This window comes from Nelumbo lutea, chromosome 3, assembly GCF_056320005.1.
Source record: "Nelumbo lutea isolate HS-2025 chromosome 3, American lotus-T2T, whole genome shotgun sequence".
Taxonomy (NCBI): Eukaryota; Viridiplantae; Streptophyta; class Magnoliopsida; order Proteales; family Nelumbonaceae; genus Nelumbo; species Nelumbo lutea.
The window spans coordinates 93301928-93374016 of NC_142686.1; the positions used below are offsets into that span (position 1 = coordinate 93301928).

General features: G+C 38.4%; 3 protein-coding genes, 1 long non-coding RNA gene and 1 pseudogene across 5 annotated transcripts; 3 read left to right on the forward strand and 2 right to left on the reverse strand.

The window, feature by feature from the left end:
* The first annotated feature begins 23002 nt into the window (after nucleotides 1-23002).
* LOC148866901 (large ribosomal subunit protein eL20z-like) lies at nucleotides 23003-32657 on the forward strand. Its single transcript, XM_088979714.1, has 4 exons — nucleotides 23003-23530; nucleotides 25123-25198; nucleotides 31418-31535; nucleotides 32416-32657. The coding sequence occupies exons 1-4, from the start codon at nucleotides 23218-23220 to the stop codon at nucleotides 32473-32475; spliced, it is 567 nt and encodes a 188-aa protein (XP_088835840.1). The 5' UTR covers nucleotides 23003-23217; the 3' UTR covers nucleotides 32476-32657.
* A 7340-nt stretch (nucleotides 32658-39997) lies between these two features.
* On the forward strand, nucleotides 39998-43283 carry LOC148866902 (Leucine-rich repeat (LRR) family protein). 2 transcript variants are annotated; one of them, XM_088974706.1, is made up of 9 exons: nucleotides 39998-40200; nucleotides 40296-40836; nucleotides 41261-41724; nucleotides 41812-41947; nucleotides 42064-42135; nucleotides 42234-42302; nucleotides 42399-42470; nucleotides 42584-42655; nucleotides 42800-43283. In XM_088974706.1, the coding sequence occupies exons 1-9, from the start codon at nucleotides 40125-40127 to the stop codon at nucleotides 42834-42836; spliced, it is 1539 nt and encodes a 512-aa protein (XP_088830832.1). In that variant the 5' UTR covers nucleotides 39998-40124; the 3' UTR covers nucleotides 42837-43283. The 2 variants fall into 2 exon arrangements, with proteins under 2 accessions (XP_088830832.1, XP_088830833.1); XM_088974707.1 differs by having other exon boundaries at nucleotides 40062-40200; nucleotides 40325-40836.
* An 11733-nt stretch (nucleotides 43284-55016) lies between these two features.
* Nucleotides 55017-55403, reverse strand: LOC148866903 (protein RALF-like 19). Its single transcript, XM_088976438.1, has one exon. It carries the CDS (start codon nucleotides 55401-55403, stop codon nucleotides 55017-55019), a length of 387 nt encoding a protein of 128 aa, XP_088832564.1.
* Nucleotides 55404-55701: 298 nt separating this feature from the next.
* Nucleotides 55702-56927, forward strand: LOC148866904 (uncharacterized). Its single transcript, XR_016109258.1, has 2 exons — nucleotides 55702-56264; nucleotides 56401-56927. It is a non-coding gene; the product is annotated as an uncharacterized LOC148866904 (long non-coding RNA).
* A 4834-nt stretch (nucleotides 56928-61761) lies between these two features.
* LOC148866905 (protein RALF-like 19 pseudogene) lies at nucleotides 61762-62157 on the reverse strand (annotated as a pseudogene).
* Nucleotides 62158-72089: the final 9932 nt, after the last annotated feature.

The window sequence follows — 72089 nt, forward strand, 5'->3', positions numbered from 1 at the left end:
GATAACACTTGGGGCCTCTAATGCTCTCCTCTAACCCTGGGATAACTTGGCCGTTAGAGTTTATTAAGGGGGTGTTTATGAGACAAACATTTATTGATAAATGCCACTGCAAACGTTTTCTCTTTTCGTTATTTGGTTGGACTAATTTACAGACATTTTAAGAAATGGCGTTTAAAGGCACTTGCCAACTCAGCGATGAGAAACATTTCTTAACTTGTGCTATTGGAAGGGTGTTTCAAGAAGTGGGCCATATGGGTGATTCGGTGTGGCACCTTTCCTTGATTTTTGAGTGCCATATTTTGAAATCTAATGGTCGAAACTACCCTTTGCAATATTTTGAAATCCAACGATTGATTTGGATGAGAATCACATCCAACGGCCAAAATGACAGGTATAGGGGATCAGTATGGGCCAACGGCTGAAAATACTCTTTGCGCATCCAATGTATATATGGTATATCCGAATAACAAATTTCGTTATCATTTCACTTGTTACCACACATCTATTTAATGCATTTTACTTGTTACTGGCCTTTGCGCATTCAATGCCATATGAATTCAACCAATACCAAGCTCCCAAAATTTGTCATTCACACGTTAGAATTGGATAGAGTTGCACAAATCGGAATACATCAGACTCGCACAAGATATGGAAATTTCTTCCATCGGTCTTTGCCTACATGTACCTGTTAATCTGGTTTGGTACAGACTCACCGAACTAGCTTTACGTAGATCAACTTAAATTGATCGATGCACCATTCAAAGGAGTAGTTAGTTGTAGCTCATGTCTCCTTCAATTCTCATCTCCCAGCATTACCACTTATTTCTGTACCCGAAGCGGTTGCTATGGACTCCTAGAAATGAAGAAGAAAGAAGACGACAGAGTTAACATCGTATTGAAGCAAACGAAAGTTAACGGGATGATCGACTCTCAGATTAGGGCAGTCAAAAAAAAAAAAAAAAATCGCAGTGGTCAGTATGAAACATACGGTTGGCGTCGAGGAGAGGGATTTTGTAGCGGTTGACAACAAACTTACCGACGGCACATCCTCTCTGGTTAGTGATGAAGGATGATTTGGCCCCGACCTAGCGAAGAGGGGACACGTGGACACGATCTTACAAAGAGGAGACAATTCAGCTTGGCAAGTATAGTTCGCGACAATTGAGCTCAAGGCCACCTCAGCACAAGGCTCACCTCGGTATAAGGTTCACCTCGGAACTAAGGAACTGAAGTACAAGTTCGGGACCAACAACTCGAATCGCCACGTAACTAATTCCTGTGTAACCAACCCCAGAGGTCTCTCCAACGGAACCCGAATCCCTCGAGATCACGATGAGCTAACAGGTCCTAACTTTTTCGGGATCACGATGAGGACTTATCCTAACTCCGCCGGAATCGGAAGTGGAACGAGATAAGGCTTACCTGTATACTGTTCCTTCGGAAGTGAAGGGGACTCTATCTCCATATCCCAGATATCCCAGAGCTCTTTCGTGAGCTCTACAACTACTTCAATATATAAAGGCACCAACCCCAATGGCTCATGGTACACGTGATTTTTCTGCTCTGTAGCTCTGTAGCTCTCTAAGCTCTCAAAGCTCTTCAGTTCGCATCAGAATACTAACTTAAGCATCAGAGCGACCTCGCCGGGTTAGCCACCCTGGGTTCTCTAATCCTTTCTTGTAGATCACTTAGCTCGCCGTCCGACTAGAAGCCAGATCATCCTCCAACAGGGAGTAGTCAAATCGCACTACATCAATTGGCATCTTCTGTGGGAAGACACTCAAAAAGCCTTCTTCACAATAAACAACTTTCCACTAAAATCAATGGCCTCTTCCCGTCATGCCGGACAGAGCAGTGAGATGAATGTCTCTAGGGAGCAACCTTAGCTTCTTTCGATGTGCATTGGTCATTTCACCATACTGCTTACCACGGCTGGGGTCCCAACACTGACCATGCCACAAAACACTACATAGGTGAACGCCTCACTCTCTTTAGTGGTAGGCGCAACCTTCGCTGAGCTGTTTGTGGTTCCCCCCAAAGTCGGACAATCCCAGTTTGACGACCTAGTGCACTGCATGCGGGCCATCCAGGTCCAAATGCAATAGGTCCAGCAGTTCCAGTAGTACCAGCAGTATATGTTCTACCAACACTACCACAAAGCCAGCAACCGGTTCTGCCCCGGCACCCCGCAACTTAGTAGAACCAGAACCGACCTCACCTTAACTAGGACATCACTCGATCTCCCCACCGAGGCAAGGAGACTTCCTAGGTCCCAGTTCCTCTCAGGAGTCAACTCTCACCTTGCAGGAGGAAAGACAGTCAGATCACTCCACCTGCTTTACAAGGCAACCTTAGAAACAGGTCCAAGGACACTCAGCCCAATAGGGCCATTCTTCCTTGGCGTTCGCACCAAGAAGGTGGGCCACTCGCAAGTAACCAGTTCGGGGTTCTGGCCGCAAACTCAAGGCAAGGCCCTTCCGTCCACGACAACCAGCCCCAAAATCTCATAAAGAACCAAGAGCTACCTCGTGCCAGAACAGTACCAGAGCATACCAAGGTTAGCAACACCAATGCATAGCCGTTAAAGCAGCGGCAACAGAGGCGTAGCAAGGCACGCCAAACTTCTGTACAGAACAGCCAGCTCGCGAGACCGAATAAGCAAGAACAGATGAAAGGTAAAGAGGAGGCAAGCTCGGTAGCTACAAAGACCGCTCCTCTACTCTTCGGGTTGTCCCCTCTGTCTTCCAAGCTCTTGGCAACCCCGATACCCAAGGACTTCAAGATGCCTCCCCTGGATAAATATGACGGATCTTTTGATCCTAATGATCACGTGGATTCCTTCCAGTCCCAGATGCACCTAGTTGGGGCTGACGAGTCCTGCATGTGCATAGCTTTCCCCACCACCTTCAAGGGAGTAGCTCAGACTTGGTACCGGAAGCTCATGCTAGGATCAATCAAGAGTTGGGTGCAGTTCGTGGAATTATTTACTTCGCACTTCATCACCAGCAAGAAGTGCCCGAGGTCGCAGGAGAGTCTACTTAATGTAATGCAAAGAGAAGGGGAGTCCATCAGAAGCTACATCAAGCGGTTCAACTACACCTGCCTGTAGATCCCCGACCTAGACCCAGCGGTGAGACTCATGACAACCAAAAAGGGCATAACTCATAGAGAGTTCAAATGGCATGTGGTGGTCAATAAACCGAAAGATATCACAGAATTCCTCAAGCTCGTCGACTAGTCATCGGAACCGAGGAAGAAATGAAACAGAAGACTGACAATCCAACAGAAAAAAAGAAAAATAGATGGTGACAACATAGGTAATGACGGGAATAAAAGATGAAAGAGTAAGTCTCCGACTAGGGGAGGAAACAAGTCTGTGAGCCGATCTCCTTCGCGATCTCACAAGTCAGGTCAGTGCCCCAGGATCCCACATGTTGAAAGATGAACTACACACCCCTCAATGTTGTACAGAGAGAAGAAAGAAGTCAGGCAGATCGGCAAACAGACCAGTAGGAGAACCAAAGAAGAAGTGCCCCCGAATCCAGCAACAGATAGAACGAGTAGCCGCCATGGCAACTGTCCGAGGAGAGACTAATCCGTGGGGTAATCAACATGATTACTGGTGGGTCCATCATCGCAGGGTGCACTTAAGCAGTCGGATGAACCTCTGTCTGCGAACTAGAAAGCGAGGAGCAGAACCCGCCGAAGCGACCCCGACTTGAAGACCTGATTTACTTTATAGAGGATGATGCGCGCGGGATCAAGTATCCTCACGATGACGCCTTGGTGATAAAGCTGAGGCTAAATGACATTGAAGTCAAGCACATCTTAGTGGACTCGAGTAGCTCAGCAGACATATTATTCAATGACACATTCAACAAGTTGCAGTTCCAGGAAAGCGACCTAAAGCCGACAAATACTCCCCTGGTAGGCTTCAACGAAGAGGAGGTCAGACCTCTAGGGCGAGTTTCAGTACCTGTAGAGGTCGGCACGTGGCCGAATATCGTGAGGTTCGAGCACGTGTTTCTTGTAGTCGCAACTCCCTCTCCCTATAATGCCATAGTAGGTCGGCCCATTACGCATGCCCTACGTGCGGTAGTATCCACCTACTACCTGGCAATGAAGTTCCCTACGGACTATGGAGTAAGGGTTGTGTGAGGTGACCAGCTTGAATCTTGCAAATGCTACGTAGTCGTCCTCAAAGGGAAAGCCAAGCTAGCGGCTGACATTGAGCTCAAGCGGGGTCACCTCGGGTAAATTTTTGGGCTAATAGTCAGCCGAGGTGGCATCGAAGCCAACCCAAAAAAAAAAAACAAAGGCCATCTTAGATATGAGACCACCCCGCAAACTAAAAGAGGTTCAGAGGCTGAATGGCGGGATAGCCGCTCTAAGTTGTTTTATGTCTAAGTTGGTAGATCGCTGCCTACCTTTCTTTAAGGCTATAAAAAAGAGTAAAGACTGAGTGGACTGCGGAGTGACGAGGAAGGGGATATTTTAAAGTTGTACCTCTCCGCGAGTGACGAGGTGGTCAGCTAGGTACTGATCAAAGAGGTAGATCGAGTTCAACGACCCATCTACTATGTCAGCAAAGTTTTGCAGGATGCAGAAACTAGATACCCAGAGGTCAAAAAATTAGCGTACGCGCTAATTGTAGCAGCTCGGAAGCTTTGTTCATACTTCCAAGCCCACACCATCATCGTCCTCACCAACAAGCCTCTGAGACAGATCCTACTCAAACCCAGATTGACGAAGTGGGCTATCGAACTCAACGGGTATGACATTTGGTATGAACCTTAGATGGAAATTAAAGCCCAAGCCTTGGCCGAATTTGTGGTAGAATGTACATTCAGTACTGCAACCCTCGAGCTGGCCGAGCTCGAGCATACGGTGGAAGCTTCAACCAGTGCGACATCAATCCCGGTTAGAGCAGGTCTGACCTGGGATGAGCAGCCCTGGATCCTCCACATTGATAGCTCATCCAACCAACAAGCGGTGCGGGAATAATTTTGTACGGTCCAAGCGGGGTGAAGCTGGAATACGCACTCCAGTTCGGGTTCGCAGCATCGAACAACGAAGCAGAGTACAAAGCGTTGGTCATTGGGCTCGCTCTAGCAAAGGAAGTGAAGGCTAAGCACCTTGTCATATGCAGCGACTCTCAGCTCGTGGTCAACCGAGTTAGTGGTGAGTATGAAGCCCGCGGCCCCACCATGGTTGCTTATTTGGCCAAAGTTAGGGAGGTCCTATGTGGTTTCATCTCTTATTTCATTAGGCAGATCCCGAGATCCAAGAACGCTGAGGCCAATGCCTTATCTCGGTTAGCCAGCACAAGCAACAACACCATGTGGACCATGTACATAGAGGACTTACCTCGGCCTAGCATTCTCGGGGGGGGGGGGGGGGCAGGAGAGGCCACTCCTATAGCACAAGCAGAGTCGAGTTGGATTGACCCACTTGTGAGTTATCTGCTTCAGGGACCCTCCCTGCAGAACGCAATACGGCCCAAAGGGTAGAGCACTAGTCGACTAAGTACATCATTATAAACGGACAGCTGTACAGGAGATCTTTCACGCTCCCCTACTTGTGTTGCTTGCGACCCTCAAAGGCCAAGCTCGTTCTCCGTGACACCCATGAAGGCTTGTGTGGCAGACACTTGGGGGGTAGGGCTCTCTCCCAAAAGGCGTTACGACAAGGTTACTACTGGCCCAAGATGAAGGCAGACACACTCAAGCTCGTTAAGAAGTGCGACAAGTGTCAGAGGCACACCAACATCCACCATCGACCTGATGTCAATCTCAAATACCTCACTAGCCCATGACCCTTCGCATAGTGGGGAATCGACATACTTGGCTCATTCCCGCCAGCGACGGGACAGAGGAGGTTTCTGGTTGTAGCAGTGGACTATTTTATGAAGTGGGTGGAAGCGGAACCTCTAACAACAATCACAACCCGCAACATACAAAACTTCTTTTGGAGGAACATAGTGTGTCGCTTCGGGCTACCTCGACTACTCATCTTCGACAACGGGAATCAATTCGAGGACATCAAGTTTCAGAATCGGTGTGTCGAGATGGGAATTCAGCAAAATTTCACTTCGGTGGCAAACCCCCAGGCGAACGGGCAAGCAGAAGTCACCAACAGAGCCATACTCCGTGGACTGAAGGCTCGCTTATCTCAAGCCAAAGGATTGTGGGTAGACGAACTGCCTAGTGTAATCTAGGCCTACCAGACCACCATTAAGACTGCCATAGGTGAGACTCCCTTCAACCTCACTTACGGCACAGAAGCGGTGATCCTTGCAGAAATCGAGGTGCCTACACTACGCTTGGAGGCCTACAACGAGGAGACAAATGATGACAAGTTCCATACTAACCTAGACCTGGTGGAAGAAGTACAAGACCTGACATACATCCGGACTGCAGCTTACTAACAAAGAGTAGCTCGATACTATAACGCTTGGGTCAAGAAGTGACACTTCCGCATCGGCAACCTGGTTCTTCGGAAGGTTATGGTACTTAAGCCCGATGTCAGTAAGCTCAGACCAAATTGAGAAGGCCCGTACCGAGTAAGACGGGTATATGGAGAAGGTACGTATGAGCTCGAGACTCTAGAAGGGAAGCAAGTACCTCGAGCGTGGAACATCGGCAACCTAAGAAGATACTACTTGTGATCACCGAGTTGGAGAGAGGACTGCGAGTCACTCCCAGAAGCCCAAGGGCCATGATGCCGAGCTAGTATAAGACCTCGGCACTACAATAAGTCCCAGTCACCTCTTCGGCATGGGAGGATAAGTCCCAGTCGCCTCTTCGGCATGGGCGGACAAGCCTTAGTCGCCTCTTCGGCATAGGCAAACAAGCCCTAGTTGCCTCTTCGGCATAGGCAAATCAGTTTTCATGCCTAAGGCATAGACAGTTTGGGTACAAACCCTACGATGTCTAGCCCACATCGACACATAACTATAGATTGATCCCATTTGTGGTTTGGCTCGATGGCTTGACACTAAGGGATAATCGACACCTAAGCGAGTAGCCTGTGCACAAATAGGCTGGGTATATACCCTACAATGTCCGCACACCTCGGCGTACAATAATGTGAAGTTACCCCCACTCGGAGTCCAGGTCGTTAGCTCGACAGTTCGGGGTAACCTACACTTGGAAAAATCTTACTTCGGTTATCCCTACTCGTAGTCCAGCTCGTTAGCTTGATAGTTCAAGGTAACCTACACATTTTTACTCCTATTTGGTTTAGTCCGCCAGTTCGGGAGTTGTTTACACTTAGAAAGTTTTGCACAGAGAGTCAAAATGCTTATATTTCATTGATGTAAAGCTTAAGTACAGAAAAAAAAGAAGAGAAAAACTTTCACTATGAACCGAGCTCGCAGGCTCGAGGTATACATCATAAAGGGTTAGGCTTCTAGTCATCTCGGGGTTCCTCACCCTTGTCGGAGGCTTCAGTAGGAGGGTCCGTCTTCATGCATCTCTCACCTGCACCGATCTCTTCGACATCATTGAGCAGGTTGCTATCGCTTTCTGATTCGGAGTCCGAATCTTCAACAGCTTCGGTGGTCATTTCCTTCGTGATCCTCGAGGTAGTAACGGTATTAAGATCGAGCTGAGGGAACTCACGTCGGGTCAACAACCTACTAAGCTTGAAGCCTTTGCGTTAGCTCATTGTCCCCACCTCAATCATCTCCTTCCAGTACTCTACCAAAGCCTTTTATTCCTCGATGGCCTTGACCTTGGCCTCCACTGCTTGAAGGAGTATCTCAATCCGTTCCTTTACGTGAGCCTCGAGGTTCTCCACCTCCCTCTTCAGCGCTGCCTTCTTCTCCGCAAGCTCCTTCTTTTCAGACATCAACAGCGTGATCAACTCTTTTTTAGCCTGCGCATCCTTCTTCAGTTGGTTGTTTTCGCTACAGGCTAAATTAAGCTCGGTGTGAGCCTCACGGGAAGACTCCTTGCCTGTAAGGGCCCGCTTCAAATTCACCTCGGACTGATAAGTCAAGGCATGGATAGCGGAGTTCACCTACCAAGAGAAGAGAACAAGCGTTAGTACATGAGAAGCTAAGTACAAGATTGAAGAAGATAAGTCAAAAACTTACCACCATGCAGTGGGTAGCCACACGGGCACCGAGCTGAGCGACCGGCAGTTCGGCCCATCCAACAACCTCCTCGGCATACACTACGCTTTTTCTCGAGAAGGCTGTATTTCGGAGTCAGGATGCTCCGAGCTGCATCACCGCTGTCTGTTGCCTAAGGGGAAGTTGCCTAAGGGGATACTGTAGACTAAGCTGTTTGAAAGCTTATACCGGGCTACTAGGGACAGAAGCCTATCCGCCGTCATCGTTGACGGGCCAAAGTTATCTAGCACTCGACCTCAATGCGAGGTGGAAGCCAGGTCACCAGAGGCATCTCACTCCTCTCAGGGTGAGTCCATCTCGGGAGGACTGCGGACCGCATCCTGACCCGAAGTAACCTCCTTGGCAGGACCAAGACCAATGGCCTGAGCCGAGGTACCAGCGGATTCACCGCCTCCATCTAAAAGATTATCGAAACTAAAGCTAGACATGGAAAGACATAAAATAAAAAGGAGAGCTAGGGAAGACTCACCAAAGGGAGACCGAACTAAACAAAGGAAGATGACCTCAGGAAGATACCGAACTGGAGGGCTTGAGCGTGACCTCGAAATGCAAATTATCAGACTTGTGGCAAAGAAAACGAGTCCCTTGCCCCTCTTTATAGCCATCGTATCCGGGAATCAAAGGTCGAGATCGTTACGATCCAATGGCTCCTAGGAAAACTGGTTGCACGACCCCCAAGGCTGAAATCGGTTTAGCGTGCATTTTGACGTTCGCGAAGTTTATAAAATGGCTTGACGTCTGCGCGTACACCTTACTCGACATGGGTTGTTCTTGGTTCAGCCAAACGGCCGATATGATCTGATCAATGATTCACCCGTCAGACCGCGTAGACCTCATGCCAAATCCACTTGTACTCGTCATGAACTCCCCGCACCAGGTTGAGACCCCCAACTCAGGGAGTGGGGGCAATTGATGAAGGGTGATCTAGCCCCGACCTAGCGAAGAGAGGACATGTGGACACGACCTGACAAAGAGGAGACAACTCAGCCTAGCAAGTATAGTTCGCAACAATTGACCTCGGTATAAGGTTCACCTCAGCACCGAGGCACCTCGGTGTTCAATCCAGTTCGGAACTAAGGAACCGAAGTACCAGTTCGGGACCAACAACTCGAATCACCACGTAAATGATTCCCGTGTAACCAACCCCAGAGGTCTCTCCAACGGAACCCGAATCCCTCGAGATCACAATGAGCTAACAGATCCCGACTTTTCTGGGATCACGATGAGGACTTATCCTAACTCCACCAGAATTGAAAGTGGAACGAGATAAGCCTTACCTGTATACTGCTCCTTCGGAAGCGGAGCGAACTCTATCTCCACATCCCAGATACCTGGAGCTCTTTCGTGAGTTCCATGACTACTTCAGTATATAAAGACACCAACCCCAATGGCTCAAGGTACGCGGGATTTTTTTGCTATGTAGCTCTCTAGCTCTCTAAGCTCTTCAGCTCGCATCAGAATACTAACTTAAGCATCAGAGCGACCTCGCCGGGTTAGCCACCCCGGGTTCTTTGATCCTTTATTGCAGATTCACTGAGCTCGTCGTCCGACTGGAAGCCAGATCATCCTCCAACAGGGATTAGTCAGATCACGCTATATCAGGTAGCATGAGAAACAAATCTCTCTACGTCCTTGCGAAAAGTCTCTCTCGCATAATGGTAAGGGTTTGAGGCATGGGGGTTTTCTTTGCAATTTCAATGATCCACGAAGCACTAGATGTCTTTCCCTCAATCGCCACATCACCATCCATGTACGTGTGATGTGTGCGTAGGCTACACATCATTTCTATTGTTTTATACAAGGTTTTGATGATAATTTTCATGATTTCTTACCCTAATTGAGAATGATTTTAGGAAATCAAGAGTGTGGAACAGCTTAGGGGGAAGATAGCATAAAGACATGCTGAGAGGGCGAATAGGGAAACAATTCGGCCCATCTAGAAGAAAGGCCCAACTGAGAAACACCAAGGAGAGCACTTTCGGCCCATAAAGATGCAAAGCCCAGTGCTACACTCTATGGGGGACACCAAGGAGAGAGCCCAGCCAAAACTCTCCAAGGGAAAACTTTCGGCCCACCAAAGTGGGCAGCCCAAGTGCAGTCGAAGTTGCAGCCCAAGGGGAAGCTTCTGAAGGCAGCTACCTTTTAGAAGAGAGAGGGCTGAAGAGAAGAGTATAAAAGGAGAAGAAAAAGGGGAGAAAAGGGTTCAAACCCCCAAAAGGAGAATTGGAGAAGAGAGGCGCGAGAGAAGAAAGAAGAGAAGAACTAGAGGAAGAAGGAGGTTGCTGAATGCGAATTGGAGGAGAAGCAGATCAAGGAGATCGAATATTGAAGCAAGAACTCTAGGTTTTCTTCTTTGGTTTTGCGCAATTGGTAACCGAATCAGCTAGGGTTTCATGGAATCTTGTCAATTAACATTTCTTTCTTACTAGTATTCGAACCATGTTTGATGATGATTCAAATCTGTAATTAATTCTCTTAGGTTATTCGATTGATTGGATTCATTCTTGGTGTTTCTTGATTAGGGTTTTAATTGCTAGAATAATCTTGGCCGAATTGTTCTTAGTTTTTGGATTGCTTGAATTGCTTGAGAAATAATTTAGGTAATCGGATCTGCTAATCAAGAAACCGAATCTAATGCATCTTAGAGATAATTTGTATGGTTTGGTTGGTGATCATTCAGATCTGAATTGATGCCCTTCAACTTTCTTGTTCTTAATGCGTCTATGGGGATTAAATTCTTGATGGAGATATAAGAATTGTCACCCATAGATAGGGTGAGTTGTGCTCGAGAGAGGCTACTCATCCCATTAGGGTTTCACCAAACTATGGCTGAATTCCAATTCAATTGAATAACTTAGTGGTTTAATTGCTGGATCGAATATGCTAATGTTCACATACAGCTAGTGTTCCAATTCAATTGAATAACTTAGTGGTTTAATTGCTCGAGAGAGGCTGCTCATGCCATTAGGGTTTCACCAAACCATGGCTGAATTCCAATTCATTATTGCATGAAGGAGTTTTGATCCGAACTGATTAGGTTAACTTGCTAGTTAGGAATTAGGATTTTGATTTGTTTAAAAATTCAGTTTATCAGATAACAGATGGTTGATTCATTACTAGTAGTTGTTGGATAAATCCTCGTGGAAACGATACTCTACTCATCATTGTATTACTTGATCGGGTAGTGCACTTGCTAGTGTAAGCAATACCATCAACGTGCCACGTCAACTGTGCGTTTCATGAAATGCAAAGTCATTAGAGGAAGCGAGAATTTTTCACTTCCCCCAATGGCTCATTGCATGAAAATCCACCCATTTTTGTTTATTGGTGTTTTCAATAAAATGTCTAACCAAACAGCCGGTTAACCTCTAATAAATGTTTATCACGCCAAAAGGCTACGTGCATCTATGTGGCAGCGTTTATTGAGAAAACGCCCATGATTTCATACACAACCTATACACAACCTGAATCTCAAAAGTCCTTACATATTAAGGACCTAACGATATAGGCATATCGTATAAAAAATTTGAACCTACACCACCTTATTTATCCTTTTGGTCAAATGAATGTTGAGCATAATTACACTTTTACCCTACCTCATGATAGCTGTGTCCAAGGATATTTTCAACGATCAAAGTTTTGTTTTGTTCATAGGGCTCAGTTTGGAAAGAATACAAATGCAATATGTAGAGTACAAATCTTATATACATCTATTAAAGGGATAGGGGTGGTCTCCCCTTTCACCAAATGGCAGCCCTTTAATGTATATAACATTTTTTATTGAAATTTCTTAATGAAGAATTTAATATATATATATATATATATATATATATATATATATATATATATATATATATATATATGCCACTGGTTTTGGGTCAATGGTTCAACCATGTAGTTTGAAAGAATGTCTCGTTCTGACAACAAAAGTTACAAACAAAAAATTATGGAACCGCTTTAGTCATTGGTTTTTGAGTCGACAGTTTGACTGTCCAGTTTGAACGGGCAGCCCGTTCTAACAACAAAAATTATAGGGAAAAATTGAGTGTGTGAGGTCCATTAAGCAATATCATACGTGTGTTATGTCATTTGAGTGCATGACTCATATGGCCCAAAAATGGAACTGTTCTGGCCACCGGTTTTTTGGTCAACGGTTCAACATTCTAGTTCAAACAGATGACCCATTCTGACAACAAAAATTAAAAAATAAAAAATGGCCAAAAGTCATTGAATAGGTCAATGGGTCAATGGTTTGACCACTCGGGTCAATGGGTGGTTGACTGATTCAATAGTTTTTGGCCAGGGACTGAGATTGGGGTAAAGCGGAACTAGTTTCCTGGATGGTTCTCAATTAAAAAAATAAAAAAACAGCGATTTGACCGTCTAGTTCGAACGAATTACCCGTTCTGACAATAAAAATTACAGGCAAAAAATTGAGTGTGTGACTCATACGACCCGAAAACAGAACTGTTCTAGCCATCGGTTTTCAGGTTGACAATTCGACCGTCCGGTTCGAACGGACAGCCCGTTCTGACAACAAAAATAAAAATAAAAATAAAAAAAGACCAAAAACCATTGAATGGGTCATCGGTTCGATTTCCCGGGTCAATGGATCGTTGACTGATTCAACAGTTTTTTTCCAAGTAACGGGATTGGGATAAAATGGAACCGGTTGCCTAGATAGCTCCCAATTAAAAAAATAAAAGAAATGGTCAAAAACCATTTAATGGGTCAACATATTGACCATTTGACCGCTCGGGTCAATGGGTCATTGACCGATTCAACGGTTGTTGGCCAAGGATCGAGATTAGGGTAAAACGGAACCGGTTGCTTGGACGGTTTTGATGTTTCCAAAAGCATGTCGTTAATCACTTCGGAACACAAGTTTAGAGATTTATAACTTTTTATAATCCTCATGTAACCTTAAACAACGTAGTACGTGGTGAGGAAGGGGTTGAACCCACAGGGAAGCAAGAATAAAAATTATTATTTTTTGTTCTGGACAAATAAAAGGAAAATGGATCTAGGATTTGTAGAAAATAAGAAAATAAAATTTATTAATGCTGAAATTAAAGGTTCGGAATTAAACAAAACAATAATTAATGTTTAGAAATTAAATGAACACTGAAATCAACAAAAGAAACAAATAAAAGTGATCCAAAATTTAGATCTAGTGGTGGTAGCTGTTTGGGAAGACGAAATACAAGCTTTCTCCCTACGTTCAACCCTCGGACCCCTCGAGACACCTTAGCCTTGAATCGAATGAATTCAGATCTGCAAAACATACAAACGAACAAAAATTAAATCTAAAAGATTGTTGGAATAAAAAGAACATAAAAGAAAATAAAGAAAATGAAAAGGATGGCTGATCAAATCCAGTGGCGGTAGTTATAAATTGACTGGACTGTTTGTAGGAACCCCTCCTGACAAGATCTAAGCGTCATTCCCTTCTACAACCCTTGAACTCCTCAAGAAACCTTAGCCTTGTGAACTCGATAAGTTGAACAACCCCTTTTCTTGGGCCCTTGGGATTCTTTTTATAGAGAAGGGGGCGACAACTGGGTTTTTGCAGAAATATGGGCTTCTTAGGGTTTAGAATGGAGGGTTATGATTGTTTTAAGGTGATCCTAAGGCTGAGAAGAGAAGGAGAGGGCGCCCAATATTATGTATGGCTGAGATTTGGGCTCCTAAGATTGGATGGTGGAGATTTAGGCGCATAGGGCTGAAAAGTGGAGATTAAAAGCAATTGGTGGCGCCCTAGAGTGAATGGTTGAGATAGAGAGTGAAATAGGAGGCTGAGATCATGGTGGGGATTAGAAGTTAAGTGGTTCCCTAGGGTTAGAATGCTAAAGAGAGGGTGCCCTAGAATGGAGGGTGGAGATTAAAAGGAATGGAGGGTGAGGATTTAGCAGTTAGGGGCGGCTAGGGTTTGTTAGAGGTGAAAATAATGAGTGGGGAGGCGTCGTAGGGTTTGCTAAGGAGAGGGGAGTATGCTAATACAGTAGGAGAGACGCCATTTTGGGTTTAGTAGATAGGAGGCGCCCTCTTGTGCTCAATTTTTCATAGAAACACCCCCTCTCTCAGTTGGAATTCACACCAACTTCCCAAAAACTGCATTTCAGCCTTGAAACTTCCCTAGTTTTCCCTGGATTTGCACAAGGATCCTTAAAGGTCACAATATTGAATTTAACTGGGAAAATGACACGTTTTGACTATTCTAAGGCCTAGGTAACCCTAAAATGATGCCTGTTAAGGCATCAAAATACAAAGTTATCACACCCCCAACTTAACGATTGCTAGTCCCTTAGCAATGCAACCTTAAAATTACACTAAGTAAAGAAAGAAGTCATTCCCATTGCAAGATCATCATTGACAAAATGAACCAAGTATCTTGATTCCAGAATTCTCAACTTTGTATAGATCAGTATTGGGCTTAAAGGGTAAAATTGTCTTGCTTTGAATATTTCAAAAACTTAGCTTAAAGGATAAAAATCTTGTATACTCTTCCATTTGAAGTTTGTCAAGAAAATCTGATATTGATTTCAAAATCGGGCAAGTATTCTTCTTACCATTTATGACAATGGATTTCTACCCTTGAACTTTGAGATGCACACTTATTTTTATTGCTACTTTTCACCGTTTGACGCAAATCTCAACACTTGCCTTAGGTAAAGAGACTCGGTTACTAAGTTTTAGGTGATTGTCTTTGGCATTCCCTTTTTCATTTAACGCGAATCTTGACACTTGACTTAGGTGAAGAGACCCGGTTACTAAGTCTAGGGTGTCCATTGACCTTTTATTTTCTTTTTTTTTTTGGAAACACTGTTCAGGGTAGTCTACTGTCCTCTAATAATTTGAAGAATTTTGCGTCTAATTTCTCAATCTTTCTCTTGTTATCTTGGTAGTGGCAAACTTGGGAGTATTTTCAATTTCTAAACGATTTTGACAATATTCAAATAAGACCAATTTAACTCCTGTCACTTGCTACCAATTTCTACAAAATTCAATATTCTTCTATTAGTTTCCTCAACTTTTTCTGTTTGGGAATCTCTTTTAATGGAAAAACATAAAAATTTCTCAGTAAAAAATTTTTAGTTCTGCATTTCTAAAGGCTTAGCATTTTTTTTTCAATTTTTCTCTCTTTCCTCACCCCCTAACTTAAGTGCTATTGTCTCTAATTGCATGACTAGAATGTTGCAATGGGACTTGGGCCAAAGGGGACAATCAAGAGGGTTTTCCCAAAGGGTTCAAGGTCTATCAACTGGTCTCGAATCGGGAAAAGAAATAAAAACTTTAATCCTAAAAGTACAAGCCACTGAAAACTACGTTGGGTTGCCTCCCAACCAGCACTAAGTTTACTATCTTCAGCTAGACACATTCACACACTTCTCTCATCTACACTCCCAGACTCGCTTTCTTCTTTACACACACAGGGCTCAGATTGGGCTAACCAAGGGGTAGATAGGGCATCTACAAAATCGTCCACTACATTAACCATGAACTCATCTTCCCCTAGGTTTGGATACTTAGTGGCACTAAATACATTTAACTGAACTTTCTGCTCCCCAAATGAAATGTCCATTTCTACCGATTTACAATTAATGCTTGCATTAGCCGTTGCTAGAAATGAGCATCCTAAGATTATCGAGTTATGGTTCAGTTCCTCGGTTGGGGTCATGTCTAGGACGATAAAATCCACTGGGAAGTAACAATCCTATGCCTTAACAATGACATCATCAATAACACCTCGAGAAGTCTTGATTGAATGATCAGCGAGTTATAGAATTACCGGGGTAGGTTTTAACTCGCCAATCCTAAACCTTTCATAAATGATAGAGTGGAGCAGATTTACATTGGCCCCAAGATCCAATAGGGCTCGATCGGAGATAATTCCAGAGGTGACATAGCAAATTAAAGGAGCACCAGGGTCTTTCATTTTCCGGGGAAGTTGGTTAGGAAAACCGCACTAACATCTGTCGAGAGCATCACTTTTTGTGGGGGCGATCATGGCTCCCTCTTTTGAGTACACAACTCTTTCAAGAACTTTGTGTAGGCTGGGACATGTTGGATCACGTTGAGGAGAGGGATGTTAATATGGACCTACTTGAATAACTCCCTTATCTCCTTATTGTGAGTCTCTTTCGTCTTTTGCAACAGCCTAGTTGTGAGTGCGGTTGGAAAGAGAAGTACAAGTCGGTTCACTATAGGTTCTTCTAATTTTTCTTTCATTTTTCTTCCACCCCCCCCAACTTATGGTCTTTTTGCTCATTTTCTTCTTCACTGATGTTTTCAAATGTCTTTTTCTCATACGGGTCCTCTAAAATCCTCACACTCCTTAAGAACGTGATGGCATTGGTATTTTCAAACTAAGGGTTCTTAGGAGGGGGTTGAACCTACTGTGGAGGAAAACCAAGTGGATGATTTCTAGGATTTGCAACCGGTTGACTCAGTAGTTGACTTACTTCTCTCCTTGCATTGGCTTCGGCTAGCTTTCTCATTTGGCTTTCTAATCTAGCAATGGACTGCTACTAAGTTAGGATCAGCTACTGAAGCTACATGAATTTGTCATCGACTGTAGTGGTCTGAGGAGGTTGTGGGTAAACCTGATAAGGTTGGACCGACTGGTTCTTAGGGTAAATCTGCTAGAATTGGCTCTACACTTGTGGCCTCTGAAATTGTTGGGCCATAGAGTTGGATGGATGGTACTGCTGGGACTGTATGTTAGGTTAATGTGTCCTCCAAGAAAAGTTAGGGTGATTTCTCCACCCAGAGTTGTGAGTATTTGAAAATGGATCATTATTAGGCCTCTAGAAACTCTCGGCTGCTTGAACCTATTCTTGGATAAATGACAGAAATTGGACCGCCATTGGACAATCATCAACTTGGTGGGCCGGGCTAGTACAAATGGAACAAACTTTAGGATAAGGTGTAGATGGGTTCGGTTGCTGGTTATAGGTGAAGAATTGATCAAGCTTTTGGTCTAGAAGATCTACCTTGTCCAATTTTCTAGAGATTGCATTCAGGTCCATTCTTGCCTCGGGCTTTATACTATTCCTGACTTCGTAGAGCCCTGCCCTCTTTGAGGGTCCCACCGACATCTCATAGGAATACAATGATCCATTGTTGATGGAATTTTCACTCTGTCTCAAAAAGAGCATACACTTCATCCTCACTTTTGCTCATAAATGCCCCGCCACAGGATGCATCTACCATTTGCTTGTATTGATCAGCCAATACTTCATAGAAGGCTTGGACAATTTGCCACTTGGACAGGCCATGGTGTGGGCACTTTCTCAACAACTCTTTCATTCTCTCCCAAGACTCGTGAATTTGTTCACCCAGTGTTTGGGTGAATCTAGTGATGGCTCTTCTCATGGTGTTGGTTTGTCCTATTGGGTAGAACTTTCTAAGGAATTCTTGTTGCATTTCTACCCAAGTTCTAATAGGTCTCCCTATAGTTCCCAACTAGTGCTTGGCCTTGTCTTTCAAGGAGAAGGGGAAAAGAGTTAGTCTAAGGGCATCGTCATTAAAGTTTTGAATCCTTGCAATGGAACAGATTTCTAAAAACTCATCTTTGTGTTTGTATGAGTCCTCACTCGGGTTCCTGTAGAAAGAGGGGAGCATTTGGATTGCACTTGATTTAATCTCATACTGCAAGGCTTGGGTATCCTACAATTGTATGCAAGATGAAGGGCTATACTGGGTCAGAGTGAAATACTCCTTCAACATTCTAGGTTGTTCATCATTGATCCCGGCCGTTTGGTTGCGTTGTTGGTGATGGAGGTATCTCTCTATCTCAGGTATGGGTTCTACTATTTCTCTCCTTAGAGATCTCCTTCCCAACATACAACTCAAAAGTCCATTTTCTTCTTTTTTTTCTTTTTTTTTTTGAAATTTGAAATTTAAAATTTTGAATTTTAAATTCAAATTTAGATTTTGAAATTTAAATTCCTAAAATTTAAATTCAAATTTGAAAATTTTTAAATTTTTTTATTTTCTCTTTTTTTTTTGAAATTTGAAGTTTAAATTTTTGAAATTTAAATTCCAATTTAGATTTTGAATTTTAAATTCCTAAAATTTAAATTCAAAATTGAATTTTTAAATTTTAAAAAATGCAAGCAATTCAAACAAATGACCTACAGGATGACTTAAGTTTTCCTAAACTATTGGTTCAACCAATGTGAATCCTCTTAGGTTCACTTGGAATTGCACCACTTCCTTTAGTTAGCCAAGTAAGAGGTGGGGATGTGGGAGACTCCCCTTGCTCTTGCAAGGACCTAATTAAGTAACCACAAACCCCGCTTAGGCTTAGCCGTGTAACTTCTTTCCTTAGACACTAATCACCGATTATGGAAAGTAATCACAAGCTTTCTTATGATTCAGCACACTTTTGAACCAAATGTGTGGGGCCCCCTAAAGGATCTTGCTATCCAAATTTTAAATTAAGGTTTCGGGTGAACTGCACATGAAAGGGTGGTGACTTCTGGGCCAAGGAAGGGTGATTAAATCCTCACCTTATCTTATTTAAATTGGATTACCCTTAAATGGAGTAACGAAAAACACAATAAACAAACTAAATGCAACTAATAACAATGCATGAACAATTATCTCTAATATGCAATTCAACAATTTAACATAAAATGATAAAAAAAAATAATTCACCAAAAAGAACAATTAAAAAAATGAAAAACCCTAACACATTAACAACTAACAAGATAATTTCAGAAATTAATTAATCCTATATGGTGCATGCTCAAGAGCATATCAAACCCTAAATGTTGGAATGCAAATGCAAAAATTTTTAAATATTAATTAAATTTTTAACAAATTTTTATTATTTTCTTGTGAAATTTGACATTTAAAATTTAAAATTTGAAATTTAAATTTAAATTCAAATTCAAATTCAAATTCAAATTCAAATTCAAATTTAAAATTTAAACTCAAATTCGAAATTTTGAATAATCTTCTAATCAACAATTAATTAATCAATTAAATAAAGTAGCAAATAATTACAACAAACCAAAAGTAAAAGGACTAATTATGCTAAAAAAATAACGACTACAAAAATAAATACTAACAAGAGAAACTGCTACTCTAAGGATTAAACAAAAAATAACAAAAAATAAAGAATATGCGACAATAAATAAAAAAAAAACAAATTGAGTTTTTAATCTGAAAATAAAGAAAAAAATAGAACCTAACAATCCTAAACAAAATTCTATTTTGCTCAAGAAATTAAAACAAAGAAAAAAAATAGATCTAAGAACAAAACAAAAAATTAATACTAAATAAATAAATAAATAAGATCTATAAAAAAATTAATTAACTAAGAAATCGAAACCCTATTTTACCAAAAAGAATTCAAAAATAAAAAAAAAGAATAAATTGGGACAACTACACTTGAATCACAATCCCAATTTCTCTTCTCTTTTCTTCAACAGTCCGACAATGCTCCGGTACCCCACCCTTTGCTATTACGTCCTGCAAAATCAAAGAAAAATAAGAATTAAAATGAGATTACAAATTAAGTAATCAAACAAAAATAAAAAATATAATGTAACATATTTGGACAAAGCAAATAAAAAATTTTCTCCGTTGAATCCTCAACAATGGTGCCAAAAACTTGGTGTTGCCAGAAGAGTTGTTAACCACTTCGGAACACCAGTTTAGAGATTTATAAATTTTTTCAATTCTCATGTAACCTTAAACAACGTAGTACATGGTGAGGAAGGGGTCGAACTAACAGGGAAGCAAGAATAAAAATTATTATTTTTTGTTCTGGACAAATAAAAGGAAAATGGATCTAGGATTTGTAGAAAATAAGAAAATAAAATTTATTAATGCTGAAATTAAATGTTCAGAATTAAACAAGACAATAATTAATGTTCAGAAATTAAAAAAAAAACATTGAAATCAACAAAAGAAACAAATAAAAGTGATCCAAAATTCGGATCCAATGATGGTAGCTGTGCAGGAAGACGAAATACAAGCTTTCTCCCTCCGTTCATCCCTCAAACCCCTCGAGACACCTTAGCCTTGAACTGGACAAATTTAGATATGCAAAACACACAAACGAACAGAAATTAAATCTAAAAGATTGCTGGAATAAAAATAACATAAAAGAAAATAAAGAAAATGAAAATGATGGCTGAACAAATCCAGTGGCAGTAGTTACAGATTGGCTGGATTGCTTGCAGAAACCCCTCCTGACAAGATCTGGGCGTCCTTCTCTTCCTCAAGAAACCTTATCCTTGTGAACTGGGTGAATTGACCAACCCCTTTTTCAGGGCCCTTGGGGTCATTTTTATAGACAAGGGTGGATAAAACTGGGATTAGAAAGAAAGAGCGGGGTGGCAACTGGGTTTTTGCAGAAATATGGGCGCCTTAGGGTTTAGAATGGAGGGTTAAGATTGTTCTAAGGTGATCCTAAGGCTGAGAAGAGAAGGAGATGGCACCCAATATTATGTATAGCTAAGATTTGGGCTCCTAAGATTGGATGATGGAGATTTAGGCGCCTAGGGCTAAAAGGTGGAGATTAAAATTAGTGGATGGCACTCTAGAGTGAATGATTGAGATAGAGAGTGATGAGATCTAGTGGCTAAAGGCTGAATGGTAGGGACTAGAAGTTAGGTGGCGCCCTAGGGTTGGAATGCTAAAGAGAGGGTGCTCTATAATGGAGGGTGGAGATTAAAAGGAATGGAAGGTGAGGATTTAGCAGTTAGAGGCGGCTAGGGTTTGTTAGAGGTGAAAAGAATGAGAGGGGAGGCGCCCTAGGGTTTGCTAAGGAGAGGGGAGTATGCTAGTACAGTAGGAGAGACGTTATTCTGGGTTTAGTAGATAGGAGGCGCCCTTCTGTGCTCAGTTTTTCACAGAAACACCCCCTCTCTCAACTGGAATTCACAACAGCTTTCCAAAAACTACATTTCAGCTTTGAAACTTCCCCAATTTTCCAAAGATTTGCACAGGGATCCTCAGAGGTCACAATATTGAATTTAATTGGGAAAATGGCACATTTTGACTATTCTAAGGCTTAGGTAACCCTAAAATGATGCCCGTTAAGGCATCAAAATACAGAGTTATCAGGTTCCCAGGCCGAAATGTCCGTCTGTTCGAGTCAACAACGGTTCAAAAACCATGGTTTTTATGCTTTTGAATTTTCACTATTCAAAGATTTCTTCTATTGTTGGCTTTATTCGAGCGTGTGCGGCATGTTCCTTTCTTTTCATTTTCTTCTTTTGTTTTTTTGTTTTTTTTTTTTTTTTGTTTTTTTGTGTGTGTGTGTGTTTGGTCTTCTTCTTCAAGATCCCCTAAAGCGGTCTAAGGTTTACCACCATTTTATTTCTTTCTTTTTGTTTTTTCTTTGGATTTTCTTGTGCAATGTTTTTTTTTTTTCTTACAAGACGGTCTGCTTTATCTCTTTCTTTGGTTGCATGTCTACTTAGCTCCATCTCAATCGGAACTTTGCACTCAATTTTCTGATTTTTTCCTTGGCTTTCCAGTTTGGTGGATTTACCGTCATTTTTTTTCTGTGTTTAAGGTCACTTTGGATTTATCTTTCAAGGTTTTAGAATCCCTTGCAATGTCCACCCTTCCCATGACTATGACTACAAAGTTATTTCGTCTAATTATTGACATCTAGAAAAAACGACCTAGAAACAGAAATGTTATGGACACTAGTTTCTAGGTTGACGATTCGACCATCCAGTTCGAATGGATGGCCTGTTTTGACAACAAAAATTAAAAATATAATTAAAAAATAAAAAATGGCCAAAGACTGTTGAATGGATTGACGGGTCAACGGTTTGACCGCCCAAATCAACAGGTTGTTGACTGATTCAACGATTTTTGGCTAGGGACCGGGTTTGGGGTAAAACGGAACCGACTGCCTAGACGGTTCTCAGGTCGAATGTTCAACTGTCCGATTCAACTGGGAGTTCTCGATGTGAAACAAAGGACAACTATGAAATAAAACTCAGAACTATCACTACATGGTCGTATTCAAAACTCGAGTAATTATAATTGCAAGTTTCTTATTAAGAAACTATTATCTTTTTTAATGTAACAAATGCAATGGTTGCAATTATATTATGCATATTTGCATTTTTGCTAGTATACTCCGCTAGTATATAATATAATACAAAATGCAAGGTTTTAGACTCTGCATATTTGCATTTGAACTCTTTCCAAACTGAGCCTAAAGGTGTAAACTGGACCATGCGGGCACAACCTGATTTTGTGGTCTGCCCCATGCTTTAGTAGGTGGTGTCGTGCCAATACATGGGCTTGGGCTAGTCATGCCTACTTGTCCTAAGACCTTCAAAGGTCAACCCTTACATGATTTTTTTAAAAATTAAAATAAATTAACAAAAATAGAAAAAAATTAAAAACAATTAAGATAAAACGGAATACAGTAGTATATATATATATATATATATATATATATATATATAATCTTATATTTTGTATTATTTTATATGTATTTATACTGTACATTTTTGTATTTGTACTCCTTCCACACACCGAGCCCAAAAGACCCTTCGACCACATGAGTGTAGGAAAATCTATGCTACCGGAAAGGCTGGCCGGCTGGCCCAACAATATCTTCGGACCAGTCAATTCACCACCACTATCTCTTCCTTTCTTGGCTTACATGGACTCATCCAACAACGGCCCCATCTATCGTGCATTCAAAATTCGACACGTGTCCAGGAGTCCTGATAATCTAATAATTTTTCATTTGGGCATCTCTCATCAATAAACAATAATTGATCTAACATCTGGGCCTGGGTATCATTTTAATCCATTTTTGTCCCACGTGGGCCCACCCAAGTTGTCTACTACAGCAACTTGGTCTTATCAGATATCGGACACGCTCCATGGTCCAGCCCAAAGGCCTTGGCGCAAGATCCATCCGATGGATTTCAACTGTAATAACAATAACGTAGCTTGTCCCAATGGAAAAAGGAAATTAATAAAAAAAAGGAAATAATTGCAGAGAAGAAGAAGAAGAAGAAGAAGAAGAAGACTATTCGATCGAGAAGAGAAAACCCTTACCCTAGTTTCCTGTTATTTCTCTGAAGATGATTGAAGAAGGGAAGAGTAAAGGATTGGTTGGCGATCGGAGCCAACCGCAGCAACAGTATTATGGGACGTTTCAAGGCGTTCCGAACTATTCACAGCCTGCCATGGGATTCCCTCAGCCGGTTCCACCGCCGGGGGCCTCCGCCCCTTCTGCTCCTCTTTATCACGACTCTTCCGCTTCTCCTTATCACGGTCCTTCTGCTCCTCCTTATCACGGTCCCTCTGCTCCTCCTTATCACGGTCCTTCTGCTCCTCCTTATCACCTCCCTCCTGCTCCTGCTTATTACGCTCATGGCTATCAAACTGTTCCAGGTAAGGGACTATCTTCTCCGTTTTTGCATAACTTTGTTAATTGGAGGGTCGTTGTTGAAATTTGAAAACCCTAACGAATCTGTACTGATCTTGTGAGGGCTAAAATTACTGGTGGAGTGTAATGATAACAAGGAAGATTTGTTTCTGAATTGTCGTGGTGACTTAACAAGGAAGATTATGTTTTATTTTTATTTTTGGATTTTTGTTTTGCTTTACGGTTCGGATCTTAATAAAGTTGTAATTCGATCTAGTTAATTAAACTCTTCCGAGTCATTCTAAAAGTAAGTTTGATGTTATATCTCTAACTTTATCTCGGTTAATCCTGAACCCTGGGTAGAAAAGGGTTCCGTTTTTTCTCCAACAACAGTAGGTTGAACTATGGCTGCCGGATTCATTGTACTGACTACAAATCAAGTTACCTGAATCAAAGCTAAATTTATGGCATGAGAAAACACACAAGGGAAGGATTTTTGTGAATTTTAATCTTTCATCTATATCTATAATAGAGGACCTATTATTTTTCTTTGCAATGAATTGATTTAATAAACTGAACAAAAATGGATTCCTGTATGACATGGGATAAATTCATTAATACAGCAAACTGACCTTGTTAATATAGCAAATTAACCTTACAAGTTGAATGGGTTGATACCGAATTGGATCCTAGTAACCGGTTCACTGGTCAACCTATGAAACAGGATCTGTGGGTTGAGTGTGAAATGAGTCAAACTCTCATCTTCCAACCAAAGGTTTAATAGGAGGGGGTTTGAATATTTATGTGAGGAGCTTAGTAAATTGATAACACAGAGAAGTTCTCTTGCTGGAGTTTATATGAATTAACAAATGCTTTAAGCAAATTGGCAGATCTGAATTCTGAAAAATGCTTCATCTCCTAATTGAACAAAAACTAGTTGTAATTCTAGTAAACTAACTTTTGTGTAACTGCACATGTTGGTCACCTTTATTTCTAAACCTCTTCCTTAGTTTCCATCAAACTTTGTGTCTTCGTACAAGAAGAATTTTTTTGGGCTCCTTGGTTATTTATTTCTTGAGAACACCTCAATTACTTTCTTTCAGGTTCTACTTTTTTCTTTTGATAGGTTACATTCTTTAAGTTTATTACATCTTATTAGAAACCTTTTTATAGCTTGGAAAAGATTCAAGTATAGGGGTGTGGTCTCATCACTTTCTAGGGATTAAAAAGTTTTAATTCTTTACTGCCATGTATGATCTTGGATATTTAACCCAAATTGTATTATTAATCTGGTGTCTAGATTATTGTACACAGCCCTAATGGGAGCATGAATGGCCTGAAAAGTAGTTCCCACTTGCAGATGAAAGATTCATGTCCATATGTTCCCTATGTAGGGCGAGAAATGTAACTACCATAAGTGGAAATTTTGATCTAGCATTAAATGGTCACTTTAGAAGTTACACTGATTAGACAATAATGCAAGCGGGCATGTATGGTTTATGAAAATTCTATATCATTCATTGACACCACAAAGAGAACCTTGAATTGAATATGAAAATTTGCATCTTTGTTATGCATGTGATCTTTCCAGGTTCTAATATTGTTGATGCCATTGTAGGTTATGCAATTGCTGAAGGAAGACCTATAAGAGAACGCCGTCTTCCTTGTTGTGGTATTGGTTGTGGCTGGTTTTTGTAAGTTCAATAACATAATTTCTTTTATTTTTCTCCATGTTTTAAGGATTCATTCATATAGTTTAACTGGGAAAATAACATGTCTGTTTGGGGGCAGGGGGTTGGATCGGAAATGAAAATTTTATTAGGAAGAAAAGATAGTACTGCTAGAAGAGATGGAAAACAAAGAAAGATTAACCTGGCATATTCTATTACCACTTAACTTAGTTACCTCCTAATCTGAACTTAAAACAACTATGGATCTATTTTCTGTCGTAATTGATGTGCATTTCTTTTTGAACTCCTTTAGGATTTTCATATATGAAATTTGATTCATTTCAATTGTTGGCTGAGAAAACTTGATTGCATTGCCCAAAGACTTTAATAAACTCCTTAAACATCTTAATCAAAATCTGACTTGATACTCTAATGATACTTGCTCAAGCCACCATATTGGAATGACCTTTTGAGTTCCAACACCATTAAATCATTGTCCATGCCATTTGATCTGAATGGTATTAGCAAAATACTAAGGATCAGAATTTGAATTATGGGTAGTTTGAGAAACTAATTTCAAGTTTTGTAGTACTGATTTAGGGAGGTGAGCTTATTGGTGTTTTAAAATCCTAATTGATAACAAAATGTGTAGTAAAGATTAAAATGTAGACATTAGACAAATTCTATAGAAGAAGAGAAAAGAGACGAGGAAGAAACAAACTTGAGAGGGTGGACTGTGGTTGCCGGTTATGCATCCAGTAGGCAACAGGTGAATTAAGCTTGGATAGCCCCATCGAAGGAGGAACAAAGTTCAGTTTCAATGGTTGTTGAATGGAAAATCCTGTAAGATTTTGATAGGGGTAGCTTTTGGAGAAAACAGAGGAAAGATTCTTATAAATTTCTTGGGGTAGTTATAGGATGGTTTGTGGTTAGAGGTGAAGCCATGGGCTTTTAAGTTTCTGACTAGAGAAGCAAAAAACTTGGCAGACTGTCTTCGTTGTTTGTTTAGATGGATACCAAGATCTGCAGACCCCATATGCCAACGCCCCCCCCCCCCCCCCCCCCCTTTTTCTCATGTCAAAGAACCTACAGCCATCACAGTAGTAAATTCCTCAAACCCCTAGGACCAAGCCACTGTCTCCAATAGTAAGACCACCACTTTCCTTGCTTCAAAGGTTTGAATATTGCCTCGCCATCATGGCATCATCTTCCTTTAGAAGATGAGGCTTTTCCCCTCTTTTCACATCTAGTGGTTTCCATGTTGAGCTCTGATTAGAGCATGCATGCTTATTAAGGACGGACCAGAAACTGATAGGAGAATGTAATCTTATATGTATGTTTTCCATAGATGTGCTGAGCGAGCAGTGTTATACCTACTGTTGGTCCAACCCTTGAATCCTACAGGAGAATATTTCTACTTACACTGCTTGCACAATATCTCATGGTGTTACCATGCATCTAAGTGCACAACCCTGTCAAAAAGTGAAACCAAATATTAGTTGTTTCTAGATACAGTTAATCTCTCTCTCTCTCTCTCTCTCTCTCTCTCTCTCTCTTTCTCTCTCCCTTTTGGTTCTTTTCTAGCATATACTGTTTAACAATGGATATAGGCCTTGATAGATTAGAATGGATATGACCCCTCTTTTCAACCATGATTTGTTAAGTTGACTTTACTAGAATTCTTACCCCATTGTTATTATAATGTTATAGAGCTACGTTCCTTCCCTACTTTTCCTTAATACAAAACTTTATCGTATTAAGAAACAGATGAAATAAAAGAATTTTGGGGACTTATAGTGTCCTCCATCAGTGATTTATGTGGATATTTTTCCCTTCCTAGCAAATTAGTTGCTAGTCCTAAAAGCTTTCAAACATACAAGGAAATGGTATTTAAGGAGGAATTCTGAATGTATTTTGGGAGATTTGAGACGATGGAACTTAGTACCTAGTTTTGTGCCTTAATTCTGATGTAGTGCATTCCTCTACAGCAATAAAGGATATAGCAAATCAATTTCTGGAAAGATTTGAGCATACCAGAGTTACTAAAATATATGAGAGAGGAAGAAGGAACTAATGGCTGCACTTAGATTTGAAAGCTGACAATAGTTTCTATTTGTATGCTTTCAAACTAACTTTATTTTTTTCATGGAGTGTCCTATGTTCTTGGAAGGTCTGCAATTAGTAGTTTCCTAATTTGTTCAAGAAACTATTAGTTTAAGTGAACTAACATTTTGCTGAGTTTCTATTTTAGGAGTTTTGATCTAACTAGGAGATGGTTACAGTTTTAGTAATTGCCACATTTCTACTTTTGTCAAAGTTTTGAGGAAGGATTGGAGGAGTTATACTTTGTTCTTGACTTCTTGTCCACAGTTGTTCCTTTCTCCTCTTGTAATCAGTGTTGAAGAAACAAGTGGTTTCTTCTCTTTTCTTTGTTATTTTCTAGTATTTCTCTGCTACTAGAAGAAAACCAGCAACCATTCTCTGGATTTTTTGATATATTCAAAGTACACTAGCAAGGTTATAATGGTCACTGTACTGCATTTCCTCTTAATGAATAAAAGAGTGGAATAGGTTGTCAAAATATTTTATTTCAAACTTCCCTTATTATTTTCTTTTCAACCGTTTTCTCTTACATATTGACTATTTTTCAACATAATTTAGTACTTGGTATCAATGTAGGAATCACATCACACAGAATTTCTCTAGATTGATTGTTTGGTCCAAAGATGACATCGCTTAGTTGACTTGGTGGCATCAGGCCATCAGATCTGTATGGTCACCCCATGTTATAATAGAGTATTTACTGGTTAAATTACAATTTTTCTTACTCCATTTGTTTCTAGCGCAAATTAATTTGCAATAGGAAAAAGTCATTAGAGTGTAAGCTCTAGATCATTTTTACTTTAGGTTTTACTTTGCTTCAGTCTTTGCTTTACTTAATTTGCAACCAAACAAACAAACAAAGTCTAAACTTAAACAAATTAGCAAACCAGAATTTGCTCTCAACTCATTTGCACTCCCATACTTTTGTGCCAATGCAAATGAATTTGCACTGCAAAAAACAAAGCCTTCATGATTTCTTGAGGAAGACAAATATTTTTTTTCTGATTTTTGTGGAAAAATAGAAAAGTAGAAACTCTAAAATCTGTCTAATAGGTCATAAGAAGGCATTTTTAATATTCAAGTTAGGTGGATTTAGTTCAATTTCACTTTTGTGGATCTTTTGGAAGTGGTCACACAACATTTATACTATTTTTTTGTGTTTCTCAGACCATATTTACTGCCAAAGCGGTTTTTTTCTATTACTTGATGTTCTGTGACCCAGAAATCAATCACAACATTCAACTCAAAGATAGGTGTTTGTAGTATGATGGAAATGTGTGGGTAAAGTTTGTATTCTTGACAAGACGTCATAAGGACTGAAGTATAGACACTCTGAGCATGCTCTTTTCTCCCAGGGTTCTTGAAGCAGTGGTATTGTCACACCACGCCTGCTGAGATTGGATAGTTTGGAACTAAGGATGGTTCTTGTGGTGCTAGGTTCCCTAGTTCAATGGTTCAAACAGATCAATTTAGTGGAACTGTGGAACTTAATGAGAATAATTCCCTTGTGTGGTCACAGTTGGCTCATTCTTACATCAGTCATAGATGTAAACAAAGGAACCTAGTGAGAATGAACCCCAAGTTTGAAAAATGGGATTCTAAGAACCTCATGAAGGTTCAAAGTATCAGAAACACTAAGTGTATCAGAAAGACAAATTTAAGAGACATATTAGGATATGCCTTGGATATGCATGGATATGGACAAAAAATTAAGATATGCATGGAGTGATGGAAACACATGAAAACAGTATAGATACTCCAATAAATCATAAATATACATCAATAACATTAAATATAGGGCCTGAATGAGCTATATATACATAAAAATAATGTCCTTTATTGATTTTTATGAAAAAAAAATGTCATAATCAACATAAGGCAACATAAGGGTATCCCTAATAAGGTTATAACTACAAAATATAAGCTTAATAATTATTTAATGAAACATTTTCTATACTTGTTTAAACAATTATTTATTTCTTATTCAAACAATTATTTTATTTTTATTACAAAACTTATAACAAAAATTAAAAAAATAAAATGCAACAGAAAAATCATTTTATGGATGTGGTAGATCATCCATAGATTTACAACATGGTAAATATTATGGTTAGATCACACCAAAAATTAGAAAAAAATAAATATTACATAAAATAACAAATAAATATTTTACAATAAATTTCAATAGATCTATGAATTAAAAATTGGAAAAAATATTTAAAAATAAAAAAAGTTAAAAAAACAAATATTTTTATTTTTACAAAAAAATAAATATTTGTTCATACTAAAATTGAAAAAAATAATTGTTTTTATTCAAAAAATTACAAAAAAATAAAAAACGAATAGTTTAGAAATTTCAATAGATCTATGGATATGGTAGGTCACTAAGATCTATGACACAATTATTCTTCATGGGCAAATTACACCAAAAATATGAAATTTTGATTTTTTTTGTTATTTTTCATTTTTTTGAAACTTTTTTCAAAAAATTAAATACATCTATATATATATATATATATATATATATATATATATATATATATATATAATTGTAGCATGCTATTGAATAAATTGAAAAAAAGTATTTTTTTTTGCAAATTTTGTAAAAAGTTGAAAATAACCTCAAAAATCTTGAGTATTGGAGGTTGTTTTGGGGTTTTATTTAAAGATATTACAATCCAAAAAATTTGTAGAGATGATTTGGTGAGTTTGGGAGAGAAAGAAGGCTTTTGGAGAGAATTAGAAGCCTCTTTTTCTCAAAAAATTTTAATTCATTTTTTGCATATAGGAAATCGTACTGTATCGGCCAATACACCCTGATACGCTCCAATACGGTCATGATACGGGGTCAGCAGCATGATGAAAAAACACGAAAGAAATGCTTTTATAGCGTTTTCCATGCTGACCCCTTAAAGATACGATACGTATTGACTGATAGGGACCAAAATTTTGAACCTTGCTCATGATGATAGAAAGGTGCCAACGAACTGGTTGGTAAGGTCTCCTGCTGGATGTAGCAGAGACTTGTGGTCAAATCCCACCTGCACCTGGGTTGGGGGTTATTGTGTAGCCCTTCAAAAGAAATTAAAAAAAAAAAGAACATAATGATGATGTTTTGGCTCTTAAAGTAGATGCTCCCTCACACCAGTAAGTTTTTTCCCCCTCCTTAGGATGGCTAAGGAAATATGGGATGCAGCAGCCAAATCCTTTTCTCAATGTTAGAAATGTAGAAAACATTGCTCATGAGTCATGTCTACCGGTTGTTGATAGGAAATCAGGTATTGGATATTACACTTTGGGGGTTAAAGTAGCTATCTAGTGGAGCAAAAAGCAGCCGACTGTGGCATGTTTTAGTGTAGAAGCTTAGTACAACACCATGGCACATGGAAGTTGTGAACTTCTAGTTAAAATTACAGGAATCGGGGTGACAGACATAAGGCCCAATGAATCTAGATTATGATGACAAGGTTGTAATTAGTATTACACACAACTCAGTGCAGCATGACAAACCAAGCACATTGAAGTGGACTGGCATTTCATTAAAGAGAAGGTTGCCTCTATGAGATATGCCTACCCTTTTTGAGAACTGATAATCAAACAGATATCCTCACAATCACAAAAGCAGTTGTTCAACTCAAGTGTACTCTAAACAAGCTAGTTATTGTGATATCTATGCATCAGCATGAGGGGGAGTGTTTGAACCGTATTAGGGCCTATTGAATTATTGTATTGTTGACAAATAGAAAGGGTATAATGGTAATTTTACTGTATTTTCACATACTGAATGAAAGAGTGGGAATAAGCTGTTGTGATACTAGGATCTTAGTTTTTTGGATCTCATAGTATTTTATCGTAATTCAATGGGTTGGCAATATAGTTCAGGATTTTGTAGTTCTGTTTATTTTGAAATCAAAACTAGTATTTCTTTAAGGCACCTATTTTTGATATTACAAGTGAAATGGTTTGCATTTGGTTTTGGAGTTACTTTTCCAAGATGAACTGCCTTGTGCCTTTCAGATTCCATATTATCAATTTTCTTCATTTTCTTTTATTCTCAGTATTTGATCCTGGAATTTTCAGTTGGGTTTCCTGGTGAACATGTGTTTTGGTGATAAATATTGTTTTGTGATTTAAATGAAGGTTTATCATTGGGTTCTTTCTTGCGGCCATTCCCTGGTATGTTGGAGCATTTGTTTTACTTTTTGTCAGAACAATGGATTATAGAGAGAAACCGGGATATATTGCATGCACAATTGCTGTAAGTTTCTTGATCCACCATTTCAATGGTATTTGATAAAGGAGATCTTGTTTTTCTGGTAGTATGATTGTTTCCTTATTTGATATGGCAGACATGGTCACGAAATTAATAATTATGTTTCTTGTTTCAAACCCAGTTATTTTAAATCCCCAAAAGCACACTCATCACAGAAACATGCATGGCTTATGTTTACCTATACTTTTTGTTTCTTTATGAGAAATAGTTTTTGTTCTTTCAATCCCAGTTATTGCATGTGCAAGGAGCTTTTTGCATTTCAGAATGGCACAGCATATTCTTTTCTGTTGTGGTGGACATGGATGACATCTCCATCATGTGGGGGTTGACCATTGATGTGGAAGATCTATACCATCCATCTGATGGGGATTTCTTGATTGGACATGCATATAAATTGCACTTCTCCCATATGTTAAGGGTCAACCTGAGCTCAACCCCAAGAGCTGGACCTTGGCCCTAGGCCTGGCCCAACCCCTAGGTTTAAGCCCAAGCTGAACACAACTTATTTTTATGTCACGTCTTAGATGTTTCACGTTTCCAAAATATATTATAGTTCCTGAAAAATGAGACCAATATCGAATCAGGGTTTCTTGAAGTGTTGGTGATGTTCTATTTTGAAGTTGACACAGCATTGAGGCTTCTAAGATTTCGTTCTCTTTGAACTGCGTTTTAGATATCAATGGTTCTTGCTTATTACTTAGATTGGGTATATATGATTTCTTAGTATAATTGGATTGGGTTGTTGGGAAAGTTGTTAATTTGCAACTTATGTGATTTAATTTAGGATTTTAATCAGATTAGGCAGAAGAATGCTCTTAACGTATTTTTTTCTTTCTTTTTAACTCTTGTGTTTGCTCGTGAGCAGGCCATTCTTGCTTCCATTGCAGCTATCATTGGTGCAACAGAGGGGACTCAGTCTCGGTGATACCCTGTGCGTTGTAAAGACTGAAAAATAGATGTATATTCGCACCCGTGAATTCTGGAAATAATTTGGATGATGTTATTTATTTAATACAATGACCTTGTGCAGGCTTTGGTTTGCATTGAAAATATCTTATATAAACTTGTAAAGTGATCATGAAGTTCTTGGGTGTTTTTTTCTTTACATATCGATTTTGTTTCTTCTGTTTCGTTTCGTTCTTTCTTTTATGTGAGCAATAATGTTCTTGGGCGTTCAAATTACTTTTGTTTATGAACTGCTAATCACATATTTATATACAGCTTGGACTTGATCAATATGCAAGATATCCATGAACCAGTACAACTGGAATAGATATACTCAGGCATACTTTGACGATCAAATTCATAACATACAAAAGCTTGCATGTGAGGCGAGAGAAAGAAATGAAGCCTGCATGTGAGAGTTTATTTAGTACCATAAATATTTCTCTTAGGTCTTAGTTTCCGTTTTAGAGGGTTTTTAAGATGCAGTTTTGGCAACTTGGCATTTCGAGCTGGGGCCCACACGAAAATTTTGAGTAGCTTATACAGAACATTGTGTTCAGCCAAAGTGGCTCGTTAAATGCAGTTTGCCCCAAACAAAAAAATCATCCCAAACAAGGCCTTAAATCATCGGGTCAATTATAATATAATTTAGGGAAAATTTCCCATGTACTTGGGGTTTACTGTCACTTTGATCCCTTGGACTTTAAAACCAACAATTCAGTATCCAAATTTTTAAAACCTGCCAATCCAGTACCTGTTGTTAACCAATGGTTGAGTGGCACTTATAATGATAAATGCCCTTTGAGTGTCATTTAATTTTCTTTATCAACCATTCAAACATTGATAAAAAATGAATAGTCCCAAATCCTTGACTCTTTTATTCAAGAAAGTTGGGGTAATTAGAATGTCCATTGAGACTTGACTTTAACTTTTTTGAATAGAATAAGGATTTGGGACTGCCCATTTTTTGTCAATGCTTATTTGGTTGATAAAGAAAATTAGATGACACTGGACTGACATTTGCATCTTTTCAAATGCCACCTAATTGCTGGTTATCGCAAATACAAGACTGACATGTTTTAAAAGTTTGAGTGCTGAATTGTTGCATTTTAAAATTTGGGGGGCAAAATAACACTAGATCCAAAGTATAATATACTAATTAGGAATTTTCCCTATGATTTATATATGGATGATTTTAAGACTAACGGATCATCTATTTTGGTATGAAAGCTCCTGGGTCAAAGCACTATGAGTTATAAAATCTTCTTCTTTGTAACATCTTTTAAACTCAGCTTGGGGTTATAATTTGCAAAGTTGGTATTTTTAGTCCTACAAAAACATAAAGATAGGGGATGTAAGGTTCACTTGACCTTATATTCCCGTTTAAAGGCCATACACCAGCCATTTGTTCCCATCTAAGGGAAAAATATGCTTTCACGGGTTACCCTGCTTAGTCCACCATTTTGACTTCTAAAGATCCTATTCAACCATAACTCGCATTTAGGGGGTGTGTACGGATCGAATTCGAATAGGATTATGCAATATCTGAATTCGAATCCGATTAAAAAATCCGATATCTGAATTCGATTTGATAACTGACGGATATTAAAAATTAACATCTGAATTCGAATCCGATTAAATATTCAAATATTTGATTCAAATTCAATTGATTAATTATTTTAGATAATTAATAAATATTTTATTGATATACAGTATATAAATATATAAATTATTTATATAACTTAATTATATGTATAAATTATATAAAATATTTTATATATTATATATGAGAATTAAATAATCAGTTGAATTCAGATATTTAACGAATCGAATCAGGTCATATCCAAATTCAAATCCAATTAACTATTCGGTATGAATAGGATATTTAAATTCAACCGATTACATATTTGAATTATCCAAATTCAATTCGATTTTATCAAATATCGAATTTGAAACTAGATTTTTAAATACCGTTGACACCCCTACTCATATTTCTCGCATTGTGCAGTGGCTTTTATATCCAAAGGGAGGATGGGGGTTTCATTAGTAATAATTTTGTCCATAAGTCCATATATGTTCTATTTACCAGAAATGTTGGTTTTTATGTGACATTTTAAACCTCCCAAACGTCCCACTTAAGATATGCATGAGGAAGGTAAAGAAGAGAATTCGAAGCATGAAAAATTTTGCTTTTCAATCTCCTTTTTTAGGCAATTTTTGGCATCGGTGTCGATTATCTAAAAATCAGTGCCACTGTTGATGCTCGGATTGGTCGAGGACAACACTGTCAATCCGCTCCTAAGCCCGAGTAGGACCGAGGCGCTCGAGGTCCGAGGTCTAAGGAGTCTGAGGACTAGTGACTTGGGTGATAAAGATCTGAGGTCCGAGATCCGCTGCGTCTTGTGTCCAAGGTAGTTGAGGACCAAGGGGTCGATTCTACAAGAGGGAAAATGTTAGAGGCCTCGGGTCTCTCCGACGGTCAAGTTAGTACCAAGGTGTGGAATGGACGAGGTCGGAGGCGCGAGCACCCAAACAAGGTCACTGGAGAGAAATAGATCTCAAGTGCTAGTGAGAAAGCTCAAGTATTCGATCCTTTACCTGGAGGGGGGTTACCTCTTATTTATACTTGAAACCGCTTGGTGGTAGGTGAGCTCAGATGATGGGGATTGAGTCCATATGCGGGGTGCATGGCCATCTGAACATGCCAAGTGACCCCGCACCATTGGTTCCTTGAAGCCCGCTAAGCTAGGCATTGCATGCACATTGATTGGTCGCGCTCTGACGTGTGCTGCCCGACGTGTGTAAGTTGGCAAATGGTTAGGACCATCTGTGCCTACATCATTTGCCCCCCACTCCCGAGGCCATGGTGGAGGTCTAAGATGAGAGGACCTCGGCGTCGGCCAAAGGGAGTGCATTGGTTCGTACTGGGAGGTGTCGATGGGCCTTTTGCCCACATAGTGGCCTACGGTGGTATCGGCTTGACTTCGTTCTTCATGGGTGGCAGTCGAGGCTTCTGTAGGGCCTCGGCCTCGGCTGCTCATGTAGGGGGCCTCGACTTCGGCTCCGAGGCTACCATTATGTGTGGACAAGGGGGAGACTTGCCCCCCAGCCTTGTGTGGATGCAGGGTATGTCCTCCGACGCCTTGCCAGTTTGATGGAGAATCCGTTGAGGCCTCAGCCTCGGCTAAGGTTGCCGAGGAGGGAATGCTAGGGTGCTCGAATTGGTAACTTGGCCGCTTTGTGAGGGAGTTTATTTTTGTGATGCTGTGGGCCGTAAGGGAAGCGTGCCCCGGTGCCAGGTCCTGGTTGCGTGGGTCGCAGGTCCCTAAATTGGTGAGTTGGAGCCGTGCCTGCGACGGGTTGCGAAGTCGCTGCCGTTGGAGGGACGGAATGCGGGTGAACAGGGGCCGTGCTCCTACTAAGTCAATGCGACTAGTTGGACCAGCGAGTCATAGTGAGGAGGCAGATTGGTTCGCTCGGCATCATTTCGTCTTCCCGAGGCAGGTGATGCGTGTCGGTTGGCGAACGAGTTAGTAGAGGTGGTCGTTTGGCAATTGTTAGATTTGGCGCGATCCGAGCCTTCCATTCTCCTTTAAATAGGGGCCTCAGTCACACATTTGCTCACCATTTGCCTTTGAGTGCCTTTGCTTCCTAGAGTCCTTCGCTTTCGAGAACCTTCGATATTAGTTCTTGCCTTTAGAAATCTTTGTCCTCGTCTTCATCTTAGGTAAACACCTTGCCAAGTCTTCTCAGACTCCAGCCCAGAATGCTATAAACTCCCATGCTCCTAGGGAGTGAGCTCCTTTCATACCCCAACCCTTGTTAGCTCCAGTCGAGGCTCATCGATTGCCGAGGTCCCAACCCCATGCTAAGAGGTTGAGGTGCCGAGGGAGAGGGTCGCCCCTAGGGACGCTAAACGCAGTTGAAGGGGCGAGGACTCTCCTTGTGAGAGTGCCGACTCCAAAGTGCCTAGAGAGGCTGGGGGATCACCCTTAGTGATAGAGAGGGAACCGGTTGCCGAGCTCAGCCCGAGGACGGTGGCTAAGTACGCTACCTGAGGGATGCATGTAGAGCATCTGTCATGCTCGGAGCATGATAGCGTCCTTGACTATGACCAAGTAAAATCCTTAAACAGGAGGTACCACATCCCTCAATCTTATAGGCTGAGGGTCCCCGACACTAGTGATCGGTCGTGGATGCCAGAGGAAGGGGAGATTTGTGTCTACCAGCACTTCCTAGAGTTCAGCCTCAGGTTTCCCCTTCATCCGCTGATACCGAGCTGCTGAAGTGGTATAGGATCACCCTTAGCCATGTTGGTGGTGGCTTGACTTCGAGAAGTGGTCTTGATGTCGAAGATGTTCTGAGCCATGTTTGTGCCGAGGAAGCACACCTCGGAGGCCAGCATGTATTACTTCCATCCCTGCTGAGGCCAACTTGTAGACAACCCTTCATCTATCCATAACTGGAAGAGTAAATTCTTCTTTATCTCCTATCCCGAGGGTTGGTCCTTCAAGTCGGGTTGGGGGGAGATGCATTTAGCTGCTAGGAAGGCCAAGCCAATGCTCTAGGACGGTGAAGCCTCCATGGTAACCCATCTCCTTGTGTTGGAAACGCTTCAGGCCAAGCCCCTAGTGGAGGCCAAGCTCCCTTTGGTTTTTGCAAGGCTCAACTATGCTTCTCTTGGTAAGAGAAGTCCCTGTGTCGGCTACTTCACACGTCAGCTGTCACTATGCTTCAAGGTATTGATCTTTTGATTCTTTTAGTAGAAATGCTACTGGACACCAAAAGAATGATATTGGAGAGCGCCCTGGCCAAGAAAAAGGGCCAGACCAAGGGCACATCGGGAGGGCAGACATTGAGGAGGCTTGCCGAGGTGCCTCCTACAGGAGTGGAGCCGAGTTTGAGCCTAGTGAAGTTCATCTCGTGAGGCTCACAAGCCTAATCGAGTCTAGTATAATAAATAAATAATTTTTTATTATACATACATACATATATAATAAATAATTTTTATTATATATAATAATATTTTTATTTTCATGTATAATAGTAAATAATGTTTTGTATATACTAATACTATTTCAACGAGTTGGGCTTGAATAACCAAGTATTCGGCTCGACTTGGCTCAAATCCACCCCTACAACCAATGAGATGCTCTCTTTCCCCATAAAAAAATTACCTAAAACCCCCCTCTCTCTCTCTCTCTCACACACACATTCCCAATAGCCTAAATAGTTAATAAATATTTTAATAGTTAAATTAATGAAATTATGCAATAAACTTAAAATGTTTCTTAAAACTAGAAAAATAATTATAACATTCAAATTAATAATAATTTAACATTTTAAATAATTAATAACATAGCAGTATAAATTATAATTTTATAGATTATTAAATTCAATAAATATTTAATATTTTAAACTTTAAACAATGATATTATTTAAATAACTAAATAGCATTGTAAATAATTAATTTCACTTATATCAATTAATAATTCTAGAAAACAACTTTCAAAACAACTAATATTTAGGGAGAATTCCCGATTAGTACCTTGTACTTTGTGCCTAGTGTCACTTTGGTCCCCAAACTTTAAAATGTGACAATTCTGTACCCAAACTTTCAAAACGTGACAATCCAATACCTGGCATTAATTAGTAGTTAACTTGTTGTTAAGTGACATTTGAAACAAACACAAATGCCCTTTGAGTATCATTTAATTTTCTTTATCAACTATCTAAACGTTGACAAAAAATTAACAGTTCTGAATCCTTGCTTCTTCCATTCAAGAAAGTTGGGGTTACGTTTGAGTGGGCACTTTGGTGACCCTAACTTTCTTGAATAGAAGAGGCAAGGATTTGAGACTATTAATATTTTTGTCAATGTTTGGATAGTTGATAAAGAAAATTAGATGACACTTGAAGGGCATTTGTGTCTTTTTAAAATGTCACTTAATGGCTGATTAACAACTAGTTAATGGCAGGTACTCGATTGCCACTTTTAAAAGTTTGGGTACTAAATTGTCGCATTTTAAAGTTCAGGGACCAAAGTGACACTAGACCCAAAGTACAAGGTACTAATCGGGAATTTTCCATAATATTTATTAATAATAATTTTAAAATCTTAATATATATTTATTATATATTTATATATCATAATTAATATTTACTGCATTTTCATTAATTATCTATTGTTTTATGTGATAACTATATTTTTAATAATTATGTATAATTTTTTTTGTTTTGTTATTTAATAGAAAATGAAATACTATTATTTAAAATTTTACATTTAGTTTATTGTACTTATTATATTTATTGTATTTTTGTTATAATTTATTGATTAATATTTATTATGGATTACATTATTTATTGATTAATTTAATATATTTTTTAGTATTCATTGTATTTTTTAATTATTGTATTTTCATTATAAATATATTTTCAATAGTTATGTATTTTAGCTATATATTTTCAATAATTATTGGAGATTAAACTATTGTTGCTTATTAGAGATTAGGCTATTAATTTAGTTGAGATTAGGAGCTTTCACGGGTTGGTTTGGTTTGATTGTTGGTTGTTTGGCCAACCAAACCAAATTGACCTAGTCAGGTTGGGGAGTTAGTTATCTGAAATCGATTAACCATTTGTAAAAACCGACCAACTCGAGTTATATTGATTTGGGTCGATTTTCTGTTTGGTTGGTCGGTTCAAAAAATTTAAACTTAAAAAATTATAGTGGAATTATTAAAAATAAATTTATGATATAAAATATTTTAGTCTAAGAAACATGAGAATTTTCCCACTTTTCTACATTAAAAAAATATATTAAAAATATAAAAGGCTAATATATATGGTCGGGTTGTTCAATTTACAAATGGCTAAAGCAAAACTAATCCAACCTAGCTGGGTTGGGAAATTGTTGAACCAAAGCCAACCGAAAATACTAGAAAACTGACCAACTCAAGTTGAGTTGGTCGGATTCGTCAGTTTCACTAGTTTAATGAGCAACCTTAGCTGAAATTAATTATTATTATTTTTGTAAAATATAAGAAAAAATCTATGATGCAGGAAAGATATGGTATTGAAAGAATTTTGACCAATCAAAATCCATCCATGAATTTTGATAAATAACACCTGATTGACTACCACGTTTATGATATGGGCGAACCGGTAAAAAAATTTCAGATATCATATCTTTCCTATATCATGGTTGAATCCAATATATAAATAATTATTAATTATTTAAAAATTTAAAAATATAAAATAATTATATACTCTTATATATTTCTATTATTAGCTTTCTCTTAAAAAATCCCGTGCATAGACCATTTTATACCTTGTTTTGCAAGGTACCTGCATTAACCTATCTAGTTGCCTTCTTGCAGTTGGTTCTTTCTCTCTCTCTCTAGGCTGATTGCCCACCTTTGGCCGGTTTGACCTGGTCAAATAGTTTAACATATCCACCTTCTCATTCTAACTCTGTTTCACAGCTCTCCATGTGGCAACACTGTGAAAACCAGACAAGACTAACCAACCTTTCTCATTTCATGATCCTGGTTCATCGTTTGCTCTCTCTCTCTTTCAAGCAAAACTCCACGTTCAATCTCTGTTCCAGGCTTCTAGTACTTCCCGGCAATGTCTCTCTCCATCTTTCTCTTATGGCTTGTCAGTATTCCTCTCGCAGTTGATGCTGTTCGTTCTCCTCCTAGAGGTATAACCCGACCCAACCTTTGTTTTCGTTCTTTCTTGTATTAATCTATTCTTCTCGTTATTGTTCATCATGGGCACCTCACGTACTTTTGGCAGGCTTTCGCATCAACTCTGGCGGATCGAAGGAAATCGTTGTGGGTGGCCTTGACTGGATCGCCGACGACGGTTTCATCACCGTCGGGAACAAAACCACGCTGGACGACCCAAACTTGATGCCCCTTTTGTCCACTTTGAGGTTCTTCCCCGACAAGTCTGCTCGCAAGTACTGCTACGAGATCCCGGTGAGCAAAGGAGGGAAGTACATGATTCGAACAATTTATTACTATGGGGGTTTTGATGGAGGGAAGGTGCCTCCCGTTTTTGATCAGATCATTGAAGGGACCAAATGGAGCGTGGTTAATACAACAGATGATTTTGCTAATGGCCTCAGCTCCTACTATGAGATCATTGTCGTCACTCGTGTGAAGATGATGAGCGTTTGTCTTGCCAGGAATGAGCACACCGTCTCTAGTCCATTTATCAATGCGTTAGAGTTGGATATCCTAGAGAGTTCCATGTATAACTCGACTAATTTCTCCAAGCATGCACTTATTACTGTAGCTCGAAATTCCTTCGGCTACGATGGCGATATGATCAGGTACAGATTCTCTGAGCATGTCTCTCCTTGAGTTTTTGTTCTAGTTTCTGATTATTAACAATGGAACCATGTCTCTTGTTCTCCGTCTCTGGTTGAAAGGTATAGCTTGTTATTTTCTTGGCTTGGAGAGTCAGAATTACTGAGAATTTGAATGTTTCAACTGTTTATCAGGGACCCACAAATGGAAGGGCCCTGATGGATATACACAGATGGGTTCTGGTAGTTTTTTTTTATGCCCTTTGAGGATATCACAGCAAAACTTATGAACCCATATGAATGCTGCATTACAGACTAGTTGTAGTTTCAATTTCCATAAAAGTTTCCAGCATTAATTTTAAAGATGAACAAATCTGCTTTCCTCCATGAAATCATAGTGGCACCCTGAAGTTGTTTGTGATTTTGATAATGTGATTTTTGAAACTAGCTTTCCAGATGATGCATTCAACCGATATTGGCAACCATTCAAAGACTCCAACCCTATTGTTGCCAGCCAGTCTAATGTATCTTCAGAAGATTTTTGGAACTTTCCACCATCCAAGGTGTTTCTGTCGGCCATCACTACCAGCCCAGGCAAGGAGCTCCATATACAGTGGCCAACTGTGCCGCTCCCCAGAAGCAACTTTTACATTGCCCTCTACTTCCAAGATAATAGAAGCCCAAGCCCATACAGCTGGAGAGTCTTTAATGTTACTGTGGATGGTATGAATTTCTATAATGACCTCAATGCAACAGACAAGGGTGTCTCAGTCTATGCCACAAGTTGGCCTCTCTCTGGGACAATAGAGATCATCTTGACTCCAGGGGAGGAAGTGCCTGTTGGGCCTATCATTAATGCAGGGGAGATACTTCAAATATTTCCTCTTGGTGGAAGAACTCTTACTAGAGATGGTATCCCCAGATCCAATTCGAATTCCAACCCCAACTCTATCTCCATCTCCATCTTGTTGCCTAACTAACTTTTTCTCTGTGTGACAGTGATGGCAATGGAAGACATAGCAGAAAAGCTAAACAACCCACCCCCTGATTGGCATGGAGATCCATGTCTACCCCATGAAAACTCATGGACAGGGGTTTCATGTTCTCAGGGACATCTTGCACGAGTTACCACTTTGTGAGTTGTGAAATGTCTGGGTCTGGAATGCTTGTATTATTTTCACCTTTCCTGCGACCGATGAAATCAGCCTAAGTTTTTCTGACAATGATTTGCTTGTTTTGGACTTGTTACAGGAACCTAACAAACCTTGGCCTGTCTGGAACACTGTCCCCAAGCGTAGCCAATTTAACTGCACTGGCTCATCTGTAGGCAATATTGTTCCATAAACCTTACTTTCACTTTAAATTTTTTGGCTTATTAAGCAAGTCATGTTACTGACTCATCTCAGTGGATATCACTACAGTTGGGCTGGGGGAAACAAGCTCACAGGCACTATTCCAAATCTGCTTCAATTGAATGAGTTGGTGACCTTGTAAGCTCTCCCTCTTTACAATTTCTATCTTTCATTATTTTGTATTCATTGACATTTTCTATGCACCTATCTGGTTTGTTACAATTGACTGGGAAGACATTTGGAGAACAACCAGTTTGAAGGGCCCTTCCCCCAGTCACTGGGGAAGCTCGCAAAGCTACGTGAGATGTAAGTTTCTTGATTTCTTAATTGACAGACAATTATCAGCCATAGATCCCAAGTCATAGCATGTGACATATCTCAACATATATAGCTTAATTGGTTTTGTGATTGTACGACAGATTTCTCCAAAACAACAACCTCCAGGGTACTGTTCCTGACATCCTAAAGAAGAAACCTGGATTGAATATTCAGTAAGCCCATGACTCATACTTTGTTTTCCCTTTTTCTTTTGCTGTTGATCAACTTTGTTTTCCCAAATTGAGAACAAGATTATTTGCAGTAGCTTGACTCCAAGCCTAGGAGATAATTTGATTGATTTTTGTCCTTTTGCTCAGGGTGTCTCCTGGAAATCATCTTACTGAATCAGTATGAACACAAAACAAGAGGGATTAGAGGAGCAACAAGAAATTGCTGCACTGGTTGAAGACACAGGGAAGGGATTGTCCAGTCTCCCTTAATTCCTACAAGCTTGAACTTGGTCCTGGAAACTGAGATATGAGGCTCATCAGTGAGGAGGGCGAAAGGCAGAGAGAAGACAATTAAAGAGAGGCTTAGAGATCTAAATTTTCTTGTTTGAACATATACAGGGAAAGACTTTCTTACCCTAAGTAATGTGCTTCCCTATATATGTCTCCATAGAAAACACAGCTTTTCATTCTTTTTGCACCAAATACAAAATTTGTAGAAAAAGAATGTTTGGGTAAATAAGCGTTGCAGCTTACATTCCATGAAGGAAAAAAGAACTAATCCTGCTTAGGCTGCAAATAAATTAAAATGAATTGGACTTACGTAGTAAACTAGATCTAAATTTGATTCTTTAGTGTACAGAGTCGAATGAAATCTTTATTCATTGAACTTATATTGGATTGGAATTGATTTTAAATCGTAATCAGATATTGGATAGCATTAATAAATTAAAGTAAAAAGATGGAAGTATCATATTTCATTATTAAAATGAGCTAAAACTGACCTTTATATCTATGTAATCAACTAGGGGTGGGTTCGAGCTGAGCCGAGCTGAATAGCTAGCTATTCAAGCTTGGCTCACCAAGGCAGTACGAGGCTTGAGCTCAAGCTCAACTTGAGTCAAAAGCTCCTAATCTCAAGTTCGACTTGAGAAAAATGTTTTATAAAACTAAAAAATATATATATAAAAATTATTTTTTATTTGATATTTAAAAAATTAAGAATTATAATAATTAGTTATTATTATATATATAAATCAAAATATTATATAATAATTCTTCTTCTTCTTCTTCTTCTTCTTCTTCTTATTATTATTATTATTATTATTATTATTATTATTATTATTATTATATGTATGTAAAGCTCGGCTCGCGAGCCTCACGAGCTGAACTTTATTAGGCTCGATTAATAAAGGCTTGAATTCAACTCGAAGCTCGGTTGAATTCGAGCTCATGGCCACCCCTATCATCAACAAAATGAATTGAAAATATTTTGTATGAAGCTTGAACCTTTATAACACTTTAGTAAAAGTAGAACATCCAAACCAATTTTACTAATAGATATAATACAAATTTTAACTTTTAGATATACAAAAGCATACCTAGCTATTTAAATCAAATCAAATCATATGGAATCGTGTAGGGGTTAATCCATATATGGTCCCATTATAAACACGATTGAATTTGGAATCACCCTTGAGTAGATAGAGTTCAATTCAAATTCGGACAAACAGATACCATTTGCAACTCCAATCCTGCTTGGCCATTAAAGTTGTGATTGGTATCGTTGTTGTTTCTACTTGAAATGTTTTGGGTTTCTTAATATAAATTGACATATAATTGTTATTTGAGGTTATTTATGGTTGAAATAGACATATCTTAAAAATGCATGTAAGAGAGACTTTTTCTAGAAACATCAAATTGGTCGTTCTTGCTCAAAGGGGGTGAAGTTAATAATCTTAGTTAGCTAAAGTAATTCTCACATATGATGTGACAATACATATCTCTTACTAATTTGTATTGATCAATCCAAAACGTTTCAGGTAGAAACAACAATGGTACCAAATACAACCCTATGCAATATATGATGGTTTTTGAAGGTTCATCTTAGTATATATAGGGACGAGGATGCAGTACAAGAGAAGGCCAATAAGTTTCTATGCATGTTGGGACCACTCCAAGACACATAAGAAGTTGAGATACATTACTGATCCAATCGAGTAAACAATTGCTAAGTTAGTGTTAGCATGAAATTTCTATATTAATTCACAATTACCAAGTTAGCGTCAACGCGAAACTTCTATCTTAGTTCATAATTACCAAGTTAACGTTACATTGTGATTCCCAAATTTATGTTCAATTAAGACTTTCTTTTTGAGGAGTTTTAGTAAGATTATATCAAAGAGTGTTCTCATAGATTAAGAAATTTTCTTGTAGGAGTCATAAGCGTGTAAGTCTATATAAAGAGTAGCTAGGGCAAAGCTATGCCAGTTTTGGTTGATTTTCTTTTAAGTATTCAGTGAAGAATTGTTCTTCCTATTAATTTCGGCTTTAGTTCTTTTCTTTGAAACTTCTCTGAATGTGATTTTGTTTTCTAAATTGTGCCACAACTTAATTCATTATTGTGGTGCATGGACGTTGTGAGTGACAACATTTTCCAGTGTAAGATTGCTTTGAAGTGAAGTTGCATCAAAGCTAAAATGCATATTGCACTAGCATTCCCCTTCTACGAATGCCTGAAGTGATGCACAGTTAACTAAGCTAAAATTCGTGATGCCGATTGATTGATTGGTTATAAGTTTTTTCAGTATCATATCTTCCTAGTATCATAGTTGAACCCTTAAATATATGACATCATACTTATAGCCTACCAAGTTGTACTGCGCAAGTGGCACATGAAGTTCATTGACTACAAAATGTTGTACACATCCTGTACACAAGAGTCAAGACACTAAAGTGGCGGCACATCTAGAATGATAACAAAAAGTACAAGATCCGTGCTCCCCTTTTGATGTGCATCCAAACATATTTGATTGATCAAAATTTGTTGCTTTTTCTATTGCTAGCAACCGGTAAATATTGTTAGATCACCAAGATTTCGTATCAATTTTTTGATATTTTCCCCTTGTTGATCATATAGCTTATCAACAACCAGGAAAAAAAGGTTCTCTGCACTGTTAGGTTAAATGCTATTAGAGAGAAAAAAATGAAATAGAAATGTTGGAAAATGAGTTTGGATGCATATTGATGAATTTCCACGCACCAAGATTCAAGAGATGGATGGAAGGGGTGTATCAATACTTCCAACCTAAAAAACCTTGTATTTCATGCATTAGAGTAGGGCCGATCAATACGATATACACAACAAAAATTAGCATAAAAAACAATAAAAAATTGTTAACAAATTTAACAAAAATTATTTTATTTATTCAATTTAATAAAAACATAATTTAACTTAATAGAAAAGTAACTCTCCCTCTCCCTAATCCCTTCTAGATTTTTTTTTTGAATTTATTTGACAATACATAACCCAATAATAATGCTAAGATAGATAGGACTCTCTTTGGCCCAATTAAAAATGTCCTAAGACTCTTGTCTAAATGCCATTTAACAAAGCTTGTTCATCACATTTAAAAGTAATAAAATTAATAAATGTAATTGATGAGGATCAAAATTGACCACAAGGGCAAGGATGGAAAGTTGCTAGAGTAGGGTGTCACCTCGGCTAGTAAGAGAGACCTGGAACCATAAGAGATGCCAGAGGCCCCGAGTGATCCTAGGGGCATGAACTCTGATAGTTAAGTCAGCAAGAGGCCCTGGGTGATCCGAGAGATGTGAATTCCGAACGGTTAAGTCAGTAATCGCCAAGGGAAAATAAAGTGAGCTAGAGAGCTGGAAAGCTCGTAAGGAGAACTAGAGAGCTATATGCGGTGAGTTAAAAAGCTCGTTGGGGGAGCTGATGAGCTCCATGTGATGAGCTGAAGAGCTCGTACGGGGAGCTAGAGAGCTCGTAGGGAGAGATGGTGAACACCACGGAATGAGCTGAAGAGCTCATAGGGGGAGTTGGAGAGCTCCATTTAATGAGCTAAAGAGCTCATAGGGGGAGCTTGAGAGATTTATGTGTCGAGGTGTCCAACATTCATTGTTCATTGTAGCATACTACCATGTTCAGTTGTGTCGAAATGAATGGGGGACTCACTATTTATAGGAGAGGGGCTTCATCCAAGAACTGACATGTTTCTCACACGTGGTCGGAGCTCAGTCAACTTGTCGTTCCCTTAGTTGACACGTTGTGTGCACGTGGTAGGCAGTGGGCCTACATGGAGTGCATTGGCACTGATGTTCTAACCAACTCAGCCACATGTTGCTTGTGCATGTTATGAGTTAGTGTCAAATCAGCTTGTAGCTTGTCAGGACCAGGTCAAGTCATAGCTCGTGAGGACCAGATGAGCTTGCCAAGATAAGTTAGCTTGTCAATTGATAACTTTACCCCCCACATGCTGCCACTTGGTGGACGGTTTTGGTCTTATCAGTAATAAAAATAATAAAAATTAAGACAAACTTATCTAACAATACACAATCCAAAAATAATTTAGGTAGGACTCAAGTACCATTTGGTCCAATTGATATTGTCATAAAGCTCCTGCCACAACCTTAACATCTATCAGCCGTCTCTTTTTTTTTTTCAAAGATGGTAGAACAAATCTTGATAGTATTTGGTTAATCCACTTACGACATCAAGTCCACTAGGTAGAGCATGACCTGTGCGCTATGGTGGCTACAATTGCAAGGGAGGGTGGTTCCAAACTAAGATTGAATTCCAGCAAGGAGGACCATTAGATTGAAGGTAAGAGTGTATCTTAGAAAACCACTTTTCCTTACGCTTTTCTTGGAAAACGATGGTGAGTGGTGACAAGGTGTGGCTGAGGTATTGTTACTGGACGCCATTACTATGGAAGATACTAAGATTTCCTTTTTGCTTGTTCCGTTTCTCCTGTACATTTTATGAGGAATACTCAATCCTTTTAAGTTTTGACCCCTTCTAAGAAGCTCCATTAATTGAACTTAAACAAAGGAGGTCTAGTCGGAAACCTCTAGTTTTCCATTCCAAAAATTTTTAGTTTTTGCAAGGTCTTTGAGAAAAGTTCCCTAAGATCCACTTAAGAATGCTTGAACAAACCAATCTCTTTCTGCCCGCATGAGCAGAACCATTGTTCATCAGAATAATCCCATGAGCATCTTCCTTGTTTTGAGGCTCTAGCTACATCTGAAACAATTACAATGGGGCATTTTCAACTATAAAAAGGGTATTACTGTCATTTTCTCAAAATATAAGTCATGTGGTGTGGCATGTGGAGTGGATTGTGAATTTGTGATGGAACGCCAACGATAGGAGAAATCGTCAAAAAACTTGAGGGTACTTTAAGGAAATATATAAACAGTAAGGGTACAATAAGTCCATTTCCTAAACCTTAGGGATAGTTTTTAAGACAATTCCCCTGGATTTAATTTGGGATTTACACAAAAAAAAAATCCAAATAGGGGGTGTAAATGAACCGAGTTAAGATGAGGTTTTCCTGAGGTGGCTTCAACTTTCGTTATTTTAATAATTGAACCTGAAATTTAGAGCGTTAACTTAAACTTAAACTGTGGTTGATTTGATATAAAATAAGAGGGAAATAGAAAATTGACACATATTAGCATTTGGATATACTACCCACACCTACCCACAAGACATTACAATTCATGGGGAGATGTTCTCCATGTGAAGCTATTGTTGATGAGGGGTGATTTAGCCCTCCAATGACATCACAACACGTGGTGACCTAGGACTGATGTATGATACCTCAATGCCATGTAGGTAACGACTTTGGTTACACCTCAGGCACACCTCGCATGCCTTGACTATTCTAGCACCACCTTGACAGGGCCGACCTGTGGACACCTCCACAGGGTTAGGCTGGCAATCACAAGACTAAGGCAAAGACCACAGCATGAGGAAAGACTTCTTGTTCCCAACCTAATTGAGGCCCGGTTGGTGACTTGCATGACGTGGTGGCCGACCTCCATTACGTGTGGTCTATTGTCTTCGAATCTTTTGGGATCATGTTGCCTCATCGACGAAGCCAATTTCCTTCCCCGCTTGCTTTGAAGGCAACCGGATAAGCTCTATTGCTTTATGTGAATGCCATCTCTGAGCATAAAACCACTTCTGAATTAGGTAGACCGGTAAGTCACGTCCTCCCAGAGATCTCGAACATGCTATGTTAAGTCCACAACAACTTGCACCTATATAAAGGCGTCCCATTGATCAAAGAAGGTACACGTGATTTTGCTCTTAGACTCTCTTTCTCTCTAACTTCTTAGCATTCACAAACACTCTTCACTGATTTAAGCATCAAAGTGCCCACCCTAGGTACTCTGACGGTTCTCTTGTAATTTAGCCAATTGACCTCACTCGCTGATGTCTGAGTTGTCATTCCAGTATGGAGCTACTAGATCGCACATCATCAATTGGCACCATCTATGGGAACCACTACACAAAAGCTAAGTTCTCACCCATTCTCTAAGCTCTAAGAAATGGTATTCTCAAGCAAAACTAACATCAACAATGCTGACAACATTTAAGTTGACAACACTTTGGCAGGGGGCAGAATTAGCCTGCATAGAACATAGAGAACCCAACTATCACAATTAGACATATTACTATCCCCATTACCCTATCAAGCACCTCGATGGCTCCAGTACTGAGCCTCCCATTGCCCTCTCTAGCTGTGGCTCTCCCGCCGGTTGAGCCTTTTGTTGTTCTCATTGGGATCGATGGCCGCCAATTTTACAAGTTGGTGCAATACATCTGTGGTATAGACTTGTAGAAGTAGACTCGGGGAGGCCGTTTCACAACGATGTCTGGGATACAACAATAGTTCATGCCTGGCATGCAGATGCCACAGGCACCTCAGCCGCTGCAGCAACAGGTCACTGGTCAGATCCCCGCATCAGTAGTGAATTTGAATAAGCTACCCAGTGACTTGAATTAGAACCAGAACTGAGTGATGGATCTCCCCCTGCCATCAGAATGACCAAAACTAGAATCAACCTAGGAACAACAACTATGAGGGGATTCACACCTCAAAAGCTCGAGACTCCACATATGTCCCACCTGAAGAAACCAACTAAGCTACCTCCTCGATTGGGTCGACCAATATCGGTTCCTCAAGAGGGTCCCGAAGGAGGCTCCGTAGATGCACCTGACGCAATGCAAGGAAGAGCTCTTCGCCCCGAAGGATGAGGAAGACACTAGTGATTTGGTGGAAAACTTAGACAACTTTCAAGCCCTGATACAATTACATGGGGCCTCAGGTGCGGGCCTATGTATGGCCTTTAGAACCACACTAGTGATTTGGTGGCTTATGTATGGCCTCAAATCATATGATGACACTAGTGATCTGGTGGATCACTTAGACAGCTTTCGAGCCTTAATGGAGTTACACAAGGCCTCAAATGCAAGCCTATGTATGGCCTTTTCGACCTCTACCCGAGGCATAGCTCGGATGTGGAACTCTGGGTTGGCCATAGACTCAACCAAAACATAGAGGCAATATGTTAAGTGGTATAATCTAGAGAGATTACAAGTCTTAAACCTTGACCCATCAATCCAGCTCACCATGGCGATTAACGGCGTCTGACACCTTGGCTTGTACTAGGAGATTGAGTTGAACCCTCCAACTTCTATGAAGGAGTTCCTTGATCAAGTAGCCAAATACACAAAGGCCAAGGAAGCGCTTGGGTATTGAAGCATGATAAATGGAAAGAGGAAGAGGCCAAAGGATGACTGAGGAAGCAACAAGCATCGGAAGAAGAGTAGGTCACCTAAGCGTAGCGAGTTGCCTCACAATAGATGCAACAGGTTGCCCTACCATAGAACTAGGTCTCCTTAGAGAAGTAATAGATCATTGAGCCGATTCTTCCAAACTTCCCCTATTAAGACGAAGAACTATACTCCCCTCAATGGAAAAAGAGGAGAGATTCTAATGCAGATTAAATCAGCCGAGTACTTGAAGTGGCCTCCTCGCCTCAAGGTAGACCTAACCAACTACAACAAGGATAAGTAATGCCACTTCCATCGGGAGCGAGGTCACAACATGAGAGCCAGAACCTCAAGGATGAGATCGAAGAGATGATCAGGAGGGGGTACCTAAAAATGTTTATAAAGAGAGACAATCATGATCACCTTGTCAACTTGCCAAGAAGAGAAGAAGCTCTGCCATGGAGAGAACAACCCCTATGCAAACTGCAATAGGACAACTGCCCAATCCAAGGAGTTATCAATATGATCACGAGCGGGTCAATAGAAGCAAGTTTTAGCACCTTGGCCAACCAAAACTCAGTTCGCGAGCTAGTCCATGAAGAGGAGAACCCGCCGAAGTGGCCGTGCATTGAGGAGGTGGTATACTTCACCAAAGATGACACTCGCGGGGTCCACTACCCTCATGATGACACCTTCGTTGTCAAACTCATTATCCCTAACTTCTAGCTAAGTGTATCCTTGTGGACTCTGATAGCCTGGCCAATATTCTGTTCCTAAAGGCATTCGAGCATATGGAGTTACAAAGGAAGGACATTGTTTCAACTGGTGTACCCTTGGTTGGCTTCAGTGGAGAGGTGGTGAGACCTCTTAAGAGGATAAACCTGTTAGTGACAACAGACTCCATGCCAAACAGAGTTCAATTTAATCATGACTTTCTTGTGGTGGCAACCTCCTTTCTCTATAATGCAATCTTGGTTCACCCTATCCTACGCGCCCTTAGAGTAGTAGTATCCACCTACCACCTAGCTATGAAGTTCCCCACTAACTACAGGCGGGAGTAATGCATAGAGATCAGTTAGTGTTATGAAAATGCTACATGGCATCCTTGAAAGGCAAAGGAAAGCAAGTCATGGAAGTTGACCTGGAGCCACCTCTAGACAAAGGCAAAGAGAGAAATTGTCTTGTTTCCCGATGGAAGATACTATCCTAGTGTCGGTCTCAGATACTAATCCCTAGAAGACGGTACAGATCAGCACTCGACTACAAGAACTGTTGCACTCTGAGCCGGTAAGTTTTTTATTTTTTAATTTATATGTTTTCACTTGGTTGATTGCTAACATGCTCGGCATAGACCCCTCTATCAACACTCATAAACTAAATGTTGACCCCCTGGTTAGACTAGTTAGGTAGAGGAAAATGAACTTCGCCTAGGAGAGGTGGAGGATAATCGATGAGGTCAGGAAGCTCCTCGTAGCAAACTTCATTAGATAGGTCAACTACCCGAGTTGGATTACAAACGCAATGCTCGTGAAGAAGGCTAATAGGAAATGGCACATGTGCATCGACTGCACTGACTTGAACATAGCCTGCCCAAAGGACAACTTCCCACTTCCCAGGATAGACTAGTTGGTAGATGCGACCTCGAGGTTCAAGTTGTCGAGCTTCATGGATGCCTATTCTGGTTACAACTAGATTCAAATGGATCTTGCCGACTAGGAGAAAACTGGTTTCGTAACTGAAATGAGCCTATATTATTATAAAGTCATGCCTTTTGGTTTAAAGAATGTTGGGGCGACCTACGAGTGACTTATAAACAACATTTTTTTTTCTGAACTTATTAGCAATAAAGTTGAGGTCAATGTAGATGATATGGTAGAAAAATGTATATCTTCTAAAACTTTAATTGCTGACCAAACCGATGTTTTCATCGTGTTAAAAAAATTTAGCATGAAGCTAAACCTGAACAAATGTGTCTTTGGAATCACATCAAGAAAGTTCCTTTGCTATATAGTGAACTAACGTGGCATCAAATCCAACCCCGATAAAATCAAATGCACCTTAGATATGGGACCTCTTAGGTCCGTTAAAGAGGTCCAAAGGCTAAGGTGGCATTTGATAAATCTGAAGTCTGAAACATAAAAAGATATTAAAAGTGTTTGAAATCTGAAAAGAGACATAGATGCTTTTCTACTTTTTAGATACTCTAAATAGATAAGGTTTTGCGTTGGATCAACCCTTCAACATCTAAAATTCCCTTATTTTACTATTTTACCCCTAAAACAGACCATATGGTAATTTTGAGTTCAATTTGCATTATTTCATAAAAAATAATTTATTAAATTCAAATTAATATTGAAAAAATGAGTAAATTATAAAAAAATAAAAATAATTTATTAAAATAAGAAAAATTGAAACATACATATAAATTTATTAATTAAAAAATAAATTATTAAGAGTTAAAATAACAATGAAAACAATAATAAAGTCCATGAAGCAATGAAAAAATATTTAATAAAGATCAAATTAATATCTTAAAATAGTTAAAATATTTAATAATTAACAAAAAATAAAATAATTAATAATTAATACAAATAAAAATAAAAATAATTTATTAAAATAAGAATAAAATTGGAAAGTACATATAAATTTATAAATTTTAAAATAAATTATTAAGAATTAAAATATAATAAAAATTGAATAAAGTCTATGAAGTAATTAAAAAATATTTAATAATTGGAAAATTAATATATTAAAAACTATTAAAATAATTAATAATTAATAAAAATTAAAATAAGTAATAATTAATTTTACATTAGTTGTAGCGATGCTCTATTTTACATTAGTTGTAGAGGCAGAGAATGGAGTGGAGACGACAACAGTGGTCAGGATTGGAGAAGAGAGAGAGTTGCAGTGGATTCGATCAAACAACTCAAGTGGCTAAAGACATGACTACCACTCTTGAGAGTTGCACCTCCATAGGGTCATGTTGGCGATCTCAAGACTAAGGCAGAGACCTCGACATGAGGGGTGACTTCTCGTCGTTGACTTGACTAAGGCTTGGTTGGCGACCTACATTACATGGTGGTCGACCTCTATTATGCATGGGCTGTTGTCTTCGAATCCTCCGGGATCATGTTGCCTCGTCCATGACAGAGCTGACTCCCCTCCTCGCTCTCTTCAAAGGCAACTGGATAAGTTATATCGTGTTATGCGGAAGCCATCTCCGAGTGTGAAACCACCTTCAAACGAGGTGAACCGATAAGTCACGTCCTCCTAGAGATCTCGGACACACTACGTGAAGTCCACGATAACCTATGCCTATACAAAGGTGTCTCATTGGTCAAAGAAGGTATGTGCGATTTGCTCTCTTGCTCTCTTACTTTACAGTATTCATTTTTTATTTAAGCATCGAAGTGCCCACCCTGGATAAAGCACCTCAGGTACTTTGACTATTCTCCGACCTCACTCGCTGATGTCTGAACAATCTTTTCAATAGGGAACTACTAGATTGTGTGTCATCAATTGTATCTCATGGGTGTAGGGAATTGGGATCTGCTCCTCACATTGGCCTCATTGCGGGGTTAGTGTGAGTAGCAGATACGGACTCGGTGGTGCGTAGGAGACCTGGATGCCCCAAATTTATTAACGTGGATCTCCTAGATACAATGTTAGTAACATCACAATTTTGTGCTACCTCTGTCTTCAACACATGTGAATCGAAAAAGGTGGCACAAAATGGTGATATACCCACTAGTTTTTTTGATTGCTGAAGAAAAACAAACTCGCTCATATAGGAATGTCTGTGTTAGGTTGGTAACTTAATTTTTGAATGAACAATATACAAACAACTTAGTCGGAGTAGCTCAGTTGGTTAGAGCGTGTGGCTGTTAACCAAGGCCGAAGGTACAAGCCCCTTCCTCTACCGTAAAAACGGTAACTCGCGGTAAAATCTTTTTATTCAATTTCTTTCAACTTCATCACGTAATGCATGATTGCACTTTTGCTACGTGAAGCCTGTTGTATGAAAAGCTCAAAAAGGCTCTGAAAAAAGTACTTTGTAATTAGCATTAATAAATTGATACTGAAGCTAAATGCTGATTATATTTACTTTTACACTTTTGCTCACATAATTGATTATGAGAATGTTTATTTATATTAATTATAATTAGTATTAATAAATTGATATTAATAATTATGTTTAAAATAATTATAATTCATCAAACACCATCAATAGATCATCTTTCAATATCTCCCAACAGTCCTGATAAAAAGGCCATAGTAAATCCATCTGGCTAGCTTCTTTAATTCAACACTACCCAATACCCATGATCATTAATTGGATTAAGAATTAATATAATATTATAGAAAGCGAAAATTAACATAAGGATAAGAATTAATACAACCGTGTAAAGTGAAAATCCTGTAAAGAAATCATCTCATATCCACGGTTTTCTATCCTTATTGTAGGCTTACGTTTCATCAACAACACTTACATTTACATAGAGAGGAACAAATTAAAGAAGAGTAACAGGTTGGAGAGGGAGGAGGAGGAGGAGGAGGAGGAGGAGCGCCACCCAAGGCGGTGGATGATCTTTTATTATTACATTCAAACGTAACGATAATATAACATATGCATAGTTATTAATGAAAACACAGAGGAGGAAAGATGAAATGAGGACTATTAATTAATGAAATCAGCAAACAGATGGAGATTGTTGTGTAAATGGATTAGATTAATTCTCTCCAAACTCCAGAGCATGTTGATAATGTAGAGTCCGTTTATATAATGATCCTCTGGCAATATGTGATGACGCTGCAACCACGCCTGTAAGGATTAACCGTCTTACTTTTCCTACAGTTGTAGTAGGAGTCGCCGGGACGTGGGCATGGGACCTTGTTCTTCTTCAAAGCCTCGTAGCTAATGAACTTGTTGGTTTTGAAGAGTTGTCGTCCACGTTTGTGGCCGGAGGGATCCATCATCTCCTCCGACTCGTCAATGCAGTCGCCAACCCGGCCATTGCATGTAGTCCTCGGGGCGGCGAATAGACCATCCCCACGCGCACTGCCACTGGAATGGTTGAGATCCCAGTAGGAATCGGCGGATGAACACTCGGCAACGAAAGCTAGAACCAGGACGAGAAGGACCAGGGACAGCCGGAGTGCCATTCCGGCAATCAGCAGGATTGTAGAGAAGAGGGAAAGGGTTGATGAACAGGTGAGGGAGGTGGAGTTGTGTTAATTAGGTCTCTAGCCTCTGCCCCCCACCTTCCTGTTAAAGGACAGGGAGAGACGGTGGCTGGGTCCTGGTTTTGGAGACAAGGAATGGTGGGATTGAAATCAGGCTTAGTGATTGGCTGTTTCTGGAGGACTGCCCGCTTCTTGCTCCTTGTTTTTCTTCAAGCCATTGGTTGATTTCTAGTTGTTAGGATTTCTGTGGCTCACAGACCATGACATACAAGATGCCTTGTCCAAATGCCCTTTACCTATATATAATTCATTCTTTTCTTTTTTCCAAAGATAGTAGAGAAAAGACCCTCCATTATTCCGAAGAAGTATTACGCCGTTGATGCCGGCCGGCAACTTCACCCTTTCTGCAACTCTCTCCCTCTCTCTCTCTAGTTCGAGACTACCTCAAAAGCTTGAAGCTTCCATCCTCATCTTCCTTTTATTCCGCCACCTATATATTGTCAAGCAGTCTTGAGCTTCCTCGCCGTCGCGCTCTCTGTATCAGAAAAGGGAGGGAAGTCGAAGAAGTGGAGGGAGAGAAATGGTGACCCGTTTCGAGAAGAACAAGAAAAGAAGAGAGGCCACATGAGTGCTGGGCACGGCCGTATCGGGAAGCACCATAAACATCCCGCCCGGAGCCGGAGGTCGTGGTAATTAACGCCGGAGGCATGCACCACCACCGGATCCTTTTCGACAAGTACCATGCCATCCTTGTTACTTCTGATGTAGATCACCAACTGCCTCCAACTATATAAGCCAAAAAAAGGCAATGTCAGCTATAAAAGAGATGTTCATCTCAAGGTAAAAGAACATACTCTCTTGCCTTTAGAATCGTAAGAATTATTAAGGACTAAGCTTGTCCGACTCCAATTTATAAATCGGATCCATTAGCCCCAAAGACTAACGAAATTCCCTTATTACCCTCTGCCTTGATCAGGTGGACTTGCGCAAGGTCTTAGGCAAAGGTGTGTTGCCTCCATCTCAGCCCATCATTGTGTTAGCATTGATATGCTCGTCTCCAAAATTGATGGAGAAGAGGATCAGGGAGAGCTGGCGGTGCTGTCGTACTCCATCCAATCCCGTAAATTATAAGATATGGGAGATGTTTTTAATGCACGGTGGGATGTGCCCATAATGTTAGTGTGAGGCAGATCCCGTCTCCTCATTGCTTAGGTTTATTAGTCATATACGGTGGGTGGCCGCATTTGTTAGCTATATATTTTATTTTATTAGGGATGTCAACGGGTCGCATTCAGTGCAGGTTTACTCTAACCCGATCCCCCAATGTTTTGACCCAAATTTGATCCAAATGAATCCAGCAAAATGCAGTTTCCAAGCCCACCCCAACCCCATATTCAACCTGGTACCGACCCCATCTGCAGCCTTTCAATTGTATTTTCTACGACACATTTTGGAAACCTAAAACATTCAGTGCAATTTGGCTTATAGGTTCTAAGGTGTCAATTCATGAAATTCTAAATTTAAGGCTATAGATAAAATGATAGAAAATTAGAAGAATACAATATATGTATATAATGGGGCCAAAATTAACCACTAACCAAAGATTGTCATGTGTCTTGCATTAGAGGCAAATTGGTAAATTCATCAACGAATTGACCACAACGCTTGAACTCTATAATGCCTAGCTAGTACAGGTGGGCTAACCTAACTAGCTCATTAATGCGGAGAAAGCAAAACAACCCAATAGATGTTAGAAGCTAAGTCCATTCCTTAATGACTAGTGGCTCTCTTTTTAAGAGAATGATTGTTCAGGCCATCCAAATAATTTTTAACCCCACTGTATACGTGAACGGATGTCAAATTTATGGGGATTGCAATGTATTTCACCATATATATATATATATATATAACACCATTCTCAAAGTATATTCTCTCTCTCTCTGGATAGACATCCAGCTCCAATCAGCATGCCAAACTAACGAGACAAAAGCCAATCTCTCGAATGCCCCAAAAATGTCCCAAACAATAGAAACCCGTCACATGACCTCTCACGAGAATTCTGTCCATGTTTATCTTATCCTCTTACATAGTATTATGCGGGTGGAGATGTTTTATGAGTAGAGTTCTCGTGGGCAGGAGATCCCGTGTCAAATCTTTCCCCATTCCCCCACTCATATTCGTCTCTCTTGATACACTTTGTAATTTTGTGTAACCCTGACCCTGCGCCTCTTCATCCACCCTTGGCGAAAAATCCAGTGCTGACAATCGTTCCGACAGATACATCGAAGGTAATCCCCGTTCCTTTCATCTCATCTCTTCTCTCACATGTTCAAATCTGATACCCCTCATCCGATCCGAGCTTGGAATCCATGCATTCTTCAGCGCCGATGATCATTCTGCTGGCAGTCTCACCGTCTGGAGGTATCTCTCATCTCTTTCTCTCTCACACCTCTAATCCCCCTTCTCTCTTTCTCTCCATATTCATCAACCTTTTTTTCAGATCGTTTTCCCTGTAGCAAGCCCAAAAACTTATCCCCTGTTCCTTCCCACATCTCCATTACCACAGCTGCAACCTCTAATAGCGGCGGCTCCTCTGCATCTCTTTTTAATTTCATTCTTTTTTATTCTCCCATTCTCTCTCCCTCTCTCGTTCTCCCCAGCCCCTATTTTTCCTGTTTTACCCTTAACCACCACCTCACACCCACCGTTGGAACTGAAAGAAACCATAGAACCACCGCTTCATTTGAGCAGCTGAAACTCGTCCACCACTATACAAAGTTGCAGGACGATTGGACTCTACCAAATTGGTGTTCGTGAGAGTACGCATTTGGATATCGAAGTAAATATAATTTGAATAAAACATAGCTTCAATTTATTTATTTATTTTACAATCCATACTAATATAATTTGAAACAATAAGTTCATTGGAACTGAGCATTGGATTGGACCAATAAGATATTCGATTGGACCAATTCAGTCCAAAATATTTATTGGATTGGATTATTGGACCTGATCCATTTGTAATAAATTTATCAATATTGGATTAATTGGGTTCAATTAAACTAATATCTAGTCCATTCATATAAGATAATAATATAAGTGTAAATGGACTGGGTTTAGGTTGAAACCAATCTAAATCAAAACGAATTTGAACAAATTGGATGGTCCAACATTTAATTGGACCAACCCAAAATGGTCCAAAATATTCAGTGGATTGGATCAGGCCTGGTCCATTTATAATGAATTCATATTAGATTGGATCAAATTGGGCCAAATCCAGTCCAATTGACACCCCTAAATGGGTGCAGTCAAAACTGACCACTAATCAAAGATTGTCATGTGTCTCATCTAGAAGGGAAAATTCATAAATTTACAAGGCAACGTTTGGCAAGTCTTTACACGCGGGCTTCGAGCTGTTTAAAAGCCTGGAAGCCCGAATTCTGGGCTTTTCCCATTTAGCAATGGAGATATCTATTAGGAAAAAGCTCCAGCCAATAAAAGACATGAACAACCTGAATTTAGTCTTTTTTGGAAGCTTCGAATGAAGCTTTTACAATCTTTTAGTGCCTTGCGCCTTGTTCGAACATGTGGCACGACACACACACTTGGTTATGTGGGTCTCACCTTGGAAAATGTATGTAAGGCCCACCTTACGTATTATGTGGGGCCCACATACATATCCACACATGGACCTCACATATATGTCCACCAATGGTATGTGAGGCCCACCTTGAAAAATGTATGTGAAGCCCATATTATATATTATGCATATGTTGAAATATATGTGGAACTCACCTTGAAAAATATTTATAAACTCCACAATGAAGGATATGCATAGATGGACTTGCATGTGAGACCCTTTTGTGGTAATTGCCATGGGACTCACAACTATGAAATACACATTTAGACATGAATGTGGGTTTCACATGTATTAAATGAAACGTTTTTATTATAATACCAAACGATCTTTGAATTTTTATGGTTTTTTAGGAGATCTATATGAAATATTTTAAACAAACAATTTTTGGCAAAAGCTCATAATGTCTATTTGATCTTGCAACAAATCTTTTGGAAAAGATTTGGGGCACTTTAATGAGCCGACCACAATTCTTGAACTTCGTAACGCTGGAAGAAAGCGGACTGACCTAAGAGCCGTAATAAGATCCATCACTCTCATGACATGACCCAAAGGGGTATCATGACTCAAAGGGGTGGGTCAGCCTAATCCAAACTCGACTTGGGTTAATGAGTCAAAACCCTAATTCAATCCTATAGGGTCGTATTAGATTCTACTTTAATGGAACCAGAGAATCCTATGAGTACAAAAAAAATGTCTTGATTAATAAATACAATAACTCAGAAGACAACTTCAGAAGGGTGAAGTTACCGGCATCAATAAGGCACTCTGGAGTAATGGAGGAGTGTTCTCTCCTCTCCTTCTAGCTTCGGAGAAGATGAACAGGGTCTTTGTTGTTTTAGGATTTTACTTTTTGTTTTCAAAGAATAAAAAATGATTAATGGAGTTTTGGCTGTTTGGAGAAAAGAGCCTTTGCAGATGACACCTAATTGATTCAGGTTTTCATTTGTCTTTTCAATTAGAAGAAGGTTGAGTATAAATACTATTTTATTCACACTCATGATTAGATGTCGCCCACAGTTTAAGAGTTCAACTCAGGTCGGTCGGTGTTAGCATTTTTACATTGCTTCGGGCTTGAGTTGGGCCCATTCAAACTAACACTTGTTTGTAGCCCATCCGTACCCAATGAAATGAATAAAATTTGCATCTATTGAGATATTTGGACGTTGCATTAAGGTTTGAGAACGATATTCATCTTCTAAACTTAATAGGATTTCTGGTAAACACATTGGTGGTTAGAAACTTTAAATTGTGTGAACATTCAAAGGGAGGCTTGGAGAGAAGGTTTTGCACTTGATGGGTATTTGGTTTGATTAATTTTCTTTTCTTCTAATTTTTTAGAGGATAGAACTTGAGTTTTGTGAGTTATTTTTATAGTTTTTTTTCCATTTCTTATTTTTATGAAAATATAGCTACATTCCGGAATTGACATTTCAATATAACTAGGGGTGTGCTCCAATGTGACTTGTTTTTCTTGTGAGTTTCAAAAACAAGTTGTTTCTTAAAACAAAATAAGGAAATTAAACATGTTCTTGGTTGAATATGCTTTTCTTTTGTTTTCAAAACTATAACCCAAAAACTTGTTCTCAAATTTCTGGTTTAAAAGTCATCTAATTTTTAATATCATATGTTTCATAAATCATATTACATGTGCACTACAAAATTTTCTTTTTGTTTTAAAAAACCATCATCTTCATGGTTTTAAATACACGAGTTGTTCCTTACAAAACAAAATTTTTTCCCAATCCTGGTGACAATAAGGGGGCATTCGTTTTTTGGATTTTGAAAGGAGGAAAGTTAGTCAATGAGAACGCTTGAATGGGTTTTCCATTCAAGAATCCCATGTTCTTGTTTAATAATGGGTTTTCAAACACTTGAATGAGACAAAAAATGCCCCATTTAATAATGGATTTTTATGGTTAAAATGGTCATTTCTTGATTTATTTGAAAATAAAAGAACATGGATAAATACACTTATTTGGGTAAGTGTTTCTCAAAAAAAACTTAACCATGTAACTGCACTTACCCGGATAAATAACTTACCGAAAAATGAACGGGGTATAAGATTTGATCCCAAATCTCTGATTTAAACGCATCAAAGACCCCTATAATAACTAAACCCATTGTTGTACTCGTACATATTACATAATAACTAATCATTCATATTTACTCGGATCAATTCAATCTGGTATTGAGGAGCTGAAAGTCGGAAACTTTAGTTACTGCGTTCTCTTTGAAAATATTGATAGATGGTTGCCATGCACTCTACTTTCTTCTGAGGAATTTTTTTCGCTTCTTTTATTCAGCTCCCATGATCAATGGATTAAGAATATTATAGAAAACGAAAACAAAAAGCATAAGAATACAACCATGTAAAGAGAAAATCTTGAAAGAGTGTGTTTAGTATGCAAGTTAAAAAACTGGCAGATATTCAATTCAAATCATCACGCCCGGCCACAATTCGATCTCCAAATCTTGAAAGGTGGATGATCTCTTATTCCATTCAGACGATAATATAATATATGATTATTGTAACATATAAATTGCTGAAAGGGGATTATCACGTTAATAAACAGTGACAGGAAAGATGAAGTGGGGATTATTAATTAATGAAACCAGCAAACAGATGGAGATTGTTGTGTAAATGGATTAGATTAATTCTCTCCAAACTCCAGAGCATGTTGATAATATAGAGTCTGTTTATATAATGATCCTCTGGCAGTATGTGATGACGCTGCAACCACGCCTGTAAGGATTAACCGTCTTACTTTTCCTACAGTCGTAGTAGGAATCGCCGGGACGTGGGCATGGGACCTTGTTCTTCTTCAAAGCCTCGTAGCTAATGAACTTGTTGGTTTTGAAGAGAATTCGTGGTCGTCGACCGTCGACGGTCTCCGTCATCATCATCTCCTCCTCTTCGTCAATGCACTCCCCAATTTGGCCATTACATGTCCCCGGAGCGGCGAACAGATCTTCATCCCCATGCCCACTGCCACCGGAATGGGTTGGCCCCCAGTAGGCATCAGCGGACGAAGACTCGGCCACCAAAGCCAGACCCAGGAGGAGAAGGACCAGCTGGGACAGCCGAAGTGCCATTCCGGCCGGCAACCACAGGATGGTAGCTAGAGTAGAGAGGAGGGAAGGATTATTAATGAACAAGAGAGGGAGGTGGAGCTGTTGCTAGCTCCAGCCTCTGCCCTTCCTGTTGAAGGAGAGGGAGAGACGGTGGCTGGGTCGAGGCAGCTTTGGAGACCAGCAGGAATGGTGGGATTAAAATTAGGCTTTAATGGTTGGCTGTTTCCGGAGGACTGCCCGTTTCTTTCTCCTTGTTTTTCTTGAAGCTATTGGCTGATTTATAGAGGTTGTTACTTGTTAGGATTTTTGTGACTGACAAATCATGACAAGCGGCCTTGCCCCAATGTCCATTAATTAGCAAGTAAAAACTGCTCCATGACTCCACCCCATCCATTACCAGAAGAAGAAGGATTCAGATTTGGTCTCTTGACTTGGTCATCAGATGACATTTAGAACTTGGCTACCCTAAACTCAATTGTCATTAATTAGCAGTTTCCACACAACCCAACTTTTGTGGAAGCTCATACCCATAGTAAGGTCATACAGGCTATATATAGAGGATCTATATTGATGCCAGATCTATATTATACCTACAAAGGGATTAGGGTTCTTCACTCTCCTCATAATTATGGTGCCTCAAGAGTCAAGATCCTGTCAAAATTGTCAAACTTTTGGTTTTATGAAAATATAGAAGGGAAGCCCAGGACAACATTGGAAATTGAAACATTGAGTGGGAATTCGAATGTTGTCAACATTCTAACTCCCCACTCCCTCTTAAGTCCCATTCATCTTCTTTTCTTGATCTTGATCAACTGTTGAACTAATTATCAAATGTATGGAATTTTAAAATCAAAACTGAAATGGAACCACCTTTTTGTATGGATGGTGGATTGTTGGTTCTACTGTCTAGCTCAAATGGGTCAACCTAATTTTATAGAAAATTCGGCATCTCTCTGATATTATATATCCATTTTATTAAAAAGAATAAGTGTGATAAATGAAAATTAATTTTTATAAAGAAAAATTCTTGAATAGTACCATGTGCTTTAGGGGTTGTGGCAAGTTGGTATCTGCCTCCATCAATTATCTGACACATGTGATGTTACTGATTTATAACATTTCAAAATTCTAAAATTACCCTTTTGAAGAAGGCATTGTTTATCGTTTTTTTCAATGATGCAGAGTCTGAAATCCTCTCAAAAAACTATCCTCTCTCTCTCTCTCTCTCTATTTGTTACGTTTTCCAGGGATGGACTTGATGCTACCAACAGAAAACATGGCAGAAGATCCAAATAGAGTTCAAATCAGCCCCCCACAAGGTTGCCCCTCACAATGTCCCACAGCACATCCTCACTGTATATTGGGAGCATCTCCCGATGATAACATCATCATTTCTGGGATTATCATTGGGAGATATTCTCAATACATGGCGGGAATGTGTTGTGGGGGGCTACTTGGTCAACTCCAAACAACGTGAACTTAATAGCATGCAGTAATTGAAATGGGATAATTTTTAACTAAAATTGATAAAAAGCAAAAGAATTAATTTCAAAATTTCAACGCTAAAATGCTAGAAGAGTAAAATATCACCATGGGTTTAAAGGGAAAGAGGAAGGTCGGAATAGAGCCATTGGAACAATCTCAATCACATAAGGAGAAATATGAAACAGAGATGGAGATATCACTGAAGATAGAACAAAGCATTTCAAAAGCTGGAGACAAAATGGAGCCATCAAAGCAAACTTTCCCTCCCTCTACCCTCTACCTCTCTGTTATTTTCACAAATCTCTTGGTGGTTGATAGGGCCGTGGGTGGTACACCGTCATCCATCTCAGGTCGGGTCTTCTTGAGTGCCAAAGGGCCATGGGTGGTTGACTAACTTTTCAATGTTGGTGGTAATAACGCGATTCGAATCCGCGACTCTATTGAATTTAATGTCTGATCCATGATCCATTTACTAGGCCAAAGTGGTTCAATGTTTCAATCAAACAGGTCACCAGGTCATTAGCACAGTAAAGTTTATTATTTTTTTGAATTTAAGTGGTTTAAGGGTGGTGAAACGAGGTGGATATGTCTTTGTTTCAATGGATCTTATCCGGAAAATGTATGCCAGTATGTGGTGTAATTGGCTTTGTTAATGGATCGTATTCAAATGTAGCTGGATCTTTTAATCTGACCCAATTATAACACTAAACATGGTTAATAATGGCCTTATGTGGGTTCACAAATCCAAAGACCCAACAGAAAAGGTATGCCCTATTTCTTACGATTAATAGTATAATCAGTGCAGCACAATGTGTATACGGCTACTAGCTAAGGATTGAATTAATGGCTACCCAAAAGAACTTTCAGACAGATATATAATCCTCTAAGGAACGGCTACTAGCTAAGGATTGTAAGGTCAGTGTAAGGAGCAGATCCAAACTCGCCAATTTAGACCTTAGATTAAGGTCAAAAGGCCACCGTTAGCCCCAAAATGCATGGTGTTAGTGATGCCATTCACAATCCGTTAAATAATGGATAAAATAATAGAAAATTCCGATGTATCACTGTTAAACTTAAAACATAGAAAAATTGCAAGTGATACCACTAAATAAAATAAAAGGGATTTAATGTATAATTAATAAATGTTGAAAATAATATATAAGTGGGTCCTATTTAAAAATATAGGTGAATACCACTTGAACTTTCCTCTTTTCAAAGAAAAATAATAGGTGAATCCCACTTGAAATTATAATTGGGTCTCACTTGAAATATATTTGGGCCCCATATCTCTCTCTCTCTCTCATTGAGGAGGAATTGGCTTCTGGAATTTTTCTTTACTAAAATACCCCTCCTCTTGGATTTAGTTTATCTCCATTGAAAGGATAAAAAATGTAATTAAAAGAATACCATTAAGTACATTCAATCACCTCTCATTAAGCCTCACATTTAAGTCATTAAATAAATCACATGCTCTCTCATTGAATCCAATATTTATACTTTTGTTTGTCATCATTAAATTCCACTAATAAATTCATATACAATAAGTATTAATATAATGAAATTTTATATTTTTAAAATAAATATAGAAATAAAATCATATTTTTCATCTAAGTGATGGGTAAGTAGTTCAACCATTTGGGTCAAATGGATAATTTCATGATGTTATAAATAAATAATTGGGTCTCACTTTTGTTTATCATGATTAAATTTCACTAAGAAATCCATGCACAATAATTATTAATAGAATGAAATTTTATACTTTTAAAATTTAGTTAGAAATGAAATCATATTTTCCATCTAGGTGGTGGGTAAGTACTTCAACCATTTGGGTCAAATGGATAATTTCATGATGTCAAATAAATAATACAAATTTATAAATATAAAAATACGAAAATATAGAAAAAATTTGAAAAAAAATAGACAAGTTTCTATTATTATATATTTGTCATATTAAAAAATAAATATGATAAAATAGACATAATTTTATTAATGATGGAGGCCTCCGGTTAGCAGAGGAGATGAACAAGGCAATGTTTGCAAAGCAGATTTGAAGATTATGCAATGGAGCAAATTCACTTTGGACCAAGTATATTAAAGAGAAATATTATCCAAACTGTAGCATTTTTGTAGCAAAAGCGGCAAAAAGCAGCTCAAGTGATCAAGTCACATGTTTGCTGGATACTTCAATGACCCTTGGGTCCCTACTTTGCCAGGACATATACCCTAGATATCTAGTAATCAAAAAATGCTTGTGTCTCATCTTTTAAATAGTGATGGCACTTGGAATGTTAATGAGCTACAAAGACATTTTACAAATGAAATCATCAAGCATATATTATCCATTACACCTCAACCGGACCTATCATCTGATTGCTTGCTTTGGAAGCACACAAATAGTGGTGTATTCACTGTTAAATCTACAAAGTCGTCGTGTTCTTATCCAAAATTAGTATCTTGCTGAAACTAATATGGGATGAAAGGAACCTTAGAAGGCACCAAGGTGGGGCATCTTCACTAGAGGATTTATTCCAAAACATGCCATCTTTCCTTCTTGAGATAGGGAACTCCAAGGGACCAAGAAACCTACAGCAAGAATTGGTTCCCATAGACTCCGAGCATATCAAAATTTATACTGATGGTTCTTTTAATTCATTCTCAAATCGTGCAAGTGCAGCTTTTGTCATAGCCACTCACAACAACCACTTACTATTTGCATCAGGAAACGTCATTGCAGCTCAAGGAAGCCAAGATGCTGAATTCAAGGCAGTTGTTAAGGGACTGGAAAAAGCACATCAAGAAGGATATAAACACATATCTCTCTTCTTTGATGCAGCACAGGTTATATAACTCAAATGCATATCGGAACTATAATGCTCAATATCACAAAATTTGAGGGCTTTACTCATCTTTTCTTTTTGCTTACTATTCTAGTAAGTTTGATGTAAATATAATATATGACTTTTCTGGGCATCATGTACTTTCAAATTATCAATAAATTTTATTTTATTTAAAAAAAATCGATCAGAAATTAAACCATCTTCTTATCTAGGGGTGAGTTAGTGGTTCAACCTTTCAGGCCAAATAGGTTAACCCCATGATGTATCATTAAAAATATATATTTTTTAAATAGAATAGTACAAAAAAATATGAAACAATTTTGGGAACATCTATAATATTATATACTAATAATATAAACCAAAATAAGTATGATAAATAATAATTATTTTATCAATGATATAAATGAAATGCAAAAAAACAGTTTGAAAATGAAACCATTTCCATATCTACATGGTAGGTAGGTCAATGATCTAACATTCCAGGTCAAAATGGGTCAACCTATGATGTCATAACTAAGTAATGAATGCATACATGCATACATAAATACATAAACTCAAAGAAAAATATAAGCTTTGTACAAAGCATTTTGATATAATTCTATTGTTATATATTCAGCATATTAAACAACAATAAATGTGAAAATAAGAATTACTTTTATCGATGATGAAAATGGAATACATGATTTAAAATAAACCGAAAAAGCAAAATGATTTTTTCATCAAAGTGGTGGGTTAGTGGTTAAGCTATCTATGTCAAATGGATCAACACACTATGTTATAATTAAATAATAAAATACATAAAATTCTAGAAAATATAAAATTTGTCGATAATTTTGGGAACATTCTATAATAATATATATTCATAATATAAAAAAGTGTGATTAATGAGAATAATTTAATTAGGATCAAAAATAAAGAACATTAATGTCTAACACATCACCCAACTAACCATGTAAAATGGTTCAATAATTTAATTAGCTAGGTCATCGTGGGCAAGTGGTTTGGTAGGGATGCAAATAGATTATATCAGATTTGAATTAGGGTATATTCAAATATGATCTGATCCAAAGATTCAGCCAGATCTCATAAATATTTATTTGAATTCGAATCTGATCAAGATGTTGGATATTCAAATAAGATACGATCCGATTTAATTTTTTTAAATAATAAATTATTAAAGAAAAATAAAATATAACTGTTGAAATAAATATACAAAAAATATAAGTATTTTCCAACTATTTCTATCATATAAAATGTTTACAAAAATGCAATATAAATAACATATTTATAAATAAATAATAAATAACACATATATTATATATAAATAATTGATTTGACCACAATATTAAAAACCAGTGTTCAAAGAATATATTGGAATTGCATTTCCTCTTGGCAGATAAGTAATTTTTATTATCTCATAAAATAAATAATAAAAATAAAAATATAGAATTTAATTGAACATATATTAATATTATATATTCTTCATATTAAACAAAAAATATGTTTGATAAAATGAGAATTATTGTTAGTAAAAATAGAAATGGCTAAAATACAATGAAAAAAAATGAATTAATGTCTTAATCATAATCCATTTTCCTGGTTAAATAGGTTAACAGTTCAACTAGTAAGGTCATTTGGTTGTTGATTATTATCATCATCATCATTTGATAATACCACGTGCAAAAATAAATGTGAAAATAAGAATTACTTTTATTGATGATGAAAATGGAATACATTATTTAAAATCAATTAAAAAAAGAAAAAATGGTTTTCCATCCAAGTGGTGGGTTAGTGGTTCAATTGTCCATGTCAAATGGATCAACACATGGTGTTATTGTTAAATAGAAAAATACATAAAACTCCAGAAAATGTAGAAATTTGTAGATAATTTTGGGTACATTCTATAATATTATATATTTATCATATAAAAAAAAGTGTGATTAGTGAGAAAATTTTTCATTAATGATAGAAATGGAACAAAAATTAGGATAAAGAATAAAGAGCATTAATGTATAACGCATGACCCTATTAACCATGCCAAATGGTTCAATGATTTAATTAACTAGGTCATTGTAGGCAAGTGGTTTGGTAGGGATGCAAACAGATCAAATTGGATTTGAATCAGGGTATATTCAAATTTGATCCGATCCGAAGATCTTATCGAATCTCATAAATATTGCTTTGAATCTGAATCTAATCAAGATGTTGGACATCCGAATCTGATATGATTCAATTTAATTTAAGAAAATAAATTATTAAAAGGAAAAGAAAATATAATAGTTGAAATAAAGAAAACAAAAAATATAAGTATTTTTTCAACTATTTTTATCATATAAGAAGTTTACAAAAATGCAATATAAATAACATATTTATAAATAAATAATAAATAACATATATTATATATAAATGATATATATATATAATTAATTTAACCACAATATTAAAAACCAGTATCCAAACAATATATTGGAATTGCATTTCCTCTTGGTAAATTAGTAATTTTTATGATTTCATAAATTAAATAATAAAAAATAAAAATGTAGAATATTTTATAAATTTTATAGAAAATTTTGAACATGCATTAATATTATATGTTCTTCATATTAAATAAAAATATATTTGAAAATTAATAATTATTGTTAGTAAAGATACAAATGGCTAAAATACAAAGAAAAAATGAATTAATATCTTAATCATAGTCCATTTTCCTGATTGAATAGGTTAATGGTTTAATCAATAAGGTGCAGTACACTTTTACTAGTATATATATATAATCTCTTGTCTTCTCCCTCCTTTCCACCCATCACCACCGCTACAACTCTTAGTAGCGGTGGTTAACACTCCCCCCTCTCTCTTATAGATGTAGTTAGCCATGTGAGGAGGGCAACTAAGAGCATTGGAAAAGATTGTGTCCAAGAGGGATTGGTGGAGTTCTTCCAGCCCTTGCGAGAGAGCCTCCTTTGCCTCATGTGTTGATTGTTGTAGTCCACATATTCTCAGGATCTGCTTGCTTCGTCAATGGCTCGATGTAATTCATCAGAATCTGTACAGGTGATTCATTTATTTATTTATCAGAGGACAAAAAGAACGGTGGTGCATGAATAGCTTTCGAGTTCCATCAACTTACATAGATAAGCGGGACAAATCAAGAGAGAGGAAGAGAGATTCCTAGATATGGAAGTAATAATTACAACTTTAGAGCACTAGGGGAATAAATCACAATCAAACCTAGGAATGGCAACGAGGAGGGTCAGAGACTGGGAGCCTCTCTTCATATCCCCGTTCCTGCAAAAATCCCCATTCCCATTCCTGTCCCTGCTAATAGGGACAAGGTTATCCTAATTCCTGTTCCCACGGGATCTCCATTCTCCATGATTTTTTTATAATGTTAACCATTTTATTTTTGTTTTCTTATTTTATTTAAAAAATAAAAATAAAATAATTAAAATTTATAATCCTATTAGAAAATATTCAAATATATTCAACCATATTTTTTAAAATATTAATATATAAATGTATGTGTACATATATACATATATAACGTATGCATACATATATACATATATGTTAGTGGGGATCCCACGGGGCGAGGAGTGCTCTCCCCATCCTCGTCCCATCCTGCTAACAAGGATGAAAATTTCCTCACAAGGGGAAAACCGTACCCATCTCCATGTGGATTGGGGAAATGGGGAAAATTTCCATCCCTAATCAAACCTTTAATGGAATAGTTACATAATATACACAGAAATGCATACTGAAACAAACATCTCTTTTTCTATGGCATTGTTGCAACTCTCTCACATAGAAATAGGAAAGGTGACGGCAAAGCACCATTGGCAATAGTTCCGGTGGCGACGCTTCAGCCTTTTCGGACGGCCTCCAAAAGTATTAAACTAGAGATTAAAAGAAAGAAATGCATGCAGCCTTTAACAGTTGTTTTGGGTTGTCAATTTCCATTCAAAGTTGCAGCAGCAAAGTGATAGCGGGTGCAAAGGAGGAAGAAGATACGGGAGGGAGATTCGGCAGAGAGAGAGAGAGGTGGAGTCCATATATAATTTCAAGTGAAACCTACCCTATTAATTTTCTCTTAAAAGAGGAAATTTAAAGTGGGACTCACCTTTAATTTCAATTGGGACCCATTTATATATTATTTTAAACATTTATTAATTTATATATTAAATAGTTTTATTTTACGGAGAAACACGGATAGGCTCAATGCAGATTTCTGATTTCTACTGCAGAGTTATAAGCATTCAAAAGGTCAAAAACCCACATTCTATGCACCAATGCCCGCTCATGAATTGGCATCAATTCCGTACTGGCACCTACCCCAAATGTACTTTGAGCCTACAAATTTTGACCTTGGGCTGAACCTCATTCTCCCTTTATTTTATTCAATGGGATCCACTTATAATTTTTTAGTTTTTTTTTAATTTAGTAGTGTCATATCAGCATTTTCTATTATTTTATTCATTATTTAACTAGTTGTGAACGGTGTTATTAACACCGTGCATTTTGGGGCTAACGAGCGAAAGTGACCTCTTTACAAAATATAAGGCTTGTTAAAACTAAAAATGTAATTTATTTATAGCAATATCCAATCAAAATTTCATCAAAATTTGATGAATAAGATTTAAACTATAAATATAAAAAAAAATCAATTTTGGATCTATGTATATTTAACACGATCCATCACAGCCCAATCTTTTTCTTTCAATTTTGGATCGAGAAGGGTTGTGGTAGCTGGTTGACGTCAGGTAGAAAACTCTTGCCAAACTCTCAGGGTCATGGATCTTGAAGGAAGTAATTATAGCCCAGCACTATGTTAAGTAATAGTGAGTCACCTAGCAAGTAGAAGAAAAAAATAAAAACTTTAGGAACAGAGTTTGTATATGTGCATCTTACGGTGACTCATAAAATGCACGGGGTGCTTTTTTTTAAATATATTTTTAAGGGAAAAAAACGAAGTAACAGTAATTCATCAAAGATTTTATATATTTCTAGTTTTTAAGTATAAAATAGTAGAAACAATAGTTTTTTTTTCCTTTTTAGTTATTGAACTTCAAACATATTCCTTTTTATATAACCAAAAATGTGCTTAACGTGAGATCAATAACCAAATTAAAAAACAATTTGAAAATTGAACTGACTACAAATCTATGAAACAAATTTACATTAAATTAATAAAAGTATAGAAAAAAAAACCTAATAACCCATAGAAAGGAGAAATGGTTTCTTTCGGATTTTATATAAAAGAAGAAAATTGGTTTACCCCATGTATTGGTGGGCAAAGTTGCGTTTTGACATTAGTTTGGGTCAAAGCTAGGGTTTCATATTGGCTGTGTCTTAAACTAACCCGGGAGAGAGAGAATAATGATGTTATTAGAGGGTAAATATGAAATCTATGAGAGACAATAAAGACCCATTAGAATTTTAATTTTGCCTTATTATCTTATTAATGATTTCAATTAAAATAAACATATGCACATTTGCCAGAAAGGAGAGTGAGAGAAGGGTTTGATTTCAACGAGCTGATGAATAAGAATTTGCAATTCTGAGACCTGGCAGCAAGCACTGATTGTGTGAGTGCGTTTTGTGTATGTGAGCATGAAATAAAACTGTTTGGGAGAT

What these genes read in the sequence shown, in the direction of transcription:
- LOC148866901 (XM_088979714.1), top strand. Translation starts at nt 23,218, where the DNA reads ATGATTGAAGAAGGGAAGAGTAAAGGATTGGTTGGCGATCGGAGCCAA. An exon ending in TGGCTATCAAACTGTTCCAG is followed by an intron (nt 23,531 to 25,122) that starts GTAAGGGACTAT and finishes ATGCCATTGTAG; the next exon opens with GTTATGCAATTGCTGAAGGA. An exon ending in ATATTGCATGCACAATTGCT is followed by an intron (nt 31,536 to 32,415) that starts GTAAGTTTCTTG and finishes GCTCGTGAGCAG; the next exon opens with GCCATTCTTGCTTCCATTGC.
- LOC148866902 (XM_088974706.1), top strand. Translation starts at nt 40,125, where the DNA reads ATGTCTCTCTCCATCTTTCTCTTATGGCTTGTCAGTATTCCTCTCGCA. An exon ending in TACGATGGCGATATGATCAG is followed by an intron (nt 40,837 to 41,260) that starts GTACAGATTCTC and finishes TTTTGAAACTAG; the next exon opens with CTTTCCAGATGATGCATTCA. An exon ending in CTCGCAAAGCTACGTGAGAT is followed by an intron (nt 42,471 to 42,583) that starts GTAAGTTTCTTG and finishes ATTGTACGACAG; the next exon opens with ATTTCTCCAAAACAACAACC.
- LOC148866903 (XM_088976438.1), bottom strand. Translation starts at nt 55,403, where the DNA reads ATGGCACTCCGGCTGTCCCTGGTCCTTCTCGTCCTGGTTCTAGCTTTC.